The following is a 65539-nucleotide window of genomic DNA, read 5'->3' as shown; positions in this document are numbered from 1 at the left end:
AGTAAAGATACCTAAAACTTAGTCTGTTTAAATTGGAATTCTCTATTCCACCATCTCGTCCACCCATCTGTTCTTCCTTCAGTTTTCTTCATTTCAGCAAATGGTACCACCACCCAGACAACTGCTTAACCCCCAAACCTGAAAATCACCGTAGATCCCTCCTTCGCCCTTATTCCCTTCTAATCCATCATTAAGTCTTCCAAATTTTGCCTCCAAAATATACCTTAATCTGTCTATTCTTCTCCATCTTCACTACTGCTCTATTTGAAGATACTATCATCTATCACCTAGATTACTGGTCTTCTCCCTGCTACGCATCCCTGTCACCCAATTCATTCTCTGCATAGCAGCAGGAGTAAACTTTTTAATCAAAAATTGGATTTTGGCATTCCACACTTAAAATTTTTCAGTGGCTTCTATCACACTCAGAATAAAATGCGAACCCCTTTGATCCCTGCTCAAAGGCTCTAGCCTACCACTTCAACTTCATCTCTTCCTACTCTCCCCCTTACTTATTGTGCTACAGCTGCATTAGCCTTTTTTCATTTCCTGGCGTTTCCCCACTTTAGAGCTTTGTAAATTCTGTTTGCTATACTTTGATGGCTTTTTGTTTCGTTCTCTGCATGACTGGTTCCTTATCACATCTTTCAGGGCTCAGCTTCTTACCTCAATGAGGTCATCCACCCAATCAAAAACAGACTCCTTTTTTTCTTCTTAGCAATCTATAATTATATATTTATTTACATCTACATTGTCCACTAATAAGTAAACTCCATGAGAGCTAGCACTGTGTCTGCTTTGTTCTCCATGTTATAACTAGCGTCAGAACAATGTCTGGCACATAGTAAGTGCTCGATAATACTTTATGAATGAATGCAGACATCTATTTTAACTCGGTAGTTTCCAAACCAATTCTAACACATACTCAAGGTGCCATCTCAACAGGCTAAAGCGGCAGGGAAGTTAAAAAAAAAAAAAGTTAACACTGAACTTGATGGAGTAAACTTGGGACCCACTGAGACCTGCTTGAGCAAGCCACAGCCAGGTTAGTCTTGACCTACCAAAACAAAAGTTTTATTACTTAATAATATCAAATGACTCTCCAGCTTGAAGAAAGTTTAAGGCTGCCAACTCAGCCGAGATTTCCCGGGGACCTCTAAACACTTGAGGAATATTCGGACAAGATTGTACATCATACTACACGGTCACCAGTGCCACCTGCTGGTCAATACCATTTTCACGTTTCTGGAGAAAGGTCTCTTAAGCGGGAGCTGCAATTAGCCGTGTGCACTTGACATGCATATCTCATTTAATTCTCACAATGGTTCTGGGCGGTCAGTACTGATACTATCCGCATTTTACAGAGAAGAAAACTGGCTAGACCAAGCTGTGCACCCCAACAGCCTCCAGAGCCCAGTGCTTTTAACCATTATACCAGTCTAAACTAAACTCCATGAAGTGTTTAAACCCCAGCCTACAAATTGGGAAGATGGGCTTTTAATCCACTTTGTTCAAAGACATCTGTTCACAAAAAAGGTCCCCGCTGCGGTCAGAATGCCGGGGGCCGGGGGCGTTAAAAGTGGGAGAGCTATGACCACTCAACCAAGAGCTGGACACGCTCGTGCAGTGAAAGAGGACGCCAGCTACCCTTGGCTGTCCAGTCCCTCCGAAGGATGGTCGGCCTCCCCCGCGGCGCGCCGGCGTCAGCACTGACAGGCCTTCCCGCCCAGGCCAGACGCAGAGACCCGTTGCCGACACTGGGCCCAGGTCAGGGCCCAGGGCTGACGGGGGAGGCGCCAGGGCAGCGCTGGAGAGAGGCCGTCTTCGGGCTGAGGCACCCAGGCGCGGCAGGGAGAACGAGCCGAGTGCGGCCGAGAGCAGGGCAGGCGTCGTAGGGTCCCCTGAGAGGCACACCGGCAGGAACCCCGGGAGCGGGGCGGGCCGGAGTGCCAGCGGAGGGCGAGCGCGCCCCGACACCCTCCCGAGAGAGGGGCGGCGCTCGGGGTCCCCGGCACGGCCTCCCCTCTCAGCGGCCCCGTACAGGCGGGGAAAACCAACCTGCGCGGAGAGCCCAGGCCAGGGGTCTGACGCGGCGTAGCAGGAGCCGGAGCCGGAGCCGGAGCCGGTCTTCTCTCAGGGCTTCGGAGCTCAGCGGGGCGCTGTGGAAGGCGGCTGCGGAGGGCCAAAAGTAGTCCTGGCCCGCAGGCCCCACCTCCCACACGCGCCGCCAGGCGCGGGGCCCAGCACCCCGCTGACCCACGGAGAACGTTCCCTAATAGGATTATAGCTTTTAATCGGGCCTCCCTCACCTGTCCTGTGATTGCACAGCGGGTCAGATCCCGCGACCAGTAAGTTCTGGTCTATTCAATTTGAGTCAGGCTCCGCGGGCAGCCTCTGAAAAGGGAAAATAACTCATTATTTACTTATTGAAGCGGAGAAGACCCGGACCTAGCTCCAGGGGCTCTCAGCGGAATCCACTTAGTTGAAAAGGTAAAAAGCAATCTAGGCCATAAAGAGCGGTGAGTGACTTTCTGCAGCCCAGCAACTGGTGCCCCCAACCGGTGGTTGAACTAATTAAAAGCTATAGATGGGCGGGGGGCAAGGTACCAGGGGCTTCCTGGAAGGTTTCAGGGACGAGACAGGTGTCATACGTTGGGGTTTCAAGAAGATAGGTGGACTCCCAGCGAGGAGGAAGGGGCCCAACCGGCTAATAGCGCCCTGGTGTTTCCCATACCATGAATGAAAGGGACTACAGCTGGGGGAGTGGGCTGGATTCAGATTGTGGAATACCAATTCAACTCTGCAGGTAATTGGGAGTTACTGAAAATTATGGGCAGATATGCAATAAGATTACATCAGACTAGCAATATGGATCACCATGCAGAGAGAACAGAGCTGGAGGCAGGGAATCAAATTAGACTAAGAGAACAATCCAGGTACCAGGTGATGAAAGCCTGGATTAACATAGTGGCAATGATTGTAAAAGAAAGCTGGACAGGCTCTTGTGACTGATAAAAAGTTGGAGGGGGGGTGATCATATATATTTTTTATATTGATTGAGGGAATTATGGCATTTCCAAATAAAATGTTCTGTAGGCAGCTGAAGATCTTAGACCTAAGTTATTTGATTTAAATTTTTAATTTAATGCATGAATTCTACCACCATATTCCAGCCTGATATACCCCCAAAGATGGTGAGCTGGTTATCTTATGACTTATGACGTGGCCCCAAGTCATTGTGACACAGCTCTAGATTTCCTTTTCACGTGGACATGGGAGTTTTGAACTCAGGACAGAAAAGAATTTAGGGCATTGGTGGTGCCTGCCCACTCTACGTACTAAGTATTTCTTGAACTTCTTAGCACAACAGTGGATGAGAAACAGGGTTGAAAACTGAACTTCAGGCAACACCTCGAAGTAGGGAATGAGGCTGAGGTGTCACTGGAGTGCTCTGAAGGAAATCTGAACCAAAGGCATAAGGTCACAGTTTCAAGTAGGACATGATTAAAACAAACAAAAAAAAAAGTAAAGTAAAAAAGTGCACCCTTCTCTCAACTCAGACACTTTGAAATTCTTTTCACCTCGTTTTACAAATGCCAGTCTTCTCTTCTAGGTAACTTTTTGAAGGCAATTATTTTCTTGTTCAACTTTATATCCCCAGGACCTATCAGTGTCTGATATATATTAGGCAGACAGACGTTTGTTAAATGATTATCAAATGCTCTAAAGGACAGAGAATGAAAACATAAAAAGCAGTGGAGGGGCTTCCCTGGTGGCGCAGTGGTTGGGAATCCGCCTGCCGATGCAGGGGACGCGGGTTCGTGCCCCGGTCCAGGGGGATCCCACGTGCCGCGGAGCGGCTGGGCCCGTGAGCCATGGCCGCTGGGCCTGCGCGTCTGGAGCCTGTGCTCCGCGACGGGAGAGGCCGCAGCAGTGAGAGGAACGCGTACCGCAAAAAAAAAAAAAAAAAATCAGTGGAGACCTTCAAAGAGAGGCATTTCAGTAGAAGTACCCACTCCCTGATATCATAAAGGTCTTTCACTGCCTGAATACCACTAAAGGACCTCTTATCTAGCATGAATGGACTTGCTTCTACAGATCACGTTGAATGTATGCTTTATGAGACAGGTTTTCAGGCAATATCATTGTAATTTAAGAAAATGTCCCTAAAGGGAAGAAAAGAACATAAATTGGTTCTCTTTTAAACAGATGCATTGAAATAGACCCTCAGGGCCTCCCTGGTGGCCCAGTGGTTAAGAATCAGCCTGCCAATGCAAGGGACATGGGTTTCAGCCCTGGTCCAGGAAGATCTCACATGCTGCAGAGCAACTAAGCCTGTGTGCCATAACTACTGAGCCTGCGCTCTAGAGCCCGCAAGCCACAACTACTGAGCCCACGTGCCACAACTACCGAAGCCTGCGTGCCTAGAGCCCATGCTCAGCAACAGAAGCCACCACAATGAGAAGCCCACGCACCGCAACAAAGAGTAGCCCCCACTCACCAGAACTGGAGAAAGCCCGCACAGCAACAAAGACCCAACACAGCCAAAAACAAATTAATTAATTTAAAAAAAACACTTCATTTAAAAAAAAAAGAAACAGACCCTCAGAAACATGGTTTTTCTCTTTCTAAGGCTATTATAGGAGCTTGGATGAATCATTAAGGTAGTGAAAGCCATGTGTAAGTTCATAAGTCAATGACTATCCTCTAATTAATAAACATAAGTAATGTCAATTTATCAATTTATAAGAGTCTAGGATTCAGAAGTTGCTTTGGAATAAATACATAGTCTTTTTTTTAATTGAAGTATAGTTGATTTACAATGTTGTGTTTTTAATAAATACATACTTTTTAAAAAATTAATTATTTTTGGCTGCGCTGGGTCTTCGTTGCTGCACGCGGGCTTTCTCTAGTTGCGGTGAGCGGGGGCTACTCTTCGTTGTGGTGTGCAGGCTTCTCATCACGGTGGCTTCTCTTGTTGCAGAGCACGGACTCTAGGTGCATGGGCTTCCGTAGTTGTGACACACGGTCTCAGTAGTTGTGGCTCATGGGCTCTAGAGTGCAGGCTCAGTAGTTGTGGCGCACAGGCTTAGTTGCTCCGTGGTATGTGGGATCTTCCCGGACAAGGGCTCAAACCCGTGTCCCGTGCGTGCATTGGCAGGCAGATTCTTAACCACTGCGCCACCAAGGAAGTCCCAAATACATATTCTTATAAGAGATATAAGATTAGAGGCAATCACAGCCCTAGGCCAGTCCCAAAACACCTATTTATCCTATAATGTACTTGAAACATGTTAGAGTATTGTTTTTTAGCTAACCACTTATTATTAAAAAGGTTTTTTATGGGAAATAAATCTTGTTCCAACTTGTGAAGTCAGGAACATATCTTCCTTCTCCCACAACCCTGTAGATGGGGAAAGGAGCTACCCTTACCACCTGCTGTACAACTGGAACCCTCAACTACTTTTCCCAGTGAAATTAGCAAATCAACATTTTCTTGTGCTTAAGCAATGGCTATTCCTGGGGAAATGAGGCACAGATACCACAGTACTAAGTTTTATTAGCGATTTCATTAAGGTAAAATCTCTAGGATTGAGGGAGTCAGTTAGGGGGCACAAAGCCCACGAAGCCTCCTCAGATCTCATAGTGAACCACCGGCTCAGGTTCTTTGTTGGGATCGCCACCTCGTTCCAGGTACAGATTATTGTAAGGATACTGCTTTGGTCCCTAAGAAAAAAACACAGGTCAGCAAGAACAACATATATCTATGTATCCAATACCTGGCTACACCCCACTCTGAGTGAAGAATCACACACAGTAAATGGGTACACGGTAGCCTTTGGTCAGACCCAGCTGGGCTAGAACAGCAGGGACAGCACTCCTCTTCGCCACTCAGCCCAAGGCAGAGAGAAAGCCTAGATTGTAAGAGAAGTGGTGCCTACACTGTTTGTGTGTGTGTGAGTGAGAGTGAGAGAGAGAGGGAGGGAGAGGGAGAAAGGAGAAAGAGAGGGAGAAAGGGAGAGTGTGAGGGAGAGCTTTCTAAATGAGACGACGCATCCATCCATCCCACTCTCTCTCGGGGTCGAGACAGACTCAATCTCCTTTAAGTCACTCAGCCTCTAATGGTTCCACCACTAAAGTGGCCTAGCAAACGAGGCGTGCAGGAGCAACAGTGGGGGAAAGCACAGAGGAGACACGGCTCGGACGTGCTTTAGGGGCTGCTGGCTTTACCAACAAACAGCTGTCAGAGAACACAGCTCAAGGGGAGGAGAAAAGGGTGATGTGCTTACAGAACTGAAAAATGGAAGAGCCACACTGTGTTCCTTGCTCTCCTGAAGTGAAGTTAGCGCTCACACCAGCCCTATGTGCACTCTCCAGCCTGGGGCCCCTGGGGGCTTGGTAGGAAGGCTTGTGTCAGTGCACACAGACACACACGCTACCGTTAGGACATTGATTATCTCAGCACAGGTAGCACTGTGCAGCCAACTGCAAACACGGCAGCCTCCTGCTTTCAGTTCCTTTCCTCACAATCTATCCTGTAGACTACTCCCAAATGAATCTTCCTAAAAACCTAGGCTTCTTTATGGCATTCTTCTGTTCAGAAACCCAACATGGCTCCCTGCTGCCTAGAGGCAGACCAAGTCATCCCTGTACCCCCAACCCTTAGCACCTTCTGTACCTGGTGCATGATAGGGGCTTCATAAATATTTACTGAATTAGTGCATTACTATACCATCAAGTCCAGATCCCTCAGCCATGCAACCTAACTGATCAAACTCACTTCACCATATTTTTTTTTAACACAGCTTCGACAACTGATTTCCCAGGACATCAAGATTACCTGGGACCTTGTTAAATATTGATTCTAGAACCCCATTCTGGAATTACTGAATTAGGCTCTCTAGGCAGTAGAGCTCAGGAATCTGAATTTTTAGTAGCTCTCCAGGTAACCAATGCAGCTGGTTATCTAGGAACTATTTATAAGCCTATTCCACTCCAGCTAACTCACTGTCCTCTTCCTTTATTCTATTTTCTCTTGCCCCAAATGTTCTCTTCAACTTCTCCCCACCATCTAAAATATATATATTTTAGCATCTAGCATAATCCTTCTCCTTAACAGCACCTGATACCCCCAGCATACACATTCACTACACACATATATACACAAAAACTGTGCCAAATTCCTATATATATGTTCCAATGTTGCTCATGTCATGTATCTAAATTTTCTTCTTATCCAAATTAAATGTCCTTAAAGCTAGACAGTATATTTTCTTTCTTTTTTAAATTTATTTACGTAGAGTTGATTTACATTGTTTGTTAATTTCTGCTGTACAGCAAAGTGATTCAGTTATACATATATATATTCTTTTTCATATTCTTTTCCATTATGGTTTATCACAGGATACTGAATATAGTTCCCTGTGCTGTACAGTAGGACCTTGTTGTTTATCCATTCTATTTATACTAGTTTGCATCTGCTAATCCCAAACTCCCAATCCATACCTCCCCTACCCCCCTTAGCAACCACAAGTCTGTTCTCTACAGACAGTATATTTTCTATGTCCTTTACATTCTCTAAAATCTAACTGTCCATGCTTGCAGTAAACATTTAATTGCTTCCAGTACCCTACAGGAAGTGCCCTTCACACCGACAAAGGATAAGCTTTCAACTCGAGATTCCTTGACTCTACCTTAAAAGATCACTTGCTGAAATATTATTGTTAAGTACAGTTCCCAAAATGGCAACTCTAAAGACTAGCTGGCTTCTCCATTCTCATTCCTCACCTAGTCCTACAGTTTCTTCTCACTCAGACTGATCCAAGATGCAGGCAGGAGCAATGCTCTGGTACTTGTACCAGGCCAGTGGGTAAGACCCTCTATAGGCCTTACCAGGAAGTCAAGCTTGGTATTGGCTGGATCCCTACTCCAGAGACTTCATTCCCTCAGGAAACAAGGCTAAGTAAGTATGGCTGAGGGAGCACTTCTCAGATACTCACCACAGGCTGGTAGGTGGGGTAAGTCTCCCCCACCCAAAACATGAACAGCATGAAGGCCACGAAGCCGAAGAGGTGCTTACACATGAGATTCCAAGAAACAGGAGTGGGGGACGTGTCCACACGGTTCCTGATATACATGTCTAGGTCCCAGTGCATCTGAGACAAAAAGGCAGATCACTGTCACATACTGCTCTTCCTGCAAAAGGCATGCAGTCCAGAGTGATTAGAGCCTCATAGAAGGCTTGAAAGGCATTCTACTGCAAAGGCATTCTACTGCCCTGGGCAATATCCTGAGAGCCACATCTGAGATACTGTGGCCCACAGGACTGGATGCTGGCTTATGTCTAGGTTCTGCTGACCAGAGACAGCTCAATCATAGAAGTTCACAACTCTTACAATACAGAGCTTTGACTCTTACAATACAGAGCTTTGATTACTCCCAGACATCCCATTCCACACATCACACAGGGAACATCAGATCTCAGATTGCTGGACCTCGCTTCCTTGGGCAGAAAAACTTTAGTGTTGCTTGGGCAGAAAAGTGCCATTTGAGCTACAGAAGACATAGGGAAAAGGAAGCAAGGTGAAATGGGATATGGTTCTCTCACCGGTTCACCCCAGTTCAATCGCAGCTCTGGGTGGTCCCAGTCATACCACGGATCCCTCTCCTGCTGTGAGCGGTCAGGGAGCTTTGGATAGTCACCATACCTGAGAGACAGCAAGAACTTCTGGACAGGGCTCTGAGCAGCCTCACTCAGACAATTCACAGTCTCCTCATCTCAGAGATGAAAAACCAAGTGACAGAGATACTGCCTCCCCTAAGGACAGGGGAACTGACCTTCAAATCAAGATCTCAATTTTTTTCCCTGAGGTGTACATATTGAGAAATGCTGAGTTAAAGGGCCACTGGTAAATATCCCAAATTTCCCCCCCAAAAGACTGTGCCAGTTTACATTCCTACAAATGGTATAAAAGAGATCCATTTTCCTGAATGCCTTCCAATACCAAATTTATCATTAATAAAATAAAATGTTATTTGATAAGTGAAAAAAAATCTCAATTTTTACTCACTAAGCACAGAATAACCGAGGAAGTCCACAAATTTTCATTAAAAATTTATGTCAAACTCTGAAACATTTTAACATATGTAAGCTTTTCTTATCTTCTTTCAACAGAAAGAAGAAAAGTCATGCAATGTTATAATGTTAGTGCTGGAAGGGAATTTAACAATCAATCGCTGTTTCCCCCATTAGACAGAAAAAGAAACCGAAGTTTAGAGTCTGAACCTAAGATCGCCCAGTTAATTGGAATGAAAACAAAAGGGTACAGATTAGAAAAGCACTTTTCATAGCAACTGTGTTTCTCAACCACAGAGTTGACATACAACTCCAAGTCTCAAACACCTCATGGGTCTTCATGATAAGCTGGATTTTTCCCCAACAAAACCAGGTTCAACTTATACAGACTGCTACCGAGGCTGCTCTTGTCCACAACACAATAAAAGACATAGGAAATGATGACAACTAGACATGTGTCACAGAAAGTGATTAGAAAACAACAAGACGAATAGGAGCTGCTGAAACCACGGCTGAAAGAGTGATGCTAGGACAGAAAATGAGGGTGATGGTAATCAACTCAGACAATTAACCACAGGGATGTTACGGGGGTGCGGGAGCAAAACCATCAACTGGAGTTAAGGGAGTTGGCTATTTAATCTGCTTTAAAGTTACTACGACTTCCACAGTGCTAACAGCAAAATATTTCTTAAAAGAGACATATACATGATATAGAGTACTCCATCTACAAATACGGTTCTCATGACAGGAATCCAGCTCCAGCCTGGTCACGTGCCTGGATGACAGCACCTGAGCCCAGCAGATGCTCAATCTAAATGAAACCTTGCGCTCTGGATGGAGCCAAAGAAGGTTCCTGCTATTCAGGGGTCCTCATGGGAGCTATTAAAACCTCAGCTTCTTCATTTGAGGAAACAGCCTGAGCCAAGGAAAAAATTGAAGTCCTCTCGGCTGCAGCTGCTCACCCATCCCCTCCCACCTCCCTCCACGGAGAAAAGCGCCCACACCGTTGACTCTGAGGGGATCACGAAAAGGTTCGGGGAAAAGGGTCAGAGTTGAGCTACCCAACCCAGCCGAACTTCTCCCATCACTACCCAGGCGCAAGCAGACCCTATCTCACCCCATGCCATCATCTGGGTATGGCTCGTAGTCTTCCACCCGCATATTATACTTCTTGGCTGCGGCAGCCCGTTCTTCTGGGGTCCTGGGATAGGGTCCCGGGAGCATGTCCTTGGTAATATGGGAGGCTGGAGAGCAGATGAGGGCACGTCAGAAGCGACCCCATTCCTCCTTCCACTCTGAAGGCTTCAAGCTGCGGTGGCTGCAGACACCGGAGCCCGAGGCTTCGAGGGACGAACAGACCCTCCACCTGTTTTTCTGAATACACCAACTCCACCCGTGCCCTTGCCCGGACTCGCCCGCCGCGGTATCCACAATACCCACCCTCCGTCCGACATACCGAACCTCAGGCACCCCTCTCCCACACTGAGGCCTCGCCCGTTCTCGCGGACCTGTCCGTGCACCCATCGGCACCATGTTTCGGGATGCCCTCTGCAGCCATCGGACTCCCAGGACCCCCGCCCTGGCTGCCGCCATCTTCACCTTCCTCTCGTTTCACCCCGCACTTGCGCAAAGACCTTGTCACGGCGGCCGAGCCGGGCCAAACGTGACAAGGGAGAAAAGTCTCAAAGGTTCAATAAGGGCGGGGCTTAAACGGTGCTAGGAAGCCAGAGGGAAGATGAGCGGTTGGATAGAGGCAGAGAGGGAAAGCGGGAAGGAGAGAAAAACAAGCAGGTCACTGCTTTGACATTTCAGATCGTTATGTCCCTTTTCTACCTCAGCTGACTTAGACGCATCCAGGGATAACGGGCACTCAGAACCTGAGCATCTCAGGTGGACAGCTGACCCACCTACCCCAGGACCGGTACAAGTAAAAGGAGCCTGTCAATCTCTTTTCTGACTGCTTGCCTTTTTCCTCTCCTTCACTGGCAGTTCCTCCTTCCATCCCCAAACGTGATCATTCTTCAAATTCAGCCCTTGGTCTTTCTTGTTTGTTCTTATTTTGTTTTCCAAATTAGTTATCTCCTTCAGTTAGATGCACGGTGCAACACACAAATTGGCCCCGAACTGGTTCTTTTTTTGTTGTTTTATTTTGGCCGCGCGGCTTGCGGGATCCCAGTTCCTCGACCAGGGATTGAATCCGCGCCCTTGGCGGGGAAAGCGCTGAGTCTCAAGCACTGGACCACCAGGGAATTCCCCCAAACTGGTTCTTCAGTTTCAGTCTCGTGTTTACATCCGAATGTCCCAGTCACCTCAACCCAACAAATGTAAAACCAACCCTATCATCTGAACCCACCTCAGATTTGCTAGAATTCGCTCAGATTTACTAGGACTTGGATAAATACATTTCAAGCCGAACCACAATTAGCGAACACTAGCCTAACAAAAGAATTGGGGGGGGCATTATTGTTCGCATATGAATATGTGTTCATTTTATCTACACAAGTATGATTTGAATAATTTACAGTACAAATATACACATATTTCCAGGAAGTTTTAGGGTGATCACTGTTTTGGAGTAGAATCCATTATTATAGACATTACCAAATATATATCAGAGCAATAAAAACTGATATATACTATTCAGTATATGAATTTGGGGAGAACTACCTTACAGCAACTTGCCCTCTTGTAAATGAAAATCGAATGGATGTTCAGAATGGTTGGACGACATCTGCATTCAATCAATAGCAAACACTGATCTAATTCGGTCAAGATAGACAAAAATGCCTTTAAGAAGGTAAGATGGTGACACAGGCAGAAAAATCAAATGGTGCCAAGCAAAAGAAAACCGTCTTTGATTTCGAAAGAATTCAAGTTGCCATATATCTTTTGCCGAGGCTTTCGGAGCAATCTTTACCCAACGTCTATCTATCGGACAGTTGCTTTTCCTTCTGACTTCCTTAGGTGGGTCAAGTTTGCGTCTCTCCCCATCCATCAGTGTAAAATTTAATGCCCCACTAAACTTACCTCCTTCTTTGCCTGTTGTGTAGGCCTGGGCACACTGAGGCAGCAATAATTTGTGAATTGGTTAACCCGATGATCACCCCTATTCAGTGGGACTAAAGTCTAGTCCCGGGTCTTCGGGGGCGGAGCGTAGGGTGTAGAGCTATAGGTTACCATTAGGAGGCGCTCGCCCAGGGCTCGGCCCCGCGTTCTTAGTGTCTGGAACGCTCTCTCTCGCAGCCTAGCTCTATGGTTTCCGTTGTGTTTTCCCCGGAATAGGCAGAGCTTCCGCTTCCGGTGGGGCCGTCCCTAGCGGCGGAGATGGCGGCGACTGCGGCTGAGGCTGCGGCCTCGGGCTCTGGAGAACCCCGGGAAGAGGCTGAAGCCCCCGGCCCCGCCTGGGATGAGTCCCAACTGCGCAGTTATACCTTCCCGACCCGGCCTATCCCGCGTCTGAGTCAGAGCGACCCCCGGGCGGAGGAGCTCATCGAGAATGAGGTAGGGGGCGGGGCCGCGTCGAAGAGGGGGTGGGGGTGGGGGATGGGGGAAGGGACCAGATTGGGAGGAGAGGTCAAAGGCGAGTGGTGATGGAAGGGAGGGGTTGTGGACTAGGCCGTGGTGTGGACTAGGGCCTAAGGGGAGATGGAGAGGGAAGCGAGGAAAAATGGGACTTGCGAGGTTCGTGCTGGTTAACAGGAGAAGTAATTTTGAAGTTGGGAAGTATTGGAATCTTGGGACAAGAACCCATTAGTTCCTTGGGACGACTTCATTTGTTTTTTTCACTTAGGAGCCTGTGGTGCTGACCGACACAAATCTTGTGTATCCTGCCCTAAAATGGGACCTTGAATACCTGCAAGAAAATATTGGCAATGGAGACTTCTCTGTGTATAGTGCCAGCACCCACAAGTTTTTGTACTATGATGAGAAGAAGATGGCTAATTTCCAGAACTTTAAGCCGAGGTCCAATAGGGAAGAAATGAAATTCCATGAGTTTGTTGAGAAACTGCAGGATATACAGGAGCGAGGAGGTGAAGAGAGGTAAATTCCCAGGTCGTGGTTTTCCGTTGGATCTAGGGCATCTATTTTCCTTTCCTTATCTGAGGATGAGTTTTCTAGCTTGAGGGATGATGGAATGACTAGACTTGAACTGTGATTCTCAAGTTTGTTGTCTTCATAAAGTGAGAGTCACACTTGCCTAGCAGAGTCAGGTAGGTGAATGAAGTGAGTGAAGTTGTTTGGGTGAAAGCTGTGATGAAGCTGAAGGCATGTGCCTTATTCAGAGTGCGAAGTCATTACTTGACTCTTGTTTCCATTTTGGAGTGCAGCCCCAGGGTTGCCAGATAGTCTGATTTTTTTCAAGAGAAACCAGAAATCATCATTTTTATTTAAAATCTTTTTAAATGTGGGCAGCTAATTCATATTTTTTAAAATGCTGCAAGAGGCCAATTTAAAATATGTGTTAGTAGATTTCCTAAGATTATGGGTTTGCAGCCTTTGTCCTAAAATATTTGAATGGGGGCAGTGCAGGCTAAAAAGTTGTATAGGTGAGGCGGGGGAGAATATTGATGTGTTGCATTGAATTGATGATAGCAAACACAAGATATACACACACATGGGAGTGACTCTTTCTCTCTACCTTAGGTAGAGAGCCTCTTAGGTAGGTTCCAAACAACATTCAGTCCCACAGAATAACGTTGCCTCTGGGGAATTGCTGTCATTGAGTACTTGATGGTGAATGACTATCTCCGTCTCACATTTGGTGCCCAACCCTGGGCTTTTCTTCACTCTCCAGCCTCAGTTCTCTTCTTGACTCTGTTAGTAGTATGTGGCAGAGTGAAAGGATTTGAAACATACTTTTAAATTTTTTTTTTGGCTTTTGACTCTTAGCTATTGTCATAATGATGGAACTTTGACCGGAAGAGTTTCCAGAATCTGAACTATGGTTGATTTGTTCTTTATGTCTTATAGAGACTGGTTCAGTTGAATCATCTCATGCATGATGTCCTCAGATTTACCACAGTGCATGCGCGTGTGCGCACACACATACACCCAATGTTGAGAAGAGAGATTGATTTAAATGATGCTTGTGGAGTGTAAAGCTATTGATTGAACATATGCATGGAACGAGCGTGAGATAAGACACATGAGTCCTCTGGTTCCTCAGTCACTTTAAGTTTCTTGCTTCCTGTAGTGAGAGCATTTTGCCTAAGTCTGAACTATGGGTGTAGTCTGTACTTTATGGGTGATTTAAGGAAAATTTTTTACTATTTGCAAGATTTGCCCTATCAGCTGACTTTAGCACCAACCAACTCTATTGTATAATTGTACAGCTTGTTACGATTCTAGGGTGAAGGGTGTTAGGATCCTCTTTGAGCTCTTTTGAGGATTTACTGTTAAGGTTTCACAGGAATTGCTTAGATTCCTGTTTGGGAAGTGTTCCTGACTCTTTCAGAGTTACTTGAGAAATATTTGTATGAACATGTGTACATCATAATCTCTGGGGAACATTCCAAGGTTGCATTGGAGTCTTGAGGTTTCCATGTCCCCAAACAGGTAGCTGTTTCCAATTTATCAAGATTTTTAATTAATGTTGCCTTAAACATTGTGATTCCAGGCACTGGGATACCTTTGAGCTTTTGAAGTAATGCTCTCAGGACCATTACTTCTTTTTCTTCACGTTTGCCCCCTAAATAATGTTTCTTTCGGGACTTGATCGAGTGTGTTTGGCTTTTCATATGTATTAAGTAACTTCTTACCTTCCTCAGGCATGTTAGGGGCCCTCGGTCTGTGGAAAGCTTAGTGAGGTATTTTTCTTCAGCTATAGATGGCTGCTACAGATAGGTGTCTGAATCAGTTAAAATAAACTAGGCTTCAGTCCAGGGCTCAGCGACTTGAAGCAACAAAGGTTTATTTTTCACTCATGCTACATGTCCATCTCAGGTCACCTGGATACTCTACCTACATCATCTTTTGCACTTTGGGACACAGATTGCTCCATCAGTTGCCATTGGAAGCTTTGCAATTGCTGTGGCAGAGGGAAAGTGATGTGGTAGTGTGTACTGGTTCTTAAAATTACAGTTTGGAAGTAGTACCAGTCACTTCTGTGGACATCTCATTGGCCAAAGCAAGTTATATAAGCAAGCCTTGCTTCAAGGAGGTGAGGAAGAATCTCTCTCACAGGGAGGGAACTAGTTCTTGGTGAACAATAATACGAGCTGCCGAAATGGCCATCAAGGGCGAAAGGGGATGTCTCGCGCCCCGAGAGTTTCTGGAACAAGGCTGAGTCATCATTCTAGGGTCTGTGGGTAGGCTTCGAGGAAATCTGTGAAATTATATTAAAGTTCAATGTGTTCATTTTTATGGGGATCCTTTCCTGGATTCTTTTTTTTTCTTGGATTCTTAAAGGAGTCATACTGTGACCCAGAAAAAGTTAAGAATCACTTCTCTAAAATATAAAATTTGGTGTTGAACAGAGCTCAGAGAAGGATAGGTAAGGATTCAGTTCCGTGAGAGTCCCATGACTGCAGCTGTTCTTTGTGGGAGATGTTGGTATGGGCTTGGGTTTGGATTTCCAGGTATGAGAGGCCATGCCAGGGACAGTGTGTACATGCACTAATGGGATTTTCTTCTTGGGGAACATAGGTTGTATCTGCAGCAAACACTCAATGACACTGTGGGCAGGAAGATTGTCATGGACTTCTTGGGTTTTAACTGGAACTGGATTAATAAGCAACAGGGAAAGCGTGGCTGGGGGCAGCTGACCTCTAACCTGCTGCTTATTGGCATGGAAGGTAAGAAATCTTTCAGAAAGCAGCATGGCTTGGGGTCTTATGAAGTGATTTCTAAACCTTTCCCCACCACTTGTTCGCTCCATGACTTTCAACAAGTCACGTAACTTTCTTAAGTCTCAGTCTCCTCATTTGTAAAATGAACACAGTAATATCTTATAATTAACTATGAAGATTAAATGAGATAACGTACGTTATGTCAGGTACTCTAAAAAGAAAGTTCCCTATTCCCTTCCTCAGTTGCAGTGTGAGTATATATATTTAGATATTAGGGATGTCTAAAATTCTGCTGTTTTCTATTGGATCTGTCTATATTCAGAAGACTTTTATCCCAGTAGAAGAGGGAAACGTTTTTCCAATGTAAATTGAACCTTATCTTTTGAACAGATAATACATTAATGGGGTTAAATTCAAAAGGTGTAAATAGGTATGTAGTGATAAATCTCTCTTCCATTTCTATTTCTCAGCCTCTCAGTATCCTTCCCTCCCTGGAGGCACCATATGTTATTAGTTGCTTGTGTATCCTGCTAGTGGATTTTACATGTACATAAGCAAATACATTAATACTTTTTTTTTTTTAAATAAAAAGAGGAACCTTTAAACTCCAATCAGGAGAAAGAGAGCTACTTACCAGCCAGGGTCATTGTCTTATTCGTTTTTTTTTTTTTAATTTTTTTTCTTTTTTATTCTTATTTTTATTTCTGTCACTTGCTCAGTGCCAGGCCCATAGTAGGTACTTAGTAAATGATGAATAAATTGGGTTGAACAAGGAAGGAGAGTAATTACTCATTGTCATTCACCACTAGGCTCTGAAGTCTCTTCTTCCCCTTTGATTGTCCTTTCTTCAGATTTGGGTCCTTTGCTGCCATTGTTAATAAAAGTTTCCAGCAGTGCAACTTATGAATTGACCCTTAACCTGACCCTTTGAAACCAACTCTTGGTTGACCTGCCAGGAGCAAGTTCTTGTTTACTTGACTGAATTTTTATGTTGCCTTCCTATCCTGTGGTGTAGAGAGCAGGGAAACAGATCCCTCAGGTAGAGATGAAAGAGCAAGTCTCCTCTGAGGGTGCATATGGATCTCTGCACTTAGGAAAGCAGCTGTCTTGGCTCACCCAGGCAGACCTGGGGAATGTTTTCTAAACTCCATTCCCTACAGAGGTCCCTTGATCTCTCAAGGATTGTGCAAAGGATAAACATCAGATGCAGCCCCACTTACAAAGAGTAGATGGAGCATACATACGCTAGGGCAGAACTAATTCAGGATGGCATTTTAAATAATTTGCCTTATTCAAAGTATACAACTCTCTTCAGGAATCTGATATGCTTCCCTCAATGAGAATCAGCAGCTCCAGTGTTGATCTGAAGAAGTTTTGCAATCCCACAGGTGTGATGAAGTGGGAGCAGAGGTTGAGAATCTTTGAGCTCCAAAAGAGCTACCCAAAGCAAGTACATATTCATACAACTTAAAATGACTGATTAACTCCATCAAAGAAGATCATGCATGCATTGCTGATACCAGTCAGTTCAGTTGTTCTAACTCTCGTTTTTTTGCTGCCCTCGAATTCGTGCCATAGTCAAGAAGAGTACAAGTACAGGTTCCCCTCAGCTGTCTAAAAGCAGAGCATTCCTGTGAAACCTTGTATAAGCCGAGATGATGTAAAACAAAGAAGCAATTACTTTAGGACACATCTTGCTAATGGATGCACAAAGTAAATCGAGATAAAGCACAGATGCTCACAGACACAGTTCAGAGCTATGATGGCTTGATACTGAGATGCTGGCTTGATGCTGAGATTCTGAGTGTAGTTTCCAGGGGAGGAGATTGGCAGTGCCACTCTCACTGCTTGTGCTTGCTGCCTCTGTGATGACTCGCTGCAAAACAAACACTGAATGATATTTTTGCTTTTTTTTTTTCATAAAAATGAAAATCCTCTTTGGATTTCTTTCGGTTAGCAAAAACAGGTACAAATGTAGGTCTTTTGTAAAAGCAAAATGATGTAAAGCTAACTTTTGAAAAGTGGGGTGTACCTGTGCAGAGTATATTTTGCCGTACTTGTATCACTTTGATGTGCAGTTGCTTCCAATAAGGGCAGCAGTCATCATTTAAGAAAGTCTACTTTGTTAATTGATGGTGAACTCTTAGCCAGTGATGTTTGCTACTAGACTTATCACCCATTAAAAGTGTAGCACCTAATTGGCTGAGAGTTGTAATTACAGTCTCCCTGATCTTGCCTGAAATTTTGATTTGGAACCCTTTGCTGAGAGGGCAGGCTGGGTTTCTCTCCAGCACTGGGGCCTGTGTTCCATCCTGTGCAGTAGAGTTACTCCTCTGAATAAGAAAATGTCTGTCTTCCTACAGGAAATGTGACACCTGCTCACTATGATGAGCAACAGAACTTCTTTGCTCAGATAAAAGGCTACAAGCGATGCATTTTGTTCCCTCCGGATCAGTTTGAGTGCCTCTACCCATATCCTGTTCATCATCCATGTGACAGACAGAGCCAGGTGAGCTCATGTGGTCTGAGGAGGGTGTAGAACTCCTTTGAGATCCAAGGCTGCCATGTCTTTCCCCTTCTCTGTGGAGGTATGCCAGGTTTGGACAAACTCAGAGGACAATTTCACAATGTAGTTTATATATTCCAGGTCCCTGTGGTGGTCCCCAGATATTTAGGGCAGACCCCATCACTGATGCTGGTGGACTCTGGTTATTCTGTTTGAATTATAAGTTCATGGAACAAAATGTATATGTCTCCATTGGATTTAATAATTGTTTACTTTTGTCACGGATGCTACTTCTTTTTGATAAAAAAAAAAGGGTGAATAGAATTGAGATATGTCACTTAATGTCTCTTCTGGATCTCAGTGAGGTGTGTGGTTGACTTTGTGGCCAACCAGAGAGCGCCTCTCCTTTCTTGAGAAAACCGCTTAGCTACCTCGTGTAGAAATCTTTGTTGGTTAGAATATGTATTTGGGGAAAAATTTCTGAAGGTTTGGGTGAAGGATGAGTCCTAATTCCTCAGATCTGCAGGCCATGAGTAGGTTTTCTGACCTTTAAACTGTGATGATTGGCTTCTGACCTCAGGAGCACTGAGGCCTAGTATTCTTTATCATTTAACATTCAACAATGCCCATCTTCTTAGGTCATTCTCTGAGAGAGTTTGTGTATGTTTAATGTGTGTTGTGTCTTCTGCTGGATATAAATTCTAAAGACTTTTTTAAGGCATCTTTCTTGACTACCAAAGTTACTGATAAAAATTTGGTGATTGACTGATTTTTTTTTTTTTCTCTTGAACCTCTCAGGTGGACTTTGACAATCCTGACTACGAGAGGTTCCCCAATTTCCAGAACGTGGTTGGTTACGAAACAGTGGTTGGCCCTGGTGATGTTCTTTACATCCCAATGTACTGGTGAGGATGGGGCTAGGACTGGGGGCTTTTAGGGAGCGTTCTTTGCCATTCCCTGGAAAGCCTTATCCATGTCTCTTTTGAGTTGTGGCAGGATTGGACTTACGTGATATACAGGAAGGTTGGCATATCCAGATGATGAGCATACTGAACATGGGGGAAATGGCAATACTGTTTCTAGACAAGATGACAGTTCCTCAAGTCCAAAGAGATCCCAGAGGCTTGAGGCTAGAGAAACTGTTCTTGACTCTTGGGTATTTGAAGGGTGAACACCACTGCCTCTAGCCTCAGGGTGTGTTTGATAGGATGAGTGTGAAGATACTGTCTTCATTATATCCCTTAGCAGGACTCTACGTAGTTTCAGAGGATCCCTCCTTCTGAGAAGTATTGGTGGCAAACAGGAGCCTGTTTATTTTCTTGCAGGTGGCATCACATAGAGTCATTACTAAATGGGGGGATTACCATCACTGTGAACTTCTGGTATAAGGTGAATATGGTTTTTTTTCCTAGATGGGAGTGGGGTGAGGTAGGTGTAATAAATTATTTAGGGGCAGGGTGGGGAGGTTGGCTATCTCTGGAAGTGATTCCTAGATCTTTGGGGGAGCTGGAGAGGGTGGGGTTGAACTGGGTTTCTTAAGGGAGGATGGTGCGAAGAACAGTGGGTGACACTGAAGCCTGCTAAAGACATTTCCTGAGCTGCTGCTTCCTTTGCAGGGGGCCCCCACCCCTAAGAGAATTGAATATCCTCTCAAAGCCCATCAGAAAGTGGCCATAATGAGAAACATTGAGAAGATGCTTGGAGAGGCCTTGGGGAACCCACAAGAGGTATGTGGCTGCCCCAAGGTGGCACTCCTGTGACTCAGTGGGCAGAGTGACCAGGGAAAGTCAGGATTGGTGTCACAGTCTCTGTAGCTCTTCTGTTTCAGTATCTGTTGTCCTGTTTCTTCATAGAGGTTATGGGTATGTTCAGAAAATCTTTGTTTTCTGATGAGAGCTGGGCTTGACTGGCGGATCAATTATAATCTGTTCCATGCTAGTAGTAATGTTCCGCATGGGGCTTGTGTGCCAGCTGGGGACCCCCGAGGGGATTCTTTTGGAATGGGAAGCGAGCGGTAAAGCATCTACTCACACGCTCCCAGCCGTGCCAAGACTGCTCTAGGTAATGTTGAGACCTGCTTCCCATGCAGGTGTGCCAGTGGCCCGTTGGGTAAATGGGGGAGGTTTGTATTTGCAATGTTCTTACCTCTGTCCTGTGGATAGCCTCAGCATTCAGAGCACCTGTGGGCTTGGGAGATCACACCAGCCCCAATTACAAATGATCTTTTCAGGATATAGAATCACTTAAGATTCTTAAGTCACATTTACAAAACATGCACGTAAACACTCGGGGTGTCTGGGATTATTAGCTCCTCTGACCTTCTGTCTGTCAGTTTGGTTCTGCTTACAAATGTAGGGTATTGTGAGAGGGAAGGTAATACAAGATGGACCCAGAGGAGAGGGCCATGCTCCAGGATACTGGGTTGACCGCTAGGAAGAGAGTTGGTTAGAGGGTTTACAAGATTGAATGGAAGCCTTGTCCTTGCCCTTGGCTGGACATCGATGTCTCCAGACACACCTCATCTGGCTCCGGGGCTAGGGGACAGGCAGTTCTGACTGGCTCCTCATGTCTTTTCACAGGTGGGGCCCTTGTTGAACACAATGATCAAGGGCCGATACAACTAGCCTGCCAGGAGTCGAGGCCTCCTGCCAGGTGACTGCTAGCCCGTCCACACCGCTTCATTGATGAGGACAGGAGACTCCAAACGCTAGTATTGCACGCTGCACTTAATGGACTGGACTCTTGCCATGGCCCTGGAGGCAGGTGTTTGGGGCAAGGCAGGGTGGTTGGCGCTCCACTCCCATTCGGAGGGACTTCTTACCCTTGCCTCTGTGCCCCAGCACCTTCCCTCTCTGCCCCCTAAAGTCCTGCATTCAGTGTGTGGAGTCCCCAGCTTCTGGTTGTCATCATGTCGTGTGTTAGTCTGTCAACCTTGGGATGTGTGTGCGTGTGTATGCCTGCACACGCGTGTATGTACTTGTTCCTTGCTCCCTCCTTCTGGGTCAGGATGCCACCTCTGGCTCTCCGCTCTGTCTCCTGCAATCTCAGTGCCTCAGCCTGAGAGAGAGGAGATGTTCTTGGACGCCCATTGCATCTGGGCAACAGGGCCACAGCTATCCTAACTGTGAGGTCAGTCTGCCCCCTCCCAGTTTTCAGAGAGAGGCTCTAGGCTGTTGGGAATGGCTACTGAGACTCTAATGGGGAGAGGGAGAGTGGGGAGGGTTGCCTTTGAGGGCCTAAATAGCTTCCTAGGAGAGTAAATTAGACAGGGTTCCAACTTGAACCTTCAAGCTCAAGCCATACACAGAAAAGAGCCTTGGGACACAGGAACCAAGGATTGTGCATAACTTACAAATTACAGACACATACAGCTTTTTTCTTTCAGCACCAGCTCTTGTTCTCTGTCCTGGGTGCCAGAGGAGTCATCCTAGCAATGGCTTCTCTAGGTTCTAGGGATGCAAGCCTCTGTATGGATGTGTGTGTGGATGTTTGTGCCTGTGTGCGTGCATGTGTGTCCACACTGGCCTGCCTCTCTGCTTACCAAGTTTCTACCGCTTAACCTTGTCCAGTGGGACATACAGCGGGAGCCCCAAGGCAGTGCTGCCTGACCTGGTCTAAAGCTTTTAAACTCATTTTTAGCCATTGGATGTTGGTCAGGCCTCGCTGCAACCTGCCTGAGGCCGACTGGCTAGAGCCTCCAGGTCCTATGACCGACCCTCCCTGCCCAGGCCCCGTCCTCTGTGTCTGCAGAGCTTCTTGGCTCAGGAGACAAAATGGGGTCAAGCCTAGGCAGCTAACTCACCACATGTCATCCACCTCATGGCAAGGGCAAAAACGTAGCCTTGCCTCTTAAAGCCAGCGCCTCTGCCAGACCCCCACTGTAATGTTCCACAAACACCCTCAGAAGTCAGGGCAACTGGTGGAGCATGGAGAGGAATTTCCTTTTCTGTTCATAGCTTTTCATGGGAACCCCTCTCAGGGCTGCAGCTTACAGCTGGGCAGCTGTGCACTGCACAACTCGAAGGGCCATCATTCACACCTGTATAATGGAAGTGGGGCCCCTGGGATTGGGCAGTGTGATGGCCCTGCGTCTGCTCACCTCCACTCCCATCTCCACGCCCCTTCTCTCTGGAAGGAAAAAGGAGTTGGAAGTCTCTGGGTTCATTTTTTCCTTTTTTTTTTTTTTTTTTGCCAAAGGTTTACTTCCAGTGTCCGAGCTATGGCTCTCACCCCCAGAGCTCAGTTTACAGTTACAGTGCACTGATGGACTGAGAGGATGCATATGTGTGTGTGTGCACTTGTGTGTATTTTGGGGAGGGGTGTTTATTTTTAGTACCCCATTCTGGGGTTCTCTGATGCAGTGTGGGTGTTCAAACATGGTACCTTCTCAAGTGTAGTTCTTTCAAATATAGCCAGTGCTGGAAAATTTGATTGCAGTGATCTCCATCCCTCCATCTCTTTTGGGAAAGAGGAACGCAGCAAAGAAAACAAGGCAGACAGAAGATAAATTGACCACAAAGACACTTTGAAATATAGCACATTATTTTCCTTCTCAGCAGCTCTGCTGCATCCCTGGCTCATTCCTTAAAGGTGTGGGTGATGTGCAGCAGGGAGGCGTGGTCTCTCAGCTGCTGCTCTCTGGGTGCTGTGCCGACCCAGGTCTGCACGAGGGGGAGGGACCTTCACAGGTTGGGTCCTGATCCTTGGGTAATGTCTCTGGGTTCATGTCCAATAGTGATCCCTGATTATTAGACACCTAATGTGTGCCTGGTGCTTTTAGTGCAAGGTAGGTATTCTCATTTTACAGTTCAAGAATAAGCAGTTAGTGGCAATCAGGATTCAAACCTAGTACTGTTTGGCTGCAAACCCCCTGCTGTTCTTTTCCACCAAACTACATTGATTCTCCTACTGTACCTCCTTTGGACTACAGGCAGCAGGCAGTGTCTGGTACAGACAGGCTTAGCCCAAAAGGATACGGAAGATACAGCTCAGGGTGAAAGCTCTTCTGGGCTGCAGCTAAAGACTTCTTGGGAAGACTGCCAGGAAGCCATATTATGAGTTAAGAGTTCTGGAAGAAGTTACAGGGAAATTGAGTTCTAGATCCCCTTGGTTACTTGTGTGTCCTTGAATAGGTCCCATAACTTTTCCCAGCATGCTTCTGCATCTGTAGAATTGAAGATCTAGATATTCACTAAGAACTTTGATTCATGTTCTGCTGCCTCCGTTTGCCCCAGTGAAGAGATTGAGGCTCTTCCCTTCACATACCTAGGTTAGGGCTGTTCAGGCTCAAATTCTACTCGTAGCAGAGTAGAACGTTTCTGCTCTGTTGCTTACTCCTATCCTGGCTGGCAGTGTGAAGGCAGATACATGAGGGGAAGATGGGGGTTTGGGCCTGTATGAGGGTCAGCCATGTTGCAAGATCCTATTTTTACATCAGCAGGTACAGAGGAAACTACTCTTTTGTAAAGTCAAATATTTGTTGGGGGGTTGAAGTTTGGGGGGTGGAGGAGGGGCTGTTCTGGGCATCAGTTGAGCAGATGCCCAGGATGCCTGGGGGAGACCAGCTTCCCCTACAAATCAGAGCTCTAAATTACAAGGTTTTTACCAATGCGAACAGTTGGGGGAAGTCGTCTGCTCTCATTTGCGTAATGGTTTCTGTCACTGGTGATTAGACACAGGATGAAGGAAAAGAAATTTGACAATTAGGAATGAGCGATCATTAATCTGAATCTGTTAGGAGACGGGAAGGATCCTTAGTGGGCCAACCCAAAATGAGGAGACCCTCCCTCTGCCCCCCCAGAGACTCTTGGGCCACATACCCTTTCATTGTTCCCACCATAAGCTGAGCTGTTATTTTCTTAGCAAAGTCTAGGTGGGCCCAGTCCCCAGGCTGAGGTGGATACAGGAACAGACATCTAGAGGCATGAGCCAACAAAGGGTGTCAAATGCAAGTGATAGGGCAAAAAATAGCAAATAGAATGGTTTTGACATGTGTATGCTGTTTGTGGAAAATGTTTTTGTAATCGACACTCTAGATACCCCACCTGTGACATGCATTTGTTACATTACGGCACTGCAGGGTGTGGAGAAAACCTGCTCTTTTATCCTCCAGGAGCCTCTGCTTAGTTGGAGAGGAAACTGCATGAAACACCCAGAGGTTATGAAGCCATGTGTGGTACACCCTGTGAGGACAAGGTTAGAGACTGTTGAGAGAGGAGGAAGATCAGTAGAGAGCAAACCTCAACCTCCAGGCTCCTCCCAGCCCCTGGGCTCCCCAGGGAGGACTCTTCATCCTAGGCTCCCAGCAAGGTTGATTCTGTCCCTCCCCCCTCGCACGTCATTGCAGCTGTAGTTATGTGGAAGGCACTGAGATCCCTGCCCAGATGTGTGAGCAGGTGATGAGATGAACTAACAGGCTGAGTGTTAAGGTGTGGAGAGTCCCAACTTGGATCTTCTCAGGTCTGTGTGTCACCTCATCTCTCTCTTGTCTCTTTAAACACCACGGACAGGATTTGCACCAGTTATTTGTTTCTCAGTTTTGTGGCTTATGTGTTGGTGGGTTCCTTAGATCAGTGGCTTCATCAAGGATTGGAGGCAGGGGTGATGGTGGTGGTTGGTTGTCTTGTCAGAATGTGAACTTCCCATGGGTAGGGCTGTGTCTCTCTCCTTGGTAACTTTCCTACCTCTGGTTTGTCTACCCTTCAAACTCCAATGCAGGGTTTAGTAGGGCTGCAGAGAGTGGCCCTCAGGGACCAGTTTTACCCAAACAGGGTGGATACTGGGATGCTCCTAAGAACTCATGGGCTTCCAGAGGCCCTGGCCTTTCTGCCCATGTCATCTTCCCTTTTCCCGGAACCTCCAGTTCTTGCCCCCCCCCCCCCCAGTCCCTGCCTACTTCTCTGGTATCCTCTCAAATTGCCTGCTCTAAAGAGCTGTTCCAGCTTCCTTTTCCATTGTCCCCCCAGTTTCTCCTACTTATACTCTCCCTGCCTAGGCTCTTCAGCAGCCCCTCACCAAGGTCCTTTTTCCTAAACAGTTGCTTTCTCAGAAGCTCCCTGGCTGCAGGTGTTTGGATTGACTTTCTCTAGGATCTTCCATTTCTGATCTGCAATAATTCTGTTCACACACGGTTAGTCCATTTGTTCTGTGTCTGCTCTGTTCTCTTGCCATTCCTTTGTCACTTCTGTACGTCCTGGTTTAGCTTTTCTCACTCTGGGAGCCCTTTCTGCTAGTCTTCAGCCAGTTCTGTTTAATCTTCATAGAACTTAGAATCTTCAGCGGAGCCCTGCTGAGCACTTTTGGTGCATTTCTAGGGGACAAAGCCTCGGACACTGGCAACCTTTAGGACCAGGGGTCTGTGGTTAGTGAGGCCTCCGGAGATGGGTGAGAGGAGGGAACCTAGAGAATCATGGACAGTGGAGAACCAGTGAGGGGAGATTGAGCAGGAGACTCCCCAGGAGTGGAGCCGGGCCTGGCAAGCCTGGAGGGAAGAACTGAAGTTTGTGTTTCCACATACATGCATCTCTGTGCCTTAGGGTCCAGCAGTTCAGGGATAGTGGGTGTTTTGGGAATGTCTGCTAATTTCTCTCAGGTGTCTTTGGTGATGCTCTTAGTCACCAAATTTGGCTGACTTCTTAGTTTCAGTGTTTGCTGGAAGGGAAACAGCATATTGAGTAGTCACGTGTCAGGAGTGGAGGTCTTCGATGAGAAACGCCCTGGAAGCTGGGGTAGCAGGAGACGGGGACCCAGTGGTCAGCTTATATACCCAGACTGTCACTTCACTTCTCCAGGTGTTTAGTACAATAGCTGATTAAAGAAGTTTAAAAACAACTGGGCCTTGCCTTCTTCCCCACCTGAAATCTAGTCTTTAGGTGATATTTTGGGAAGGAGCATGTGTCCTTTAACTTCCAATGAGAAACAACCTAACAATCTAGTGTATAAAAACATGGGTTTGGGAGTTAGATGTATTTTGTTCAGATTTCTAGTTTTGCTACTTAAATCAGCTGGGCTTGACCTTGTTGATTGACTTGACCTCTCTGAGCCTCAAGTTTCCTCAACTATAATGGTATGTGTGTAGGGGAAGGTGGGTGTTGAAAATATCTACCTCAGGGCTGATGGACTGATCGAAACAATGTTTGTAAAGCTTTACCACAGTGCCTGGCAAGCACTTAATAAATGGCTGTGGTAGTGGTTGTTACATTTATTTTGTGACTTATTCAGAAACTTGATTTCAGTGATTCCTTCCCTCTCAAGAAGAGCATAAGGAAGAATAAGGAAATTATGCTGGAGAAACTCATATTGAGATGGGGACAGACAGAAGAGCCTTGGTATCTAAATCCACCCTAGAGGGAGCGAAACAGGGAAGAGCCTGATGCCTTCTACTTGGTCAGCCAGACTTTACCGCTCTCATCGGCCCAGGGCCGGCATGAGAAGCTGTCAGGTGTGCGGTCTCCTTACGCTGTGTGAGGGGTGAGGGCAGCTGGGTGAGTTCCCATTACACCTGGAGAAGCTGTTGCCAACCTCATACCATGAAACACCACAGCAGTCAGATCAGGCCCGCTTGTTTTAATTTTATTGCATGCTCTTCCATGTATTTAAGTTACATATGTGTTAAGGTTATTTTAGCACAGAGGGGCATTCCGAAGAGAATTCAGAAAAATATAAGACTGGAGTCTTAATAGCTACCATCTGTGGAGCCCCTGGAGCATTTGTTTCAGGCCCAGTTCTAGTCTCTACCCATGTGCTCTCAGTTCATCGGGGGGCGTCAAGCAGGCAGTTACAGGTCTGCAGAGGAGAAGCACCTGACAAGCTCCTTTGTTCACAGTAGGCTTCTTGCAAGAAGTCACATAGTCTAAGGTGATACCTGGAAGATAACCAGGGATTGGGGAGGAGTAAAAGGCATGTTTCTTCTCTGGCTTCTCCCAGTCCCAAAGCAAACACTCTGTTCCTCCATGTTTAAGGGTTTTAAGAATCACTTGTAGGAATGAGCCAGACAGTGGACCCCCAAAAGAAGAAAACCCTTTGGTTAGCTACAGAAGCATTTGAAAATCATCTTGATTGTCAGCCCAGGTTTGTCCTGGAGTGCAGATGGATTGGACTTGCTCAGTTGTAACCCTTTCCCTGACTGCTTTGCAAAAGACTTCATTCTGGCCTCTGGAGTTTCACCCTGCCGCCCTACTTGGAAGCGACGCTGGATCCAGTTACTTAGACATCAGCCCAAGATGTACTCTGGCTGCCTGGAATTCTCAGCCTCTTCCACACTGATATCCGGCTGATCTCTTAGATTCTTCCCCCACTCTCAGCCACTCCCCTCCTCCCCACTATGAGCCACGCCTCTCTGCAGTGCCCCTCTAGCCACTCATACCCTCTTGGGTCTGACCCTGGTCTCCAGCCCCATGGATGTAGAAGATCTCTAGCTGGTGCCAAGCCGTCTCTGGGCTTCAGGCGATTCTGTAGTCACTTTACAGTCACCTCTCCACTTCTAGGTTTCTTTTGCTCTGGGCCTTGGAAGCCTTCCCTCTGGCCCCAGAAAATGTTGCTGTGTTTTATTCAGTTTGCTTAAGACTTACTTGGTCATTGAGGTCAATCCTGCCCTTCAGGGAAGCTCTGCTTCTTATCTCCATATCCAAGCTCTTGAATGTATAGTGTATGGTGCAATATAGGGTAGTGGTTGAAAATGAGGACTTTGCATATTTGGCTTTGAATCCTAGATCTGTCATCCTGTGTGACCTTGGGCAAATGACAAACTACCTGAAATTCAACTTCATATGTATGAGGATAACATTATCTACCTTGTCAGGGTTATGTGGAATAAGGTATGTAAAGAAAGGCACAGCAGGGTGACTGTTCCATAGCAGAAGCTTGATTGTCATTGGCTTCTAATGGCCCCAGCCTTGTCTCTTTTAAAGCCTTTACTTCTCGTCCATGTAGCTTTCTGACAAAGGTCCTGTGTCTGCTCCCAGAGCAAGTCTAGTTGTCAGGTCATGAGCAGAGATACGAGCATAAATTTCTTGCTCATGTTACCATTCCCTACCCCTACCCCTTCTCGGTGACCTCCAGCTCACAAGGACTCTAATCTACTATGCTGCCATCGCTGAGGAATGATCTAAAATTTCTTTTTTATAATATTAAAAATACCTGAAACACTGTTAGTGAAAATAGAAGACATCAGACCTGCTGTCGCCACAGGAATAAGAAGCACTGGAAGTGTATGTGAGCTGGTGGCACAACAGGTGTGAAGGAGGCACAGCAGGCAGGGACACAGGAGACAAGGAGATGGGCACAGAGGCCACACAATAGTCTAGAGGCAGCAGGGCCCCAGGCTTGTGAAGTTTCCCTCCAAGTTTTTGAATAGTGAGCTTTTGACTGTGAACAAAGCCCCACCCATTTTACAGTCAGTATAGTCATTGTTCTTACAAGGGTTTATGTGATGTTTTGACAAGAATGGAGACATCGGATGTGACTCCTGGGTTTGAATCCCTGTTGGCCACTTCCTAACTATAACCTCTTAAGCTAAGTCTGTGCCTCTGCCACTTCAGCTGTGAGGGGTGGAAAATAGCGCATGGCTTGCAATATTGTTATGAGCGTTTGTGATGATGTTTTAAAAACACTCAATTCAGTATGGGCACTCAGGAAACGGTTTATTATGAAGACCCAGGGTCTAGTTAGTGCTTGAAGAGCTGGGCTTTTTTGATCCTACTCTGACTCAAGATAATGACACTTGAAGTGGAATCACAGAAGAGATGACTTGGGGTGGGGAAGCAAAATGGAAGAGATCACCAGGTTGTGGAAGAGACTGAAAGTCTGTGAAAGGCAGATATGGGGACAAAGGTGGTCTTGCTAGGATGGTGTCTTAAGGAGCAGAAGCAGAGACATAGGCTCTGGTTTACCATCAGATCCCCAGAATGAAGGAAATAGGGCAGGAGGGTGTCTGTGGGGGACATGGTGTGTCTAAGTGGAAAGGACACAAGGTTCAGGGGCCATGAACCCCTATGTGAATCTTAGATGTCCTTTTTTCAGGCTGGGTGACTTTGGGCACATTTGTCTCCATGCTTCAGTCCCCTCATCTTTAAAAGTGGTCAGTACTATCACCACCTCCCTTACAGGGCTGAAGGGACAACATACGTGAAAATGCTGTCTAAATTGAGCGCTATATAATACTTGTTGGGTGGTGGTTTAGGAGAGCTTTCCTGGAGTGGGTGGGTCATAGAATTGCAGGAGTTCACAGATAAGAGCCTCCCACATTTCCAGCAGGAAACAGTAAAGCAGCATTTCTCACCAAATGCTGTCTTTCACTGTGCCAATATTTGGTCAGGTTTTTGTTTTGGTTTAAGAAGGAAAAGCAGTGTGCTGAGAAAGGGCATAAGTTTTGGAGTCCCATGGATTAGGTTTGAATCTTGTTTTCACCATTGCCAACGTTGAGATGGTCAGATTACTTATCGTCTCTGAACTTTGCTTTCTTAACAGGCCCCTTCGAGTGGCTATTGGGAATGAATGAGACAGCTCAAGTGAAACATCTCAGTGCCTAGTGCCTCCCTAGTAAGTGCCCAATAAATATTAGTCCCCTTTCTTTCATTTCTTTTCCCTTTAGGAAGCAGCTAGTTTACTCAGTTTAAAAGGGACTCAGTTGTCCACGCCTTAGTGTGAACAAGTAATATCAGAATTCCCTTCTTGTCTAGGGTGAGATTGGTTGTCCTAAGGAGTGTGAATGTGAGTGAGGAAGAATCATGGGAGAAGGCGGCAGGACTCTACTATGTTGGAGCTGGAGTAGGGGTCCTTTGGTCATCTAGTTGGTGTGGGGGTGAGTGAAGAACACGTGATGTTGAGAGGTGAGTTTGAAGAAAGAAGGTGGGTGCCGAGTGCTAGAGGGAAAAGCCAGTCTAGGGGTTGTGCGGAGTGGAGGACAGGACAATGAGCTATGGATGAGATCAGAGTCCCGCCAGGGGAACCTTAGGAATTGTGACTACAAATCAAAGTTGTGAGAGAAGTCCTGCATTCAGCCAGCTGTCATCTTAACACCTCTGAGAGTTGTGGTCCTCCCAGAAAGGAAGAATATAAAAAGAAAGCAGAAATCTTCAAGATGGAAAGACTTTTTAAGTGTTTTCAGAGCCAAGGAAATGCACAACCTAACCAAGGTATCTGACAGCCTAGGTGGGATTCAAGGTGTCTGAGAAAATGCAGTTGGGTATTGAAGCGCATCAAACTCAGGGATATGAGCTGGTGACCACCTTCTTAGGTCTTAGGTAATGGAGGCCCCATGATAGGGCTTTCAGAGACAACAAATAGGAATTTATGGGTCCCTTATAGAATCCAGTCAGTAGCCCAATCAATGTTTCTGGTTGTTTTACCATCTCAACCATCTGAGAAGGCAACCTCCAAAATATATGTGCAGCATCAATTGTTTCCTTGATAGGTAAGCATCTTTTAACTCTGGAGAACTTAGAATGAAGGATAGGCATGTTTAAGAACATGGAACCTGCAGCACTACTATATTTGCTATAAGGAATCTATGCAGTTTGTTTTTAAATCCTTAACATACGGAGGAGAATTTGCCTTTTAGTTTGATAGGTTTACCTTGTAATACCAAGTAAAGAGTGTTGAATAATTTATTTAGACTTGAATTTTAAGTCAAAATCTCGCCAAGTCTCTGTATTGTTTTGGAACATTTAAAATGATTTGAGATTTGCTGTATTTATGAACATAATCTATTGGCGACATGATAATTAAGTACTTGGGAAAGTTTGTTTTAGTCAGGTAAATGAAGTACTTAAGAAATAAAATATATTAACCTCACATTACTCCTTTGTTTTATAAACAAAATAATAAGGTTTGTAAGCTGAACTTAACAGCTTAGACAAGAACTAGGATTTTGAATATGTAACTTCGAAAACTGAATATAATTCTTAAAGCCAAAGTAATTTCTGGATAGTTATTTCTACACACAAAAGTATCCCTCATGGATATCAAACACCTCCCGGGGAAACTCTGCATATAGTATTACCACAGACCCAGTCACTCATCCTCTCTAGGTAGCAGTCGCTCTCCAGGCACTGGCAGCAGTTAAGATGGCCACCATGGGGCTTCCCTGGTGGCACAGTGGTTGAGAGTCCGCCTGCCGATGCAGGGGACATGGGTTCGTGCCCCAGTCCGGGATGATCCCACATGCTGCGGAGCGGCTGGGCCCGTGAGCCATGGCCGCTGAGCCTGCGCGTCCAGAGCCTGTGCTCCGCAACGGGAGAGGCCACAACAGTGAGAGGCCCGCGTACCACAAAAAAAAAAAAGATGGCCACCATGGGTCAAATCATAGGTGCAGGCGTGGATTTTGAAACTTTTAAAAATTGGTTGGCAACATGTATGATAAACTTTAAAAACAAAAGCTTGGGGCTTCCCTGGCGGTGCAGTGGTTAAGAATCGGCCTGCCAGTGCAGGGGACACAGGTTCAAGCCCTGGCCTGGGAAGATCCCACATGTTGCAGAGCAACTAAGCCCATGCGCCACAACTACTGAGCCTGTGCTCTAGAGCCCGTGAGCCACAACTCCTGAGCCCGCGTGCCACAGCTCCTGAGCCCGCGTGCCTAGAGCCCGTGCTCCGTAACGAGAAGTCACCGCAATGAGAAGCCCGCACACTGAAACGAAGAGTAGCCCCTGCTCGCCGCAACTAGAGAAAGCCTGCATGCAGCAACGAAGACCCAACGCAGCCAAAAAAATAAAAACTAAATAAAAACAAAAGCTTTTGGCTTCTCTGGAAAATTAGAAGATCTGGTAACAGTAAGATCCCATTTCCCATAGGACAGCAGTTGGCCAGAGCTGAGTAGCTGCCACCCCTTTGGGCATGTCCTTCCCATTTGCCGCAGTCACCACTCTTCATTTTGGTACCTAATACCTGGTTTATCTCACCTCTGTGACCTGTCTGGCCCACATTTTTGCACGTGACCCCTGAACTGGAGGTTTTCTGAGGTTCCTAACAGCAGATTGATAGCTGGGGGAAGAGCTCAGGAAAAGTGCAGTCCCTGCCCTCCTCTCTATTCTCATCATCCCCTCTGTCCAGGCTGTCTTTTCCCAGCCACCTGGCCCCAGGGCTGGTTTCAGCCACTAGAGGAAATATGCAAGACATTCCCAGGCTCAGACTTCTGTGTTTGCTGCTCTTGTCTATAACCACACTGGTTCCAGAGATTCTCTTGCCCAGACAGTTTGCCTGGGCTCTGACCTCATGTCTCAGTTCCTGTGAACTTCCTGCTTCCCTTCGTAATTTGACCACAGCCTCACTCTGGTGTGTGAGGGCTCCCAGGCTCTGCTTTGTGAAGCTCCTGTACCTGATTATACCTGGTCTGTCAGGCTTGGTTTTGAATCTTCTGACTCAGACTCCCAAATCCCAACCCCATCTCCACCATCACTGCTCACTCTCTGGGCAGTGTGGTTACTCAGCTGAGGGATGGAAGATTGTTGAAGATTCAGGAGACATGGGAGGTGAGGTTGGAAGTGTTTGCATTTTCAAGAGAAGCATGGAGGCAGAAGCCAATCACAGTTTAAGGAGGCAACCAGTAGAAGGCTTTTTAGGTGAGGGAGGCAACTGAGCATAGTTGTAGGCAGAGGAGAAGGCAGCCGGAGAGAGAATTCAAGGGTGAGAATAAGGCCTCAGAGGAGGCATAGGGTGATAGGATAGGAAATAGCAATAGTTGGTGACTCCCAGGGAGATTCTGAAGCTCAGAAACATCTTAACACCTCAAGAGATGTAGGAGTGGGCACTGTTGGAAGTCTGTAATCCCCTAGAGTGAGGGTTAAGTAAATGATGCTGGAGGTTTGGAGAGTAGAAGGGTGCATGGCCATGGTGTTGGGGCCACAGCCTGGGGCAGGAGAAATTTCCAGCAGTGCAGCCAACAGCCTCTCACAGTATCTGTAGACACAGTAGAAACATCTGAACCAAATGGTCATGAAGCTTGGTGAAAACCAGACCCAGTGAGAGTTGATTAATGGATCCATGTCAGCCTGTACTAGAGGAAAGTCTCCAGTAGTATGTTTTAGGGCTCAGTCTGGGCCTGTGTCTTGTCTGACATTTTTATTGACAACTGACTGAGGCAGCAGGCTCATCAAGTTTGCAGGTGATCGAGGTGGGAGGGGAAGCTAATACTTTGCATGAAAGAGTCAGGATTCAGAACGATTTCAACAGGCTGGAACACTGGGCTGGAACCAACAAGATTAAATTTAACAGGGATAAATGTAGAGTCCTGCACTTAGGTTAAAACAAAATCAATGACATAAATACCCGGTGGCGGGGTGGGCCAAGCTTGACAGCGGTTCATGAAGAAAAGACCTGGGGGTTTAGTTGACTGCAAGCTCAATATGAGTCACCTGTGTGATGCGACTGCTAAAACCTCTAATACAATCACAAACTGCATTAACCGAAAAGGAGCAGCCAGATCAAGGGAGGTACTTACCCCACTGCTTTCTGAGATGGTCAGGCCACCTCTGGAATACTGGGTCCATTCTGAGGTCCGTTTTTTTTTAAGGAGGTCAGTGACAAATGAGAAAATATTTTGGACAAGCAGCCAGCATGGCATTAGGCTGGAATACTGCCAGAAACTTTCCAGAAATTCTATGGTGCTGAGGTTCTGGGATGAAGGGCAGGAGTGACCCCAGGCAAAGACAGTTGTATCTGGAGCACTCTTCTGGTACTTGGGAGAAAATAGGGGGACCTACTTCTCACTTCCTGTGGGTAACCAGAGGCATTGACCTGTGAATTTCATCCCAGGATTTCCTGAAGTCGGGCGATTAGGGGTTACCGAGAAGGGGTCTAGGATGGGGATCAGTGTGGGAGTGGGTAGAAAAATGGGGCAGTGTGGTAGGAAGGAATCTGCAAATTTGGACCTCAAGCACCACCTCCCCAGCGCCCTCCCCCAGGACACGTAGTCCCCACTTCGGTCAGAGCGTGGCGCCCTCACTCCATGTGGGGATCCTGAGTCAACAGCAGGAGCCCAGTGGCCGGCCAGGCTGCGGCTGCACTTCTCACACTCCCCACTGCAGGGAGCCCACGGGGCCACTCGGCTTAGGTGCGGCTGGCCTGGGACTCCTGGGTGGCAAGGAGACTCACAGCACAAACACACATGGAATTCAGGTGTGTCTCCTATTACAGCCAAGCATTCCTGCCTGAGCTACTGTGCACGTGGCCTCTTGTCTGCCCTGGCACGGAGCCCAGGGTGCAGAGGGCTGCTCCTATGGCAGGAGGGTTCCCTGGCACCGAGAGCTCCATTTCTGTGGGGTCATGGACCAACCCGAATCCCCTGCCCCTGGCTGGCTGAATGACTGTCACCAGTTTACCTAAACTAAGTTCTGTTTGTCTTGGGTTCCTTAACTGTTTGAAGTAGAATAACACTGCCAAGTTCATAGAGTTGTTAGGATTGAAAGAGTCATCTAGGGCAATGATTCTGAACTGATAACAGGAATCACCAGAGGAGCTTGTAGAAAGTGCAGATTTGTGGCTCCACCACCAGTCATTTAGTAGTTCTGGATGGAGCTCAGGAATCTTTTTTAACCAGCTCCCCAGGTGATTCTGATGTCCATGGCCCTCTGACCACATTTTGAGAAACTGACCTAGGACATACAAGACTACCTAGTATGCATCAGTTCTGTTTCTCAGAGCACACATGAAGAACAGTGTGGCGATCAAGAGTACACAGGCTTGTTCTTCAGATAACTGTAGCCAAGATGTTTGGAGGAGGACGATGGGTCTGGAGATGGGGACACAATATTTAAGCCCAAGATGGGTGTTTTGAGACTTGGGGAGGTTGGATGTACTGAGGGCCATAAAGGAATTGGGATGCTGGCACCAGGGATGGGGATACTGGTGGGGTGATGGGGGTATGTTGGTGCATTGGAGTGCTGAGTGTAATGTGTTGTTGAAGGAAATAGGGGCAGAGTGTACTGGGAGGGGAAGGAGCTGAGAGGATGGGTTGGAGTACACTGGCGTCTTCTTGAGGGGCTGGAGATGAAGGTTTGTTATATCATGATGGGGCCATGAAGATGAAGTGGTGGAGACTGCGATGCTCAGTGAAGCCCCACGGGGGCAGCCGTGCTTTGTGTTTTGTGGTGAGACATTGAGCCCATGCTTCTGACTATTCTCTTTTTTGGTGTAAGGCGGGGGGGGGATGCTCCTTAAGCTTCTGGGGGAACTTTCCTGGTCCCAGAGGGTATAGGTGAAGAGTGTGTGTGTGTGTGTGTGTGTGTGAGAGAGAGAGAGAGAGAGAGAGAGAGTGTGTGTGTGTGAATGGGGAGGGGAAGGCAAGCTTATGCACTGAGATTTTAAAAAGTCCTTTTCTGGATTTCCTCACTGACTTGAGGAGAGGGAGTCAGTTTCCAGGATTCCTCTCCCCTACCTTCACATACAAAATAACGTTTGACCTTCCTGGTTTCTCTTGGGGCTCAACTCTCCAAAAGCTGGCACTCTTGTCAGCTCATGAGCATGAGCATGTGGATGTCTGCTAACTGAAAACACCTTCCAGAAACTCTGAAGATCTTCCCGGAGGAACATTCTAGAAAGAATCCTCAAATTTCAAATCCTTGAAAACTGGAATTGGAAGAGAATTTAGGTGCCATCTGATGCAGTCTCCCTCAGTTTGGTTCTGGGGAGGACCTTGTGAGGACACCCTGCTTTCTAAGCCTTTGGGGATCCCAGAGCCTGGTGTGGATGACAAGACTCATACATTACCTAGGGAAAAGGGAGACTCAGTAGAGTCAGGTAGGGGTTTGTGGGTTCTGCCAGTAAACACCTAGGAGGTCAGAGCTAGGTGAGTACCTACGGAAGGCTCCCTAGAGCAGGGCAGCTGGAGCTGCACCTTAAAATGGGTAGAATTATTTTTAGTTAACTTTTGTTCTGACTATGATTTTATGAAAATGAAGGAAACAAAAACACTGGAATGAGAGGGTGAGGCGTTTTCATCTGTCTGCAGGGGAGCAAAGCTATAGAGGCCTGAATCCATCTGAGGTTTGGAGGACAGTAGAGAGACCAGCTTCGTTAGAGGGCTGGAACCACTGTCAGGGCAGAGTAAGTGAGGAGAGAGGGGTGTGGCTGTGGTGGGAGGGGTGAGGTGGAAGACAGAGGAAAGAAGCTCAGGGTTGGGCTCACAGTAGGGACGGTGAGGGTTGAGGCTTGAGCAAATGAGAGCACCCAGGAGACAGGAGAAAAGAGGGTTCCAGGGACAAGTGTGAACATACATCCAGAGAAGCACTTCCCAAGTAAGCAGGAGTGGAACCCAGAGAGTGGAGGTCATTGAAATGGAGAGAACACAGGAGGGGCAGTCACCAGCTCGAACTCTGAAGAGTTGTTTGGTATAGGAGGCGGGGGTGAGGACCCAGTGAAGGTCATTAGAGTTGGTGATTAAGAGGTCAGCAGAATAGTAGGGGTTAAAGAGTGAGTTGGTGGAGAAGAAATGAGGCAGCAAGTGTAGACCATTGTAGGTTATCCTTTGAGAAATACACAGAGGGCTGGAGATGGGTTATAGTTTGAAAAAGAAGCCACAGCAAAGCTTTGTTAGCCTGGAGGAAAGGAGCAAATCTGTGGACAGAGGACAGGGGAGAAGGAGCTGTTGGAGAGGAAGAGATTGAGCAGACACTGGGAAGAGCCAAGTTATAGACAGGAAAGTAAGGGAAGGGAGCCAGGGCCTAGAAGAGGTCAAAGCCGCAGATGAGAAGAAAGGGGTGAAGTCGTAGAGCTCTGGTTGGACCCAGACTTTGACCTCCTAAAGTAGGCTCCTTCAAGTAAGGGTGGCCAGGGTGGGACTGGGCTGGAGGGATACAGCGGAAGGGGTGGAATCAAAGGAGTGGTCTGGACATCTGACATATTGCCCAGCAGACCTGGGAAGCAGAAGATCCGGGCTTGGGTTTCTCTTGGGTCAGGTCTGACGCTCTGCTTCTGGGAGCAGGATGGGGCAAGCAAGCCATGGTGCGACCAGATTACAACAGTTTCAGGAGCCTAGAGGCCAGAACACTACGAAGGCAGGGAGGGGCCTTGCTGGGGAAGAGAGGAACAGCTGCCAGAGCAGGCCTGGGAAGGCTTGATTGAACAGTGCAGGGCCATGCAGTGTAGGGGGGCCAAGAGCCTGAGTTTAACTGTGAAGGATTATCATTGTTACTCTTTTTAAGTATCTGAGGTAGGATTTGAGTGGAGAAAAAGAACATAAGGAGATGCAGAAAGGGAGCATTGCTTTGTGCCAAACACTGTTTTAGATTAACTGATTTGATCCTCACAGGACCGTCCGTGAATTAGGTAGCTGCTATTATTATTATTTTACATATGAGATCAAGGTTCAGAGAGGGGAAGTAACTTAGCTGAGGTCACACAGCCAGTTGGTGTCAGAGTTAAGTATTTGAATGTTTTTTCTGTTTCCAAAGCGTATGCTTTCTGCTATGCCTTTTTATCACTACTTACTAGGTAAGTGACCTTGAAAAAATTACTTAATTTCTTCCTCACTTTCCTCATCTGAAAAGTGGGGATAATAGTAATGCTAGCTCATAGATTTTTGTGAGGATTAAGTAAATATATGTAAGGGACCTAAAACAGTGTCTAGTACATAGAAGGTTTTACTTAGGGGATGCTGCCCTTATTATTATTATTATTTCTCATTGATCCTCATAGCCTCTAGCCAGAAGCTAAGGACTTTGAGGAAGTTGAAAGAAGGTCTTGGAACATACTGGTAATTTAGAGATGATCTAGTAGTTGGGAGGAAGGTGAGAGAACAGTATACAACCAGTGGTTCTCAACCAGGGATATTTTTGTTGATGTGGCCGGCAGGAGCTACTGGTTTTTGGTGGGCAGGAGCCAGGAGTGGTAACAGTGGTCAGTCATGTCCCAGTTGATAATGTGCAGGAGAAACTCAGCTAGAAAGGATGCTTGGGATTTAACTCCTCAGAAGAGTAGCAATCCCAGAGATTGGAGCAGCTTGAGCAAATGTCGGGAGGAGCTTGAAGACCTGTCTGGCTGGGAAGAATTAGACTCTGTTGGAGGCAAGTGTTCCTGGAGGGAAGAGCAGGCTTAGGGCTGCAGAGGAGGCTGGGAGCACATCCCAGAAGGTCAAACTGAGAGCTCTAGACACTGAGCAGAGAAATGGAGACCTGTGGGGTTCTGGATGAGGGCATGGCATATTTAGGAAGACCACTCATGCAGTCAGGGAAGACACTGGGTGAGGGGGACAATCTGGACCAAACCCTGGAGGAAAGGCACATGAGTTGGACTGGGTTTGGGGTTAAAATGTGCAGATAAGCGGCAATACTAAGGGACATTTGAAGGGAAACTCCCAGTGTGAAGATTCATGAATTGAGAGTGGGCTGGGCCTGATCTAGCAGGCACATGACCTGAGAGGAAATTCTGGGAGATGTGGGCTGGTTTGGAACTCAAGGTGATCACAGTGAATTTAATGTAGTGATGGGGAATCTGGGAGGAGATATCTGGTGAGGAATTGGGGATGCCAGTTGGAAGTTGAACTGAAGTACCGATTTGGGAGTCATTAATCCAAATCTACTGAGTACACTCAATACACATATAAAAGGGGGGCCCTTTGAGGGTCTTTCCTATGGGGTTGCTAGCTGAATTTGAAGTCTTGCTTGTAGATAAGTTGGTCATGGGAGAGAGTGTGGAGGGGAAAGCACTGAAAACCTTCAGACTGAGCCTGGGCCCCTTCTGTAGATAAGAAGAGTTGCTGGGAGAGAATCAGAGAGGTTGGAGAACTAGGAGAGGGCAGAGAGCTTCCAGAAGAGCATCACCAGCGCCAGGTAACCCAGAGAATAGGCCTAGGGATTGGCTGCTTCCAGAACAAGTGACTCCAGGACAGCAGCAGGGTGGAAGCCAGAGACAGGCAGGGGAGCCACTGCAGGAAGGAGGCAGTGGGTGAAGGTGGCTTGTGGGTTGGAGAAACTTGGGAGTTCAAGGAAAGAGGGAGACAATTGAGGTTCCCAAGGCAGGTTGAAAAGGGTGTATATGAGAGAGAGGAAACATTGAGGCTGATGGAAGGGATGGAGTAGGAGAAGAAGTTCTTCACTTAGGTAAGGGGTTCCCAAGGAACCATCCCCTCCTTAGGTACAAAGTAGTAGATTTCTCCAGGCTTCATTCTCTGGCCTTTCTCTGCCCCACCCGCCTTCTTAACCCCCAGTTTAGGCTGTTGTTTCCTCTGCCTCCCTCAGGGAACACAGAGAAAAACAGATAGCCCGTGTCCTGTAACTATCCTGATTTATCTGGCTTTCCTACCCTGCCCTCCATACTCAGTGATTCTCAACTCCTGTGCCCTCAGCCTTCCCTTTCCCAGGATAAAGTTCAGTTCCTGTAAGGTGACTTGACTGTAGAGTTTTTTCCTGTTTGCCATCCTCAGTGCATATGGGCTTTTCAGAAAGCTTGTGGACCACCCTGTGCCCTTCTCCCCCACTACCCCACCCACCCATTGTCTTCTCCTACTCATATTCAGGCAGGACTTACCTTTTTTAGTCTGTTGCTTTGATCACAGTCCCTTCTGGGAAGCGGTTCCCTGATCCCTCCCCCACCAGCTCCCTGGTCTCTTTGAGTCTGTCACCAGAGTTAGGAATCAGCAGAGGATGTTGAAAACTCCTCTCCTCGAGGAATCCTCCTCCAATTGGGCTCATTCAATTCTTATTGCTCCTTTCCTCTGTCGATTTTGAGGGCCCACTTAGATAACTTTGCAGATAAAAAGTAGCACGTGCTCTGGCATCTTACTGTTTTGGAACTATTCTGCTTCTGTTGCATTGTAATATTTCAGAAGACAACTAGAGATCACCTAGTTCAGGGATTTCAAAGAATATTTTAAACTTTAGAACCTTCAATTCTGAACACACACACACACACACACACACACACACACACGGATAAAAGCAGAAGTGCTGTGGCTGAAGCTTGCTCTCCTTTGCTCCCATCCTTGCCCACAGCAGCTTGGATGCTCCTGAGCCCCTAGAGCTCTACAGAATACATTCTGATGCCTTCATTTACAGGTGAGGAAAATGAGGCCCAGAGATATGAAGAGACTTGCCCAGAGTCACACAGCAAGGGCAAAAACTCAGGGTTTCCCGATATCCCTCCCAGTTCTGGCATTCTAGGACTTGTTAACTTCTAGCCAAGCTGTCCCTCTAGTGTTCTTTTGTGTACCTCGTCATTGTCATTCATTCATTTAGATGTTTATTGAGCACCTACTATGCGATGTGTACAGAGTAGGCCCTCAGGACTGTTAGGTAGCAGTCCTGTGAGTTGGTGGAAGCAAAAGCAGACACTGCCCTCATACGGCCTTCAGTCTAGTGGTGGGGACAGAAAAACTGCATCTGTGAAAAGTGCCATAAAGGAGAGATCAACGGTTTGATAAGGTGGGCTTATAAGTGGGATGTCAGTCCTTTTGGGCTGTTAGAACAAAACACATAGACTGAGTAGCTTATAAACAATAGAAATTTATTTCTCATAGTTTCAGAGGCTGGCGAGTCCAAGATCAAGGCACCAGCAGATTTAGTATCTGGTGAGGGCCTGCTTCCTTGTTCATAGATCACCATCTTCTCACTGGGTCCTCACAGGGCAGAAGAGACAAGGGAGCTCACTGGAGTCCCTCTCATAAGGGCACTAATTGCCTCCCAAAGGCCCCACCTCCAAATACTATCACATTGGGGATTAGGTTTCAACACATGAATGGGGGCAGGCACAAACATTCGGTCTATAGCATGAGGGATTTAACCTAGTTAGGAAGTGACCTGGAGCCAAGAGCTAAAGGTAAACTGGGAGAACAGAGGAGAGAAAAGTGTTGCAGGTGGAGGGAGCAGCATATGCAAAGCCCTGCGGCAGGAGGGAGCAGAGTGGGATGAGGAATGAGAGGAGGCCAGTATGGCTGGAGCATAGGGAGTAGGACCATGGCTGGGCAGGCACGCAGCAGGTGTGTACAAGACGGGGCTGTGCAGACTGTTGAGGAGCGCTGGGGCTTTATTCTGGAATTAGATTTGTGTTTCAGAAAGATGTCTCCAGTTCCAAAAGGTAACTGAATGCCTTGTCCCCAACCCTGTCCCAGCTGGGTTGCTTTCATTCCATCACCTTCTGTCTGCTTTTCTGACATCAATCACATGCTGCTTGGGGTGTTCTTAGCAGGGCTTGTTTCCACTCTTTATGGCATATGCATTTTGGCTCTAAGGTATATGTGTGCAGTGTAGTGTGTGAATATACTGCGACTGTATCATTTATTCATTCAATAAATGTTAAGTTATTGAGTGCCACTAAGAGCCAGGTACCATTTGATTATCATTATGGGCAACAACAAGCTGGGTGAGAGCGTGTCCTAGTGTGTGATGTTGTGTCATGTGTGGGTGCTTGTGTGTGATTGTGTTGACCGTGTGCTCTAAATGATGGTTACTACGGGTGGCTGTGTTATCATATGGCTGTTGTTGTATGTCTCCCCTTGAGGTCCTTGTGTGTGACTGTCATTGTGGGTGTTATGTGTAACTCAGTGTAACAACAGTGGGTGTGCCTGAGGTTGTGGGTGTGTTGTTGTGCAGTGTGAATATAGGACTGTCAGTGTGTGGCACGCATGTCCTGTACAGGTGAGGCTCGGTGTGTGATGTGTCTGTGTGTCAGTGGGGGGCACGGGAGACCCCCATCTCCTGCTGTAAATCTGGAGGAGAATGAGCTTCCCCAGACTGTTGGAGGCACTCTCCGTGGCCCCTGGGATGATCAATGCAGGGAATAGAGCCTCCACCTGGCGCGACCCTGGGATGTTGGGGAGCTGGAGCCGCCCCCGCTGGCGCTGGAGGGGAAAGGGGTGATGGGGGCGACTAGGCGGGTCTGGGCTGGCCAGACGGGCCAGATTAATAAAGAGGGACCCGGGGGAGGGAAGGCCAGGGCGGTGGCGGCTGCAGCAGGAGGCAGCTGAGATGAAAGTGGCCCGACTGGCGAGCAGGCAGGTGGCCTCTCCCCTGCCCTGTCAGCACTTTTTAATGTCCCCTTGGTTAGAGTGTGTGGGAGGAGTAGGGCGAGGGAAGCTGGAGCTCACCTTTCCCAGGCCCTGGGGGAGGGGGCTGGGGCAGCCACGAGGTGGGGTTGCTTTTGGTGGGGTGGGAGGAATGCGGTCATAGGTGTAGCTGAGAGGAAGAGCCTGGCTCATGCCCCATCCCTGTCCCCTGAAAACTTACCTTAACTCAGGCTATCCAGGGGTGGCAGGATTAGGAAGCAGCTGGAGAAACAGAAAACGAGAAAGGGAGGTAGAAGGGGGTGACTGTGTGTGAGAATGTGGGCACAGCACATGCAGGTTACTGTCAGGCCAGGCAAAGGTGGGGTGTGTGTGTGAAATTGAACCTGCCTATGTAAATGAGCGTGAGGCTGTGTTCATGAGAACGTGTGAAAGACCAAGACCCTATGTGTTTGTGTTTGCTCAGCTCTCTGCAGTTGGCAATTTAAATTTTTAAACAGGGGGCTCTCGTCCTGGCTTGGCCTGTTGCTGGTGTGTGGTGTTGGGCGGGTCATTTAACCTCCCTGAGCTCTGTTGCTTCATCTCTAAAGTAAGGATAAGGGTATCTGTTTCACAGGATGATTATGGGGCTTAAGTAGACCAAAATACATTTTCAACTGTAAATCTCCCTATAAACGTTTGGTATCGTTAATAACTACACATGGGGTGTGTTGGGTGACTGTGTGTGAAGGTGTGGGTGTGTCCGGAGGCCTGAGCGTCTTTGTGTATCAGCCATAGTGGGTGCATCGGTGAGAGAACAAGCATCATAGTAAGTGTGAACTTTATTTGCAATAAGTTTGTTGTGCGAGTGAGTATACAGGTGTTGGAAGTGAATTTGGTAGTTGTCATAAAATATACGAAAATATCTGTGTGGATCCAAGTGTAGGGAGTGTGAGTGTCTGTGTGTGACTGTGAATGTGTGTTTTTGTCTTTGGGTGTCTGCGTCATTGCGTATATCTGTTTGCAGTAGATGATTTTGTGTCTCAGGGTGTATCTGAGTTAGTTGCCCTGGCACCTGAGATGTACGCGTGCATCTTGGAGCGTATACTGGCCGTGTGGGGGATGTGTGGGGATGGGTTTGTGTGTCTGTGTTTCTCTGGGTGTGTGTCCCAATGCCAGTGTGGTTGAATGTGCCTTTGTCTCGGTCGTGTGAGTGTGATGGCGGTATGTGGTGCCTTGGTGTGGCTGTGTATGACAGTGTGTGTGCATGCGTGCGTGCGTGTGAGTGTGTGTTTGGTGAGCGGCTCTGCTGCCTTAAGCACCTTTCGAATACATTGGCCACAGCTCATTGAATCCTTTAACAATCTGACTCTGCTCTTCCTTCCCCGTTTTTTCTAATTCAGTTCCTCTTATTACAAAAATAAAAAATAAAGCGCTGCCCCTTTCCAGTGGCTGGCCCCGCGGAGCCCCTGCCTCGGGACCAGCCTCGTTTCACTCCATTTCGGAGAAAACGGGAAGTCGGTGATTTTAAAAAATATTTTCTACTTTATTTGGGATTTAATGTTCTTACAGAATCCTGCTGCCTCTCTCTGTTCCCCCTCCCCATCCACCCCCAGCCCCACATACAAGAGGCGTAATGGCCCATTCAGCATATTAGGGGAGCCGAGCATGTGCTCGCGCGCACGCGCCTGTGTGTGTGTATGCACACACACACTCTTGGATAAAAACACACAGAGACCCACGGCAGACACACATAGGAATACACAGCAGCTCAAACATAGACATGAATTCAAACACTCTGTCCTAATACTCAAACACCACACAAAGACAGAGACCCAGACACAATCACACTCTGATGGGAAACACAAAAGCAGGAGCACTGTTGGGGGAGACCCTGCGGAGACATGGAGAGAAACAGACAGGCAGAGAGGGGAGGAAAGAAAGAGACATGTTCCCAGTGACAGGTCAGAAGCAACTTTTATGCTATAAAGGAACATGAGTAGAGTAGTTCAAGGAAATGAGAGGGGGTTGATCATCCCTGGGCCAGGCATTGCCCCTTTTGTACAAGGGGATACTGTATGGTCGAGAAGTAATTACTCAAGGTCATGACGGGAGTCAAGCCTAGATGTGGGGACAGAAATAAGAATCCTGTGCCACTTCCCTGCGCCCTACTATCAGGGTCCCAGGGCAGTAAAATATATAACTGTGTGTATGCGTGTGTGTGTGTAAGATGTGCTTTTGTACAGGACTAACTTAAGTGCCACATACATATTAGGCTCAACAGATGTTTGCAGAGGCTGGCAGGGCCCGGATGTGGCTGTGTGGGTCTTTAAATGTATATTTGAGAACCTGTGTGTGCACACACATGGGAGCATCCATTGTGGTGTATAAGCCTGTGTAAGTGTGGCTATGTGTGGCTGTGTCTATGCATAGACTGTAAATCCCATAGGGGCAGGAACCATGTATCCTCTCTGTATCTCCATCACCTAAGAAAGGGCCTGGCACATAGTAGGTACTCAGTAAATATTCGTTCAAGAACGAATGAATGAACAAAGTCACTCTGGGAGCTCAGATAGCTTAGGGAGGGCCTGATCGTCACAGGTAGAGACCATGAGCAGCCCAGCCTCTGGGCAGGACCTGGGAAGAGGGGAGATGGTGCACCATGAGATGGTGGGGTGGGAACTCTGGCAGTCTCTCCCTGCTGCTGTCTCTCTTGTTAGGAGATGTGGGCCCTCTGGTCAGTGCTTTGTCCAGAGTGATGAGTTTCAAGAGTTATTTTAGACTATCCTGTGGTAAAAAAAAAAAAAAAGAAATGAACTATCCATTAAAAAAATATGGGATAGGTGAGGAAGAGACGGGCAGAAGTGGACAGAAGTTCAAGATGGATGATGGACAGACAGACATATTGAGTAAACACACAAACTCATTAATAGATTTATTTATAGACAGACCAAAAGACAAATAGAGACACAGATAAATTGGTGTACAGATAGACACACAGACTGACATGGATAGTCATGTAGGCAGACAGTCTCCAGGAGTGACTGACAGACCAACAGACAGGCAGACCAATCGATAGACAGCTAGATGGACAGCTGATTGCACAGAGAAGATGGATGTATAGCTCAGCATGTAGAATAGGCCTACCCAATAGCCATGCCCCACATTCTGTCCTCCCTTCTTGCTAGCGGAACCCATTCTTTTGTTTGGTATTTGGAGACCAAGTGCTTTGGGGAAGGTTGAACCTCTCCCTTGCCCCAGAGGTGAGTCTTAGTTGGTCCAGGAAAATCCTGGTAATTCCATTCCCCTCGCTGGAGATTGATTTACAAGTGGATATGTGGTACAATTCTGACCACTGAAATGTGGGAGGAAGTCTCTTAAGGAGACTTTGGGGAAATTTTACCTCAAATTTATAAAAGGACCGATGGAAGAGATGTGCCCTCTTCTCTCCTTCTGGATTTTGGACTTTCCTACATGAAGATGTAATGTGCTGAGTTGCTGCAGCCTTTTTGAAACCCTGAGGTTCCTCTGAGTTAAAAGCTGACGTGCCAGGGATGGTAGAGGACAGCTGTGAAAATCTGGGTGCCAAATGATGCCCCTGGGCCACATTGACCAATTTAGGAATCTCTCTGTCCCCAAACTTCTTGTTATGTGAGATAATACTTTTCTTACTACCTAAGCCACTTTTTTTTTCCAGTTTAAATACTTCAATGTGTATTTTCTAAAAAAAATAAGGATGCTGTCTTACATAGTCATATGCAATCATGTAGATCAGAAAATTAACATAGATCTAATTCTACCACGTAATCCACAGATCCATTCAAACCTCGCCCATTGGTACTATAATATCCTTGATACCTTTTTTCCCCTTCTGGTTCAGAATCCCCTCCAGAGTCACAATTGCATTTAATTGTCATGTTTCTGTAGTTGCCTTCCATCTGGAACAGGTCTTCAGTCTTTCTTTGTCTTTCATGTCCTACATAATCTTCAAGAATACAGAATAGGGTTTTTTTTAGGAGTATCTCTCAATTGGGGTTTATCTGATGTTTCCTCATGTTATGCATTTTTTGGCAAGAATGATGCTGTGTTCCTCTCTGCATTATATCAAGAGGCACATGACCTTGATTTGTCCCAATATTCTTTTTTTTTAACATCTTTATTGGAGTATAATTGCTTTACAATGGTGTGTTAGTTTCTGCTATATAACAAAGTGAATCAGCTATACGTATAAATATATCCCCATATCTCCTCCCTCTTGCGTCTCCCTCCCACCTTTCCTATCCCACCCCTCTAGGTAGACACAAAGCACCGAGCTGATCTCCCTGTTATGCGGCTGCCTCCCACTAGCTATCTATTTCACATTTGGTAGTGTATATATGTCCATGCCACTCTCTCAGTTCGTCCCAGCTTACCCTTCCCCCTCCCTGTGTCCTCAAGTCCATTCTCTACATCTGCGTCATTATTCCTGTCCTGCCCCTCTGTTCTTCAGAACCTTTTTTTTTCTTAGATTCCATATATATGTGTTAGCATACGGTATTTGTTTTTCTCTTTCTGACTTCACTCTGTATGACAGTCTCTAGGTCCATCCACCTTACTACAAATAACTCAATTTCTTTTTTTTCATGGCTGAGTAATATTCCATTGTGTATATGTGTCACATCTTTATCCATTCATCTGTTGATGGACACTTAGATTTCTTCCATGTCCTGGCTATTGTAAATAGAGCTGCAGTGAACATTGTACATGACTCTTTGAATTATGGTTTTCTCGGGGTATATGCCCAGTAGTGGGCTTGCTGGGTCATATGGTAGTTCTATTTTTAGTTTTTTAAGGAACCTCCATACTGTTCTCCATAGTGGCTGTATCAATTTACATTCCCACCAACAGTGCAAGAGGGTTCCCTTTTCTCCACACCCTCTCCAGCATTTATTGTCTGTAGATTTTTTGATGATGGCCATTCTGACCGGTGTGAGGTGACACCTCACTGTAGTTTTGATTTGCATTTCTCTAATGATTAGTGATGTTGAGCATCCTTTCATGCGTTTGTTGGCAATCTGTATATCTTCTTTGGAGAAATGTCTATTTAGGTCTTCTGCCCATTTTTGGATGGGGTTGTTTGTTTTTTTGATATTGAGCTGCATGAGCTGCTTGTAAATTTTGGAGATTAAACCTTTGTCATTTGCTTCATCTGCAAATATTTTCTCCCATTCTGAAGGTTGTCTTTTCATCTTGTTTATGGTTTCCTTTGCTGTGCAAAAGCTTTGAAGTTTCATTAGGTCCCATTTGTTTATTTTTGTTTTTATTTCCATTTCTCTAGGAGGTGGATCCAAAAGGATCCTGCTGTGATTTATGTCATAGAGTATTCTGCCTATGTTTTCCTCTAACAGTTTGATAGTTTCTGGCCTTACATTTAGGTCTTTAATCCATTTTGAGCTTATTTTTGTGTATGGCGTTAGGGGGTGTTCTAATCTCATACTTTGACATGTACCTGTCCAATTTCCCCAGCACCACTTATTGAAGAGGCTGTCTTTTCTCCACTGTATATTCTTGCCTCCTTTATCAAAGATAAGGTGACCATATGTGCATGGGTTTATCTCTGGGCTTTCTATCCTGGTCTGTTGATCTATATTTCTGTTTTTGTGCCAGTACCATACTGTCTTGATTACTGTAGCTTTGTAGTATAGTCTAAAGTCAGGGAGCTTGATTCCTCCAGCTCCATTTTTCGTTCTCAAGGTTGCTTTGGCTATTCGGGGTCTTTTGTGTTTCCATACAAATTGTGAAAATTTTTGTTCCATTTCTGTACCTAAGCCACTTTTGGTAGGATCATCTGTCACTTGCAGCCAAAAGCATCCTAATGCTACCCAAATCAACTGACAAATTGGCAGACAGACAGATCAAAAACAGGTAGAAAAACAAATAGGCAGATGGACAAAGACAGACAGGTAGTCAAACCTAGGACATGTAGATATCTGGCTAGTTAGACAAATTTAAAAGCAAAAAGAAATGGGTAACTGAATGGATGGATAGATAGAGATGGACAGAGAGATAAACAGACAAACTGGGCAGCAGACAGTTGGGAAGACAATCAGACTCTGACCCCAGTGTTTATGTTTATCACCTGTTAGATGACTACTTACTTCTATTAACTATGTAATGTTCATTTTGGGGAAAAATTCTCTCTGTCTCTCCGTCCCCTCCCTCCCTCCCTCTCCCCTGACCTTCTCTCCCATCTCTTCCCTCTCCCCTCTGTCTCTCTTTCTCTCCCTCTTTCCCTCTTTTCCTGTCTTCTCCTTCCCTTTTTCCTATGTCCTCCCCCTCTGCTTTCTTCCTGTGCCTTACTTGCTTCTGTCTTTAAGTGTCCCCATACTCACAGCTGACTCTCTGCCTCTCATGAGAAGGCATGTTACCTGTGGAACAGAGGCTGCCTCTGAGCAAGGCTTGGATTGGGGACAGTGAAGGAGCATGGGAACCATGGAAGGCAGAGAACCTCCTTTTACTCCCACCCTACCCTCGGCAGCCCCAGGCAGCAGCTAAGTCCTGGCCTAGGGTTCTTTTCCTGACCGCCACTCCCCTCTTCCTCCCTGCTCCCTGCCAGAGATTCCAAGAACCTGGGGTTAGGCCTTTGAAGTCTTCCTCTGAGATCTGTTCACTTTGAAGGCTTGAGGGAAGGGAGCAGACTCAGGACTTGCTTTTTTGTTAAGGGGCAAGGAAACGGTGGCAAATATAGACGCAACAAGGGAAGGGAGGTCCACCAAGCTCCTCAATCCAAACCTCAGTTCTCTCCACCTTTTGTGTCCATCTCAGTCATTGGCCACTTTCTGAATATCCTTTGAGTCTCTTATTTCAACAAATAATTCTTGAGCTCCTGTGGCGTACAAGGTGCTACCTGGTGCTGTGGGAGACAAATGGGAAAGAAGGTAAGTCCCTCTATTGGAGGCATCTTCTGTTTTTCTTCTTCCCCTTATGTGTATCTCTCTTTGGGTGTCTCTGTCTTTCTCTTAGTCAGTAGATCAAGAAATAATCATAAAGGAGCCACTATCTGCCATGCATTCCATCTCTCTCTCCTCTAACTCTGCCCTCTTTCCACACCACACCCACCTGCACTCTCGGGGTCCAGTGCCCACTTTGGCTACAGCAAGTGGAGCAGGCACTTTCCAAGAACAGAAGACACAGGGGATTGATGACTCTGTGGCGGCCTGCTTCTCCTTTCTCCCAGGATAACCAGTCTGTCAGCGGACCGGGGAGAGGGGAGATGACTTCACAGGGATGCAGGGGGTGGGTGGTCCCCAGGGTATTCCTTTTCCTCATCTTTGTCCTTCATCTCCTGCTGCCTAATTATTTTTTCTGAAGCATTACTCTGAGCAAGTACTCCATTGACCAAGACGATTCAGCATGGCATTCAGAGCTCTTCACAACGGGCCCCAACCTACCCCTTCCAACACCCTCACTCCCACCCCCCATAAGCCCTTCAGGACTGGCCACCTTCCTTGACAGGCCCACAGTTTCCTGCTTCTCCACCAACCACATTCCACATCTTTTAAAGCCACACTCAGATGTCACCTATTTGAGGAAACCTTCCCTGATCGCCCCCTGAAAGAGGCTCCAGCTCAGACCACAGGCACCAAATACACCCTTGTATACACGCACACTGACCTCCAACTACAGATGTTGACAACATCATCTAGACATTTCACCACCATGTCTTGTGCTTTCTACCCTGCTCTGGTCAAAGTCCAGGCTCCTCCAGGCTCATGGATGGCCCATCCCCAAGACCTTTCATATTCTTGGTCCCACTCTTGCCAGACAGGCCCTGATATGATTTTTGGGTTATGGCCCTTGACCTGTTCCCTCAGCCTTCCTCATTATCTGCCCAGACAGTGACCTTTCCTTCCTCCTCCCCTCCACTGCCCTTCCTCCTCCTCTTCCTTCTCAACGTCAACAAGCTTCCTTGAGAGCCTACTATGTGAGCTCATTCCACACCCCCAGGGTGTGTAGATCTGGAGCCAGACTGCCTGGGTTGTAATTCTGCTTCTACCTCTTCCTAGCTGTGTGACCTCAGGCAAATTACTTAACTTCTCTGTGCCACATTTCCTCATCTGCAAGATGAGATTAATAATGGTACCTGCGTCACAGGATTGTTGAGAGGATTGATTTGGTATGAGTAGGGTGCTTAGAACAGTCCCTGACACATGGTACTATAACAGTGAGAGTTCTGCTTCTCATTTTATTCTGCTTCTGACTCTAGGGATTCAGAATTCTCAAGTATAGAGGAGGAGAACTGTAAACTACTGAGCAGCCCCTGTGTGCTGAGTGTCTTACATGCGGTGTCTCAATTAAAACAAACAAAAAAACCTCGTGAGATGGGATTGTCACCACATCTGTTTAACGAACAATGAGGGTTTAGGTAGCTGAAGTGACTTGCGAGAGGCCTCACAACCAAGACAGGGAAGATTCAGGAGTTGAACTCAGATTTAGTTGATTCCAAAGCTGTGCCTTTTCCAAGACACTGGGCCGTTTCTTTAATTTGAGGATCAAGAGTTTAGGATTTGGAATTAGCAATTCAAGGATATGAGGTCTCAGGGTGCTGGTACTTTGGGGGTCCACATTACCTTGACTGAGAGCGGTTGGAGTATGAGTAACTTGTTTTCAGAGTGGTTATAGTGTGTGACATGGGAGTGCAACCTCACTGCCATACATCCGCACCCTCTGCCTTCTGAAATCCATGCTCTGGCCTCACACTATGGTTTGGGGGTTTCCGGGGGGTGAAGGTCAGGTGAGTACTGGAGGACAGTAAGAGTCACCAAATTAATGACTTGCCTGGGGTCAGGAAGTGCAGGGCTACCTGGAGATGAATTATCTGGTTAAGAAGCCATGACCACGTGGATCAATGGAGAGAGAGGGTTTTGTCACTTATTGCCCTGCGTTTAAAGAGCTGCACCCCTCGGGCTGGGGCTCATGAAGACTGTTGCTTTTTTTTTGCGGTACGCGGGCCTCTCACTGTTGTGGCCTCTCCCATTGCGGAGCACAGGCTCCGGACGCGCAGGCTCAGCGGCCATGGCTCACGGGCCCAGCTGCTCCACGGCATGTGGGATCTTCCCGGACCAGGGCACGAATCCGTGTCCCCTGCATCAGCAGGCGGACCCTCAACCACTGCGCCACCAGGGAAGCCCAAGACTGTTGCTTTTCTCCAGTAGTTCCCTAGCCCTGGATCACTGAGTCCTCAGGGAGCCTAGCTGGGGAGACATAAGTACTGAGGGCTTCCCCAGGAAGCAGATTCTGAGATAGAGATTAGTGCTCAGAGTGTCATCAGGAAGCTCTTGGGATCAAAACCTGTGGAAGGAGAGGAAGGAATCAGGATTGGGCAGAGCCCAGCCCTTTGGGTCACTCTGAGGCTAGAATGGCCCTTCAGTTTTTCCCCAAGTTGGGGCCAGAGGTTTCATACCCCTGTGTTGGTGGGTCATGGAATGCAAGTAGCCCCAGAAATGGGTGTGACCTTAGGCTGGGCAGCTCTCTTCAACTGAGGCCATTCCCCCATGGGAGCTGAAAGCTGAAGACTGTCTGCTAGCCTCCCAGCAACTGGGGTAAGTCCTTCATTGAAGGGAATCGGACAGCACATTATAGTGTCCACCAAGGCACCTACCTGAGCTGGGGAGGGCGGGGCACTCACAGTGAAGTAAGGCTTCTGTGTATGAGACAATGCCTGAGCTTTGAGAAGAATGAGTAGGGGTTACAAGGCAAAAAAAAAAAAAAAAAAAAAAAGTCGGGAAGGGGAACATGTAGGGAAAGGGGAGTTTCTGGTTGAAAGAACAGCATGGGGACTTCCCTGGAAGTCCAGTGGTTAAGACTTCACCTTTCAATGCAGGAGGTGTGGGTTTGATACCTGGTCGGGGAGCTAGGATCCCACATGCCTCGCGGCCAAAAAAACAAAACATAAAACAGAAGCAATATTGTAACAAATTCAATAAAGACTTTAGAAATGGTCCACATCAAAAAAATTAAAAAATAAATAAATTAAAAAAAAAAGGAACAGCATGTACTAAAACCCAGAGGCAAAGTTGACACAGGAGATTAGGCAGGGCTCAGATCTGAAGGTCTGCACTACTGTGCTAAAGAATTTGAGTTTTTGTATTAAGGGGATGGGGAGCCTTTAAGGATTTTAGGACAGTGTGTAGCATAATTAAAATTTGCATTTTAGAATAATCTTGGCATGCCACTTATTAGCTGTGTTACTAAAAAGTGACCTAACCTCTCTGTGCCTCAATTCCCTCATCTGTAGAATGGGGTTAATGATAGTGCCTGCCTCTTGGAGTTGTTGTAAGAATGCAGTGAGATAGTATGGGTAGAATTGTCATGTAGCAATCCTTGGTGAAGATTAACTGTTGTTATAGCTATTATAGGCTGGATTGGGATGGGCAGAGACCAGTAGAAAGAGCAGTGAGATGACTACTGCAGGTATTCAAGAAAGATGTGGTAAGGGCACAACTAGGACAACGGCAGCAGAGATGGAAAAGGAGAAGCCAGTTTAAAAGCTTCTGAAAGGTAAAATTCACAGGACTTAGTGATTGCTTGGATGAAAAGAGGTGATAAAAAAGATGGCATTCACAATGACTCCCAGGTTTCTGGTTGGGTGACTGATTCTGGGAACACAAATGGATTCATGGGGAGGGTGGTAAGTTTGTTGTAGATGATTTGAAATTGAGATTCTTAAGGAATCCAGCTGGAGATGCTGGTCAGTTGTTCAGAGCTAAGCTCTGAGAAAGGCTGGATGGGGATTGTCTGTGTGAATTTGGTCAGGGGAGCCATGGGCCTGGATGAGGTCATTGGGGTTAGTATGTGGAAAGGGAAGAGTTGTGGGCTGTGGATGGAACTGTGGCAAATACCATCGTTAACAGGAGCTTGGGAGTGAGAAAGAAGAGACCCCAGAGAAGCAGGAGAAAGAAGGAGATGTTGCTGTCAGGAAAGCCAAGGGAGGAAGGAGACCCCCAGAGTACCAGCCAACACAGCTCAGTGTCAGAGAGAGAGCATCAAAGATAAAAATGGCAGAGTCTGTAAAAGAGGGCAAGGGGTTCCTGGTGGTTTACCTGGAGGAAAGCATTTCATCAAAGTGGTGGGTGGAAGGCAAGTGGTGGTGGTTTGAAGAATAAAGATGAAGCTGAAGGTTGTACTTCTCTGAATGAACAGACATATGGATGGAGAAATTTCACCAAGGTCCACGCTGAGGCAGTCCAAATGTAGTCTTTCCAGATGACCTTTGCTTGTGCCCCTTCTCTCATGTTTCCCATCATAGACTGTATCTATCATAGTTATCTCTGCTCCTGCCTACTCCTTTACCTGACCATAAGCTCCTTCAAGCTGGGATCCTCTTCCATGTCTGGGTCCTTCCCTGTACCAGGTATATGGTGTGGACTGGACCTGCAGGTAATAAGCAGTTGCTTGTGGAGTGAATGAATGATCTGAGGTGAGACCATGAAGCAAGTTTCCTGGTTTTCAGACTGGTTAGTCAGCAGAGAAATAGTGAAACTATGTCCTGGAAGAAGGTGTGTGATGGGAAGACGGATGGCTAAGAATATGGGGAGGCATGAATCAAGGCACTTCAGGAAAAATGGGTACAACTGACCTTTGAGCAGAAGTTCTTAACCTTTTTAGATCCTGGATCCCTTGGAGATACCAATGTAAATAATGAACACTTGCTCCAGGAAAAACACGCATCACACACTCATATCCAGTCTGCATATGATCTTAAGAGTTCCATACCCACTGAGGCCCATCTATGGACCTGTCCAGTGGTCCCATGGGTTTCAAGTCAAGAATGTGGAGTCCTATGACCTGGGGTACATCACTCACCCACTCTGGACTTCAATTTCTTTATCTGTAAGATGAGGAACCGTGAGGCGTAGGTGGATACCATAAAGAACCATAAAGAAACTAACAACTTTGCAAGTCATTTGGTGCAGGTATTTTACAGAGCACAAATATTCTACCCTGTTAGTGGGTAGAATTATCTCCATTTTAAAAACAGGGCAATGGAGACTCAATTCAAGAAACTTGTCCCATGAGTGAGTGAAGGAGCTAGATTCTACCGAGGTCTGTCCAATTCCAAATCCTGGGAAGAGCCCAGAGAAGAGCCCAGGGTTTGGAGTTGGACAGACCTCGGTAGAATCTAAACTGTGCTGCCTACCGGGTATAATATTATTGATGTCTGTCTGCCCATCCCTGGCATGGTTAATGCACTAACATACATGAAAACGATTTGGAAACTGGATAGCACTTATGCAAATATAAGATACCACATTGGTATCCTCATTATTGATCATCCCTTATCTTAATATCGCTTCCTTGGCATCTGTTAGTTCTTCCCCCAACCTCAGGGGGCTTCTTCCTTGCTTCTGTCACCTGTTCCTCCCATTTCCTGAGGGTAGGTTTTCTTTAGTCCCCACCTCTTGCTTTCTGTTCTTTACATTCTAAATCCTGTCATCCTATAACTTTAGCTATGACCTAAAGTCACCAAGCAGGTGACTCTCAAATCTGTACTCCAGTCCAGAGCCTTATTTCAACCACCTGCTGGAAGTTTATCACCTAACTCATTGGTCTCAGACTTTGCTGTGCATCTGAATCACCTGGAGTGTTTGTTAAAACACAGATTGCTGGGCTTAGTCCCACAGTTTCTGATTCAGTAGGCCTAGGGAGGGCCTGAAAATATTTTTTACAGCATTATACAAGGTATACTTGACATGCAATAAACTGCACATATCTAAAGTGGACAATTGGATAAGTTTTGACATATGAATACACTCATGAAACCAGCACTGCAATGAGATAATGAACATATCCGTATCCGCAAAAAGCTTCTAGTTTCTTGTTATAATCCCTCTTTTTTCTCTCCTCAACCTCCACTCCCATTCCCAGGTAACCATTAACCTATTTGTGTCACCATAGATGAGTTCGCATTTTCTAGAGTTTTGTGTAAATAGAATCATAAAATATGTACCTCTTTCTTGTTTCTGGCTTATTTCATTCAGCATAATTATTTTGCTGCATGTATCAAGAGCTCATTCCTTTTTATTTCTGAGTAGTAGTCCATTGTATGAATATATAGCAGTTTGTTTCTCCATTCACTAGTTTATGGACATTTGGTTTTCCAGTTTGGGGCAATTACAAATAAAACTGTTGAGAACATTTGTGTAAAAACTTTGTACTTTTATTTCTCTTGGAAGTGAAATGGCTGGGTCATGATGGTAAGAGTATGTTTAACTTTTTAAGGAACTGCCAGACTGTTTTTCAAGTTGGTTGCACCATATTACACAGACATCAGCAGGGTATGAGAATTCCGCTTGCTCCACATCTTTACCATTGTCTGGTGTGATCAGTCTTTTTAATCGTAATCATTCCAGTAGGTATGTAGTGGTATCTCATTGTGGTTTTAATGTTCATTTCCTTAATAACTAATGATGTTGAGCAGCTATTCAGGTGCTTATTTTCTATCCATTTATCTTCTTGGGTTAAATGTCTGTTCAAATCTTTTGCTTATTTAAAAAATTGAATTGTTGTCTTCTTACTATTGAGCCGTAAGTGTTCTTTATATATTCTAGAACACATGGGCTTTGTTAGATATGTATTTTGCAAATAATTTCTCTCAGTATATGTCTTACATTTTAATTCTTTAAACAATATCGTTTGAAGAGCAAACATTTTTAATTTGATGAAGTCTGATTTATTGATTTTTTAAATTATTTGCCCTTTTTTGGACATATTTAAGAAATCTTTGCGAAACCGAGAGTCACTAAGGTTTTCGCCTACATTTTCTTATAGAAGTTTATGGTTTTAGCTCTTTTATTAGGTCTATGATCCTTTTCAGGTTAATTTTTGTATGTGGTGTGAGGTAAGGGTCAAGGTTAATTTTTTTTTTTTTTGGCGTATGGCTATCCAATTATTCCAGCATCATTTGTTGAAAAGATTCTCCTTTCCCCATTGATTTGCCTTGGTACTTTTGTCAAAAATCAGTTAGGCATTTATGTGTGGGTTTATTTCTGGACTCTTCAGCTCCATTGATCTGTTTGTCTGTCTTTATACTAGTACCACTCTGTATTGCTGTATCTTTATAAGTCTTGAAAGCAGGTAATGTAAGCCTTCCAACTTTGTTCTTTTTCATGTTGTTTTGGCTATTCTAGGACTGTTGTATTTCCATACACATTTCAGAATCCATTTGTCAATATCTGCAAATAAAAAACCTGCTGGGATTTTTGAGATTGCGTTGTGTCTATAGATCAGTTTAGTGAGTATTGACATCTTAACAATATTGAGTCTTCCAATTCATGGACATAATATTTCTCCATTTATTTGGGTTTTCTTTAATATCTCTCAGCAATGTTTTGTAGTTTTCAGAGTATAGGTCTTGCATATCTTTGGTCAGCTTAATCCCTAAGTAATACTTTTGATGCTATTGTAAATGGTATGTTTTAAAATTTTCTATTCCTATTGTTTTATTGCTAGTTTATAGAAATACAGTATGTGTTTGTTAAAACAGATTGTTAGGCCTCAACCCCACAGTTTCTGATTCACTAGGTCTGAATTTGCATTTCTAACAAGTTCCCAGATGATGCTGATGCTGTTTGTCTGGGGACCACACTTTGAGAACCATTGACATAAGTGTTCTGCCTGAACCTCTTGTTCCAAACCAAGCTCATCACCTGGCCCCAATTAAGTTCTTCTTGTGATTTCCCTCTTTCCAGAAATGGCCCCACATCCAATTCCATATCCATTGGTCAATTGTCTGAGCTTCCCATTGCAAAATCAATCTGTGGCTTATTTTAACCCTCACATCCAATCAACTGCCACCCTAATGATATACTCCTGAAATATGTCTCCCCTCTGTCCCCTTCACTTTCCATTTCATATCTTCATCACTTCCCTCCTTGACTGGTGAAATCACCTCCTAAATGATCTCTCTGCCTCTAGTCTCTTTCTACTACAGTCTTTTCTCCACACTCCCAGACTAATCTTTGTAGTCAGCAACTTGAACTGCGCCAGTCTCTGGCTAAATAATCCCCCACAGGACTCCCACTGCCAGATGAATTAAGTCTAACCCCCACTTATTCTGATGTTGCAGAGACTTCCAGTTGCCTACTTGGTATTCATTCTCGTTTTACCTTTAGCAATAGAAATCATATCTTATCCAGGAGAGCAATATGCCCAGAGTTTTAAAATTTATATTTCTTCATATCCTTGCAAATAAATGGTCATGTGACTAAGTTCTGACCAATAAGATGTGAATGCAAATTGTTGGGTGCCACTTCCTGGAAGGTTCTATAAAGAGGGCAGATAGCTGGACAGATTCCCTGTCTTCCCTTACTTTTTCCTCCATTTCTGGAATGCTGGAGCTCCAGCAGCCGTCTTGGACCATGAGGCAACTTTAAAGATGGAAGCACTTGCATAGGATATAAGGAGCCTGGGTCCCTGGTGGCAGTAGAGCTGCCATATCAATCTCAGATCACCAAACTCTGAGGTTATATTTAACTTAGAGAAAAATAAACCCTTCTGTGTTTAAACTACTGTAATTTGGCTGCTTGCAGTCAACCCTCACCCTGACTGATACACCTGATATTGAAATCTCTCCAAATATTAGCCCCAACATACTATCCAGTCACCTTTCATTCTACCCCCCCTACAAATACACCATGTTCTAGTCAAACCATACTATTTTCTTTTTCCTAAGGATAATTTATACCTTACTTTCTCTGTTTCCTTGCTCATCTCATGCTCTTCCTCCATGTCTACCTATTGAAGTCTAGCTCAGATGTGCCCTTCTCCATGAATCTCTCCCTGATTCTTCTACCCAAATGTGATTTCTCTCTCTTCTGAACTCGCAAGAGTATTCTAACTGTATTCTTCTTGGCACTTAGAGTTTGTCCCATATTATCATTACTTAGATGCCTATCCTGCTAGATTATAAGCTCCCTGCATGGTGCCAAGCACAGGGTTATTGTCCAACAGAGATTTGCTGAAGGAATTCATGAATAAGTAAAGGAATGAGTCGGACTTCCCTGGTGGTCCAGTGGTTAAGACTCCACACTCCCAATGCAGGGGCTCGGGTTCAATCCATGGTCAGGGAACTAGATCCCACATGCCACAACTAAGAGCCCACATGCCGCAGCTAAGAGCCCGCATGCCGCAGCTAAGACCCGGTGCAGCCAAATAAATAAATAAATAAATATTTAAGAAACTGAGGCTGAGTCAAAATTTTAAAAAAGAAACAAAGGAATGAGTGAGTGAAAACAGATACTAAACATTATGTTCCCTCATCCTGTGCAACATCCATCTCAGTCCCTTCACAAGGTTGAAAAGGTTCCCACAGTTGATCAAGGAGGAGAGAGAGGCAGTGGACACAAAGTAAGCCAAAAGACCTCCTCTGTCTGGAGAGGACAGACTGAGGGAGAATAATTACACTTGGCCCAGCCTGCCTTGTAACAATGAAAACAACACCAACTAATATTTACTAAGTACTTGCTATGTGCTGACACCATGCAACGTGATTTACATGCACTATTTCATTTACTTTAAGCCACCAACAGCTTATGAGATTGGTCCTAATCTATCCCATATTTTACAAGTGAGGAGACGGAGGTTCAGAGAGGTTAACTCACCTATCCAGGGTCACAGAACTTGCAAGTGGCAGAGCTGGAATTGAGACCCAGTCCTATCTGAGTTCAAACCATGCTTCTAACGATGTGCCAGACTAAACAAGACATGGCTGTCTATTCCACTAAGTGGTGAGGTCCTGGTATATAGGAGCCATAATTTATATATCTTTACCACGCTGCAGTGACTACACCATGCCTGATATGTCAGAGGCTCAGCCAACTGATGGGTATCAAAATGATCAAAAAGAGGTTCCTATCCTAGAAAGGTAGAGTAGACATACTTTTCCCAATTTCTTCCATTAATTACAACTATAAAACTCCTGGACATAATACATAAAGCAAACATCAGAAAACTCTGAAAAGTGGAGAGAAGAAGGCAGCTAGGGAACTTGAAACCCAAGGAACAACATAGTGGTGAGTTGCCTGTTTTCTTTTTGTCTTACCTCATGTATCTCAGACCTAGAGCTAAAGAGGCTAGCAACCCAGAAACACCAATAAGTACAGATCAAAAAAAAAGTTCCAGTGAAAGCCTGCTCTCTAGTCAAGGAACTGGGAAAGGGGCAGCCTAGCAAGACAGCTTTTAGACAACTGCTCAACTCTAGCCAAATGCCACAGAAAAACCTGTGACCCCACTCCCACCCATGCCAGCAAGGGCAAGTGCTAAGCCTAGATTTCTACTCTCACCAGTCCATAAGGAGGCATCCCAGCCCTCTGTAGGATGGTGTCAGAGAAGGCTAAGAAGGAAGCCTGGATGTTCATACCTGCCAGTGGTAACACACCCCCATTGCACAGTGTCAGTGAAGACCACATGAGGAGCCTGGACTTTTATCCACACCCAGCAGCAATGAAGCAACCCTTCCCCTCCACATTGGGGTGGTATCAGAGGAGGCTTAGTAGAGTTAGGACGTTCATGCCTCCATGGTGTCAATGAAAGCCATGTGGGTAACAGTAACAAAGTACTCCTACCCCCTTGCAGCCAGGAAGGTATCAGAGGAGGCCTAGTGGAGAGCTGGAACTTTCACCTCCATCCAGTAGTGACAAGAAGAGAAGCCAAGTGGGGAACCTGAACTTCTATTCCACCTTGCAGTTACAAAGCAGTTCTCTCCCCCTTCTTCAGCTAGAGGACCATCAGAGGAAGCCAGCAAAAACAGAAGATTTAACTAAAATCAAGTCTTATAATACCCAAAATGTTGAAGTTTCAATTTTTAAAAATCACTCATAATACCAAGAACAAGGAAGATCCCAAACTGAATGAAAAAAAGACATTAGATGCCAATACTGAGATGACAAAAATGTCTGAATTATTTGACAAAAATTTTAAAGCAACCATCACAAAAATGCCTCAGTGGACAATTATGAACAACTTGAAACAAATGAAAAAACAGACAGTTTTGGCAAAAGTATAGAAAGTCTTAACAAAGAAATAGAAAATATAAAGAACTAAATGGAAATTTTAGAACTCAAAAATACAGTAACAGAACCAAAGACCTCAGTGGATGGGCTCAAAAGCAGAATGGAGAGAACAGAGGAAAGAATCAGTGAACTGGAAGATAGAACAGTAGAAATTACCCAATCTGAACAACACAGAGAAAAAACACTGAAAACAGACTGCAGGACTATAACAAAAGTTCTAACATATTTGTCATTGGAGTCTCGGAAGGAGAAAAGAAAGAGAACAGGGCTGGAAAAGTACTCAAAAATGGCAGAAACTCCCTGAAATTTGGCAAAAGATATAAACCCACAGTTTCAAGAAGCTGAGTGAATTCCAAACAGGATAAACCTAAGGAAACCCACACCAAGACACATCATAGTCAAACTTTTAAACACTGAAGACAAAACTCTTGAAAGGAGAGAGAAATGACACTTTATCTATAGATGAAAACCAATTCAAATGCAGTGGATTTCTCATCAGAAACCATACAGGTGAGAAAGAAGTGGCACAACATTTTTTTCAAGTGCTGAAAGAAAATAACTGTCAACCTAGAACATCCAAAGAAAATATCCTTTAGAAATGAAGGGGAAATCAAGATATTCTCAGATGAAGGAAAACAAAGAGAATGTGTCACTAGCAGACTTATCCTAAAAAAATGGCTAAAGAAAATTCTCAAAATAGAAAGGAATTGATAAAAGAAGGAACTTTGGAACATCAGGAAGGAAGAAAGAACATGCTAAGCAAAAATATGGGTAGATATAATAGACTTTCCTTCTCCACTTGAGTTATCTAAATTATGTTTGTTGAAGCAAAATTTCAACACTGGGCTTCCCTGGTGGCACAGTGGTTGAGAGTCTGCCTGCCGATGCAGGGGACACGGGTTCGTGCCCCGGTCCGGGAAGATCCCACATGCTGCGGAGCGGCTGGGCCCGTGAGCCATGGCCGCTGAGCCTGCGCGTCCAGAGCCTGTGCTCTGCAACGGGAGAGGCCACAACAGTGAGAGGCCCGCGTACCACAAAAAAAAAAAAAAAAAAAATTACAACACTGTTTGATGTACATAAAGGAAATATTTAAGCCAATGATATTATAAATGAGAGGATAAAGGGATGTAAAATGAGGTAAAGTTTCTACAGTTCATTTGAACTGGTAAATGATGACACCAGTAGACTGTGATAAGTTATGCATTTATAACATAATACCTAAAGAAACAATTTTTTTAAAAAAAGATATGGAAAGAGATACCCTCAAAAACGTCATGGAAAAATAAGAGCAGAATTCTAAAAAATGTTCACGTGAACCACAGAAAGACAGGGAAATGAAAACAGAGAAGAAAAACAGAGAGAACGAACAAAAAAAACAGAAAATAAAAAGGCAGACTTGGGCTCTAATATATCAATAATTGCATTAGATGTAAATGGTATAAATATACAAATTAAAAGGCAGATTGGCAGAATGGTTAAAAATATGACCTAATTATATGCTGCCTACAAGGACCACTCTTCAAATGTATCTCCTACGTATAGGGGCAGATTGAAAGCAGAAGGATGGAAAAGATATATCATAAAAACATTAATCAAAAAAACATGAGTTCATATGTATATCAGTCCATATGCCATATTAATATCAGATAAAGTAGACTACAGAGCAAATAAGATTAACAGAGACAAGGATGTAATATAGTGATAAAAGGGTCAATCCATCAAGAAGATGTACAATCCTAAGTGTGTATGCACCAAGCAATAGAGCTGCAAGATGTGTTAAGGCAAAAACTGATAGAACTGAAAGGAGAAGCAGACAAATACAAAATTATGGTTGAAAACATAAACATCCCCTCTCAATAACTGATAGAACAACTAGGAAGAAAATCAGCACTCAACACAAGCATCAACCAACAGAATCTGATTGACATTTACAGAACACTCTATCCAACAACAGCAGAATACACATTATTTTCAAATGTATGTGGGACTTAACACGAAGATAAACCATATCCTGGGCCATAAAACAAACCTCAACAGACTTAAAAGAATTGAAATCATTTATGATGTGTTCACTGACCACAAGTGAAATTTTTAAAGAATGGAATGATAACATAAAGGTAACAAGAAGCTCTTCAAACACTTAGAAACAAAGCAACACACTTGTATATAATCCATTGGTCAGAGAGGAAGTTTCAAAGGAAACTTTAAAAATACACTGAACTGAATGAACATGAAAATACAATATAAAAAAATTTATGGGCCACAGCTAAAGCAGTGCTGAAAGGAAAATTTATACACTAAAGTCATGCATTAGAAAAGAGTAAAAATCTCAAATCAATATTACAAGCTCCCACTTCAAGAATCTTGAGAAAGAAAAGCAAAATAAACATAAGACAAGCAAGAGAAGGAAATAATAAAGACAAGAGCAGAAATCAATGAAATTGAAAACAGTAAAATTGAGAAAATCAGTGAAACAAAGATCTGGTTCTTGGAAAAGATCAATAAAATTGACAAGCCTTTAGCAAGACCAACAAACAAAACGAGAGAAGACACAAATTACCAGTATCAGGAATGAACAGGAGATATCACTACAGACCCTGCAGACATCAAATGGATAAGGGAATAGTATGAACAATTCTACACACATTGAAAAACACAAACTACCACAACTCATCCAATATGAAATAGATCATTTTAATAGCATTCTAACTATTAAGGAAATTGAATTAATAATTTTAAAATTTATATAAAGGAGATCTCCAGGCCCAGATAGTTTTACTGTAGAATTCTACCAAATGTTTAAAGAAGAAAAGTAGTGCCACACAATCTCTTCTAGAAAATAGAAGAGGAAGGAAGACTTCCCAATTAATTTTATGAAGCTAATATTACCTGGATATCACCAAAGACAGTATCCAAAAAAGAGAAAACTACAAACCAATATCCCTCATGAATATATGCAAAAATCCTCAACAAAATACTAGCAAAGCAAATCCAGCAATATATAAAAAGAATTATATGCCATAGCCAATTGGAGTTTATTCCAGGCATGAAAGGCTGATTCAGTATTTAAAAATCAGTCAATGTATTCTACCCTATTTACAGGCTAAAGAAGAACAATCACATGGACATATTAGTTGATGCAGAAAAATCATTTGACAAAATTCAATACCTGTTTATGATAAAAACTCTCTGAAAAATAGGAATAGAGGGGAACTTCCTCAATTTGATAAAGAGCATCCATAAAAGTCCTAGAGCTAACATTATACTTAATGGTGAAAGACTGAATATTTTCCGCCTAAGACCAGGAACAAAGCAAGGATGTCCAGTCTCCCCACTCCAATTCAACATAGTGCTTAAAGTTCTAGCCAGGATGGTAAGGCAAGAGAAGAAAAGAAAAGCTATATAGATGACAAAGGAAGACATTATGTCTACTTAAGAAATCCCTAAGTAGGAATATAAAAAAATTTTTTTAATCTCCTAGAATTAATGAGTGAATTTAGGAAGGTTGCAGGATACAAGATAAATATACAAAACTCAATTGTATTTTTATATACTAGCAATGAACATATGGACACAAATTTAAAATATCATTCATAGTTGCTCAGAAATAAAGTGAAATACTCAAGTGTAAATCTAACAAAACATGGGCAGAACTTGTATGCTGAAAACTACAAAATGCTAATGAAAGAAATCAAAGAAGATCTTTCTGAAAAATGGAGAGGCATGTCATATTCACAAGTTGGAAGACTAAGACTTAATATACTAAAGGTGTCAGTTCTCCTCAAATTGATATAAAGTTTAACACAATTATTATGAAAATCCCAGGACTTCCCTGGTGGTGCAGTGGTCAAGAATCCTCCTGTCAGGGGCTTCCCTGGTGGCAAGAATCCGCCTGCCAATGCACGGGACACGGGTTCGAGCCCTGGTCCAGGAAGATCCCACATACTGCAGAGCAACTAAGCCTGTGCGCCACAAGTACTGAGCCTGTGCTCTAGAGCCCACAAGCCACAACTACTGAGCCCATACAATGCAACTACCGAAACCCACATGCTCTAGGGCCCACGTTCTGCAACTACTGAGCCCACATGCTGCAACTACTGAAGCCCACGTGCCTAGAGCCCATGCTCTGCAACAAGAGAAGCCACCTCAATGAAAAACCCGTGCACTGCAACGAAGAGTAGCCCCCACTCACCACAACTAGAGAAAGCCTGCGCGCAGCTACGAAGACCCAACACAGCCAATAAATAAATGGAAATCCCAGCAAGATGTTTTTGGTAAACATAACCAAAATTATTCTAAAATTTGTATGTAAAGGCAGAGGATCTAGAATAGTTAAAACATTTTGAAAAAGAAGAATAAAGTGGGAGGAATCTGTCTAAACAATTTCAAGTCTTATTATATAGCTACAGTAACAAAGATTGTGAGGTATTTTAGAGGTATAGACACAGATCAATGAAACTAAAGAATCCAGAAATAAACCCCACAAATATGTCCAACTGATTTTTGACAAAGGTGCAAAAGCAATCCAGTGGAGGAAAGATAGTCTTTTTAACAAGTGGTGCTAAAGCAAGTGGATATCCATAGGTTAAAAAAAGAAGAAGAACCTTGACCTAAGTCTCACACCTTATACAAAGGTGAACTCAAAGTGAATCACATATTCAAATGTAAAATATAAAGCAATTATACTCCAATAAAGATGTTAAAAAATATTTAGAAAAAAACATAAGAGAAACCTGTCAGGATCTAGAACTAGGCAAAGAGTTTTTAGACTGGACACCAAAAGTATGATCCATATAAGGAGAAATTGATAAACTGGACTCTATGAAAATTTAGAACTTTAGCTCAGTTAAGAGAATAAAAGGACAAACTACGGCCGGGGATAAAATATTTGCAAATCATATCCAACAAATGATTAGTATATAGACTATATAAGAAACTCTTAAAATCTCAACAGTAAAAAAAGTCAAGCAATCTAATAGAAATGGGCTTAAGACATGAAGAGAGACATTTCACCAAAGAGGATATATATGTGGCAAATAATTACATGGAAAAATATTCAGGGTAATGCAAAAACAAAAGCCAAACAAAACCATAGTGAGAGATTATACACCATTCAAAATGGCTTAAAATTCAAAAACAAAAACAAAAACATGACACTACCAAATGCTGGCAAGGATGCACAGAAATGGTCACTCATACATTGCTGGTGGGAAT

At 45.2% G+C, this 65539-nt stretch overlaps 2 protein-coding genes across 3 annotated transcripts; one reads left to right on the top strand and one right to left on the bottom strand.

Moving 5' to 3' along the window:
• Positions 1–5543: 5543 nt before the first annotated feature.
• On the bottom strand, positions 5544–12260 carry NDUFB8 (NADH:ubiquinone oxidoreductase subunit B8). 2 transcript variants are annotated; one of them, XM_067709694.1, is made up of 5 exons: positions 12104–12260; positions 10194–10320; positions 8609–8708; positions 8001–8156; positions 5544–5727 (listed from the first exon to the last, which is right to left on the bottom strand). In XM_067709694.1, the coding sequence occupies exons 2-5, from the start codon at positions 10298–10300 to the stop codon at positions 5635–5637; spliced, it is 456 nt and encodes a 151-aa protein (XP_067565795.1). In that variant the 5' UTR covers positions 10301–10320; positions 12104–12260; the 3' UTR covers positions 5544–5634. The 2 variants fall into 2 exon arrangements, with proteins under 2 accessions (XP_067565795.1, XP_067565794.1); XM_067709693.1 differs by lacking the exon at positions 12104–12260 and adding an exon at positions 10585–10744.
• A 104-nt stretch (positions 12261–12364) lies between these two features.
• Positions 12365–53044, top strand: HIF1AN (hypoxia inducible factor 1 subunit alpha inhibitor). Its single transcript, XM_067709692.1, has 8 exons — positions 12365–12577; positions 12867–13117; positions 15722–15870; positions 18228–18373; positions 19169–19275; positions 19696–19759; positions 19987–20097; positions 20950–53044. The coding sequence occupies exons 1-8, from the start codon at positions 12401–12403 to the stop codon at positions 20992–20994; spliced, it is 1050 nt and encodes a 349-aa protein (XP_067565793.1). The 5' UTR covers positions 12365–12400; the 3' UTR covers positions 20995–53044.
• The last annotated feature ends 12495 nt before the right edge of the window (positions 53045–65539 follow it).

The sequence above is a fragment of the Pseudorca crassidens genome, chromosome 16, assembly GCF_039906515.1.
Source record: "Pseudorca crassidens isolate mPseCra1 chromosome 16, mPseCra1.hap1, whole genome shotgun sequence".
NCBI classification, from domain to species: Eukaryota; Metazoa; Chordata; class Mammalia; order Artiodactyla; family Delphinidae; genus Pseudorca; species Pseudorca crassidens.
Note: the sequence above shows the minus strand (reverse complement) of the source record. Positions and strands in the feature narration are given on the sequence as shown.

What these genes read in the sequence shown, in the direction of transcription:
- NDUFB8 (XM_067709693.1), bottom strand. Translation starts at nt 10,669, where the DNA reads ATGGCGGCAGCCAGGGCGGGGGTCCTGGGAGTCCGATGGCTGCAGAGG. An exon ending in GCCGATGGGTGCACGGACAG is followed by an intron (nt 10,321 to 10,584) that starts GTCCGCGAGAAC and finishes TCTGCTCTCCAG; the next exon opens with CCTCCCATATTACCAAGGAC. An exon ending in GATTGAACTGGGGTGAACCG is followed by an intron (nt 8,157 to 8,608) that starts GTGAGAGAACCA and finishes TTTTTGTCTCAG; the next exon opens with ATGCACTGGGACCTAGACAT.
- HIF1AN (XM_067709692.1), top strand. Translation starts at nt 12,401, where the DNA reads ATGGCGGCGACTGCGGCTGAGGCTGCGGCCTCGGGCTCTGGAGAACCC. An exon ending in CTTTACATCCCAATGTACTG is followed by an intron (nt 19,276 to 19,695) that starts GTGAGGATGGGG and finishes ATTTTCTTGCAG; the next exon opens with GTGGCATCACATAGAGTCAT. An exon ending in CTGTGAACTTCTGGTATAAG is followed by an intron (nt 19,760 to 19,986) that starts GTGAATATGGTT and finishes CTTCCTTTGCAG; the next exon opens with GGGGCCCCCACCCCTAAGAG.